Source organism: Chrysemys picta, chromosome 1, assembly GCF_011386835.1.
Source record: "Chrysemys picta bellii isolate R12L10 chromosome 1, ASM1138683v2, whole genome shotgun sequence".
In the NCBI taxonomy this organism is placed as follows: Eukaryota; Metazoa; Chordata; order Testudines; family Emydidae; genus Chrysemys; species Chrysemys picta.
In genome coordinates this window covers 133,644,559-133,716,647 of record NC_088791.1, presented here as the reverse complement: position 1 = coordinate 133,716,647, position 72,089 = coordinate 133,644,559, and the positions used below count along the sequence as shown (strand labels likewise).

General features: G+C 43.6%; 1 long non-coding RNA gene across 1 annotated transcript; it reads left to right on the top strand.

Moving 5' to 3' along the window:
* The first annotated feature begins 49,005 nt into the window (after positions 1–49,005).
* Positions 49,006–71,864, top strand: LOC135976192 (uncharacterized). Its single transcript, XR_010593394.1, has 3 exons — positions 49,006–49,162; positions 63,422–63,525; positions 69,562–71,864. It is a non-coding gene; the product is annotated as an uncharacterized LOC135976192 (long non-coding RNA).
* The last annotated feature ends 225 nt before the right edge of the window (positions 71,865–72,089 follow it).

Here is a 72,089-nt window from a genome sequence, read left to right as displayed (position 1 = left end):
CTCCCCCCGCCTCCCACCAGCCACTGGAGGGATGTATAGTTTAGACCATGCTGGGACAGCCCAGTGATGCCATCCTTTCTTATTCATATTTGCTATTTGATGTTCTTTAGATGAATACTCCCTGCTGCTGTTTGGATTTGAAGCAAATAGCAGAAAAGTGGGTTAGAACAGTGTGAATCTATCAAGCTTCCATTCTGTGAATTAGCAGCTGATCTGAGGGTCTCAGATTGAAGCAGATCTTGCCATATTATCCAAATATCCAGAGACAGAGTAAGGCTCAATTCTGTTCTTTTGTGTGCTGTGGTAAACCGGGGAGTACCTCCATTGCAGTCCATAGTTACACTGGTGTAAGGGAGGGCACAGCCAGGCCCAGGAGCCCAGAATTTGGTCCTGCACCTGAGCTAGAAGTTTCTAAGCTGGCAGTATCAGAAAAAGGAACCTTAGGTTTCCTGACTCAGAGAAACCTTTTGACCTGACATCGGCTCTCTAGGGGTCTTGGAAGGAGATTTTTGCTAGTTTCAGAAGAATGTTTGCTGGAGCAAGGATATGAGAAAGTACAGAAGGGATCAAATTGGTTTTGAGTGGCACAAAGTGCAGGGGGAAAAAAACAACAAAGAACAATGCTCCTTATTGGGCCAAGGGAAGATAGAGATGGGAAACTTCAGCTCAGAGGAAAAAGATACATTGAAAAACATTTCTGCCTGCAATGGCCAGGGTCTTGTACTTAAATAAATACAAACAGCCAAAACAGAAGAAAGATTCTCTGCTCTCACCTGTTTATCAGTCTTCAACCATGTAGAAATCTCAGCGTGGTGATGACCAAGAAGCTATCTGAACAAATGCAGCATGATAAATAGGGCGGGTTAGAAAATGTGTTTTTTTTTTTAACATCCTTAAACTTTAAACAAAAACTAAAGATTTTTTGTTTTCATTGAAATTTTTAGTGGAAAATGTCCATGTTTTGTCAAAAAAAAAAATACCCACCCTGAAACCCCAAATACAGATTTTTTTTTTTTGTCAAATTTCAGCCACGAAAACTGAAAAATTTTTGGCCAGAAACTGCAATATACCAGGGACCTGATTCTTAGGTATAGCAGTTTTGCACTGGATTAACAGGAGTTATGGTGGGGGGTGTGAGAAGATACCTCAGGCCCTGGAATCCTCCCACATGATGCATTTGCCACTCATCAAGACAAATTGGTGTTTTAGGGCCAAATCTTAAAACCCAACGCAAAAGCTTGACCATGTGCAGGGGCTCTTTGGGGGCCGGAGGGGTGGGGTGGGGGCAGAGGTGGACAGAATCCTCTCCTCCAGAGCAAATAGCACCCACATAGTTGTATTAGAGTCTGTGACCCCTGTGTCCTCTTTGTATGGCAGCTTTTATCAGTGAACCTGCCTTGTCACAAACTCACTGGCCTACCCCTCCCATACTGCCATGGAAAGAGACTGCAAAGCATTGCTTACAGCACCTAGTAGGGAGGAGTCCATTGCTTCTACACGTGCAGCAGCACTGTAGCTGTTCCACTATACCTAGGTCCTTCCCTGTTCACATAAACGGGGAGGGCATGGCTATGTCCCTTAGAGACAAGAACTTACTCAGTGGAGAATCGGAATCACTATCCCTACATATTTGATCAAGACAGCTTAGGCAGCAGTTCAGTGCAGGTGCACCACAGTAAGCTGGCATAGGTGAGAGGAGATGCTGTGTATGTATTATATGACGTGATAATAGACAATTACTCATTTTTATTGAATCTCAGCAATATTCTTAAAGGAACTTAGAGTCTGTAAACTCACGTGATTAAGAATATTTGACATTAAGGTGAAAATTCATCTTTATCTGGCTGCCCCTATGTTCTGCCAGTCTTTCCAAAGAGTCCAAACCAGGGCTAGATGCTTCTCAGTGACTATGGGAGCTACTCACAAATAAGACCCAGTTCTAAAATCCTGTCTCAGCCTTTCCTCATGTAAACAATATAGGGCCTTATCCTGATTTCATTTCTGTGTTATCATTGACTTCCATGGAGTTTGTCATTGGTGTAAGATCAGAATTAGGCCTGTGTACTGTTCAGGAGAACCTTGACAGTGAATTATTGTCTCAATGATACAGAACGGTGGGGCGGGCTGTTGTTGTTAAGCATGGAGCCTTAATGCAGAATAAGTGGCTTTTATGGATTTAAGTTATTATTATTATTATTATTTATTTAAATATTTATTAACATTTGTATTGCAGTAGCATCTAAAGAGCAACCAGGTCAAGGCCTCATTTTGCTGGGTGCTGTTTACACATCTAGAAAATGACAGACCCTGCCCCAAAGAGCTTACAATTGGAGCTGGTTGGAAAAAGTCCTCCTCTCTCTTCCCAGGCCCCCACCTGAAGTTTTCAACTGTGTGTCGAAAAACCAAAAACTTTATTAATTAGTTTTTGCAACTGGAAAAGTTTGGCTGAAAAACTGAAAATATTCCAGGAAAGCAGACACATTCTTTGAAAAATTCCATTTATTCGACAGTCCAGTATTCCACCGAAAAAGGTTTTGATGGGTCATTTTCAATCATCTATACTTAATTGCTTTTATTTTGATGTTTTCAAAGATTTTCATGACACTTAGCCACACAACTTCCAGTAAAGTAAATCACAGCATCAGAGAAATTAGAGATGGAAAATATCTATTCAGTTATATCAGCCATCTTCCAGGATCCATTATAGGTTCATTTCCTATAGTATTTTGTCCAATCCAGAAGTTTATACCAGTGTGAGTGCCAAATCAGGCTCTGTGGCTCTCCCCCCAATGTGTGGATCCTCTGGTTCCCCCATGTACTGTTTTTATATGAGAAGAAGAACTGGTAATAGAGGATTTCCACTTCCTTTGAGAAGATTTTGCCCTTAGAATGTTTTCCTTTCTAAATTTGCCTTCTCTCATTATCATCTTATTTCTCTTGTTTTTACCTCCTTGTACCATTCTAAACAATTCTTCTCCCGCATTGCTGTTTACATGATCTTTCAAATGCTTCATCTTTCTATTACTACTTCTCCTTAGGTGTGTTCTCAGCCTGGTTCTTTCTACTTAGTACCTTTAATATGAGAAAGATGTTGACAAATTGCCGAGAATTCGGAGAAAGGCAACAAAAGTGATTGAAGGTCTCTAGAGATTGATTTATGAAGACATGTTTCCTCATAAATCAATCCCTTGAGTTCTTCAAGCATTTTTTATTGCCCTTCTCTGAATTCATTCCAGTTTGTTGACATCTTTTTTGGTACTGAAGTGCCCAGGATCCAGCACAGTATTTAAGGCAGAGTCCCAGCAGAGCCATTTAGAGGGACACTGTCAATTTAAGCCATATTGCATTGCAAAGCTCAGATCCAGCCTGGTAAATGTTACCCAAAGGGACCTTGGATTGGTATTAGTGCTTTTAAAAGGCTCAATCCTGCTCCCATCCAAGTCATTAGACCTAATTCACTGATGCCCTACATCTTATGTAGTCAGCTAATACCTGTGCAATTATGTGGGTGTTTAAAACTACCATTCTCGTAATATTTTACACTTACAAGTGTAAATGACAACCTAGGTGCAAGGCAGTAGAGAATCAGGCACAAAGTGAGTTTTGCCAGTGATTTCCCTTCTATTATATATCTGTGTTCAAATTAATAGTTCCCTTGGGGCTTTATTCTTTCACCTTTCATATAATAGTACTATATTATGCCAAATATTCTTGAAAATGGAAGTGCTTTAGTAAAAATGTAGCACTTATGGTAGAATCAGACCCTTGATTAGTTTGCAATTTTCCCAGGTTGACTCTCATAGTGTTATTTCCTGCATCTCTCTCTCCCAGTTTATAGTGTATCTGTGCCTTCACAGGTGTTTGCAATATCTTCTGCTCTTATTTATGCCACTGCAGTCCCCTGAAATCAAGGGAGTTGCTCTGGTATAACTGAGAGCCACATACAGCCCTTAGCGTTTTCAGCAAATTTAATTAACTTGCTGATAGCATTTGCCACTTCTCCCAGATCATTAATAAAGATGTTAAGTAAAACCAGGGCTAATTCTGATCCCTGCAACTCCCTACTGGAGACTTCCCACCGACCTGATACAATGCAGTGTATTATTACCCTTTGTTTATGCTCCTTCACCCAGTTTTCAGACCATGAAAAAGTGATTATACCCAAGTAAGTTTGAATTATTTTTTCCAGTAAGTCTTTTTTTTTTATTAAATGGTTTCCTAAAGTCCATCCAGCTATCTTACATCTGTTAAGTATCAGAGGGGTAGTCGTGTTAGTCTGAATCTGTAAAAAGCAACAGAGGGTCCTGTGGCACCTTTAAGACTAACGGAAGTATTGGAGCATAAGCTTTCGTGGGTGAATGCCCACTTCATCAGACTTGTGTCTGATGAAGTGGGCATTCACCCACGAAAGCTTATGCTCCAATACTTCCGTTATATCTGTTGTGATCCTTTTTCCTATTCATTTTGAAATTCTCTCAGAAGAAATGATCAGGTTTCTCTAGCATGTGTTCTGGGTTTTAATAAAACCATGCTGCATATGGCTATGTTATCTGCTGAGAACTAAGTCCTGCTCTTGGTTACAAATGTAGAACTGCCACTGAGTTCAGTGGCAATTGCACAGGATAACCGAAGGCAAAATTGTGCCCTAGGAGTATACAGGTTTTCCTCTTAATACTTATTACATTATTTACTGAGAATGGAAACAGGACTTACCTGACAATAATTACCAGGATCACTTCTTTTGTAATTTCTTGTAGATCGGTTTCATGATTGCTTCCCTACCCCCTCACCTCACCCCAAAATTCTCTTGCTCTTCCTGTATTTCTCTATGACTCTTCAAAAATAATTGCTATTGGTTCAGGAATTTCCCTAGTTATTTCCATTAACAGTCTGTGATGAAGGCATGCCAGACCCACTGATCTGTGTTGTCTTGACAGCCAGGAAGTCCTTGCATAACTTTCAAGGTTCCAAAAACAGGTTAAATCAGAAACTTTCTATTCATCAAGGTTTTGTTATTGTGGTTTTTTTAAAAGTTTCATGTGACTGCTAACGATTTGTTAAATGAGCAACTTTGCAGAGCCACATGCTCCCAGGTTCCCTGCCCCCAGACTTTTTGTGAATGTCCCTCCAGAAGTGTTAACCTTAGAGCCAGAATTCATTACATTGAATGGGAGTTACACAGCTAAATGTAATATATCTTTGAAAATGCCTGGGTCTGTTGTTTTACAGATATGGGGCCTAGGGAAGGGGGGCTGGGAGCTGGCTGAGGGGGTGAAATGATTTTGGGGTGGAGGATAATGGCCAGTAATATGAATGGAATTTATGGCAATAAACCTGAGTGAAGGAATATGGAAGACAGACTGGCCTGTGGCTGTGAACATAGTGAAATTGCAGGACATGGAGTGGTCTCCTTGCATATCCATTGCATGCTATGAAGCATAGTTCTGCAGAAGCCTCTGCAATTGACCCACAAAGGAGGATTTGGTTGTGAGACAGGCTAGAGTTGGGTGGGGGATGGGATGGGATCAGTAGAACTGCAACAATGTGGACCCTCTGGTTTATCTTTGTGCAGTGAAACTGAAGATCGGCTTGTGTAAACTGCTTCAGCCCAGAGGCTATAGTAGCTGTCAAGGAGTAGATGGACAGTTGCTCTGTGCCATATTCACAAACTGGGAAAGGGGCTTCCGATCTCTTCTATGTGCTGCTTACTTCCCCTATGCACAGCTAATGTTCCTGAGCTACATAAAGTGATCATGATTTGGCCCTATGCATTTCACTGTAACAGTTGGGGGCGAAGGCAGAGAGATGAATTGGATTCTTTGACGTTATGTTTTTTACTGAAAAAAGAGAAACAAACAGGGAAAAATCAAAATGATTGCAGAAATACACCATTAAGAGCTATATGGGGTCAAACCCTGGTCCCCAAAGCCCAGCATGAGTACACAAGCTGTATGCAGGAGGACTGCATCAGAATTTGAGGGGCAAAAGCCCTCCCTCCCTGGAGACAGCATCTGTGCAGCTTCTCCATGGCTGCTACTGCAGAACTGCCCACAGCCTGCCGTAGAGGCTCCAATTCAGGAAGAAAGCCTTAGTCAGGACAGCACTTAAGCATGTGGATAAGTCCTTTTGAAGTCAATGGGTTTTAAGCTTGTGATGAAGTGCTCTCTTGAATGGGGATGGACTTAAGCACAAGCTCATGTACTTTCCTGAGTCAGGGCCACAATGTATAAGTATGGAACCAGAATGAGTCTGTGTGGTCCCACCGGCCATGCCTTTGCTTCTCGCTCAGTCCTCCCCTTCCTCTAAATGGCTGTGTAGATCGAATGGTGCTTTCTAGGGGCAAAGGTTATTGAGCGCCACCCCTATATATTCCTGCTCTGACCCGCTGGCCCTTCCAGAGCAGTGACACCAAGCCTTCTCTCTTCAGGGCCTTCTGAAAAAAAGGAAGACAGAACCATGCATTACAGATGCTAGTCATGTCACTTAATGTGCTACTGGAATGTGCCCAGATTCCATGGTGATAGGCATGGTATAATAACCAAGGTAGAATAGAATTTTGCATCCATTACTTGAGCCAGAGGATTTAGCCCTCAGATAAATACTGCCATACATGTTTTGAAATTAACAGCTAATGATTGTTTGGATCATTAGCATGTGAACACAAACTCATTTATCTCATTTATATAATTATTCCCCACAGGGCCCTGTTAGAATCACTATGTACTATTGGATAGTGTCCTGATTGGACAGTGAAAAATGTACAACCCATTGATTATTAGTGCATTACATATAATGTCTCAAAAGGCCTAATTCACTGTCAAGGTTCTCCTGAACAGTACACAGGCCTAATTCTGATTTTACACCAGTGAGAAACTCCATGGAAGTCAATGATAACACAGAAGTGAAATCGGCATGAGGCCCTATATTGTTAAGTACTTAGTGATGGTTTTCTCTGTGGATTAGTGACATGGAGAGCTGGATGGGAACTGGAAATTTGGCAATTTCAAAAAAGAATTCCATTCCAAAACTGAACAAAAGAAAATTCCAAAATTCCCACAAAATTAAATTATGTCTATCAAAAAGGTTGTTTTGGGTCAATCATGGTGTTTTGTTTAGATAAAAGAAAAATATTTTGTTCTAATTTTGACTTTTTAAATACTGTTATAACATTTGAAAAAATAGAAATTAAAAGTCATATTAAAATGTAAAATATAAACATTCCATTCTGAACATTTTGACCTTATCAGAAATGGGACTTTTTGACCTTATTAGAACTCTTCGTTGCATTTTTTCCTAAGCAAAATTTTGTTGAAATTGACACATTTCCTCAGAATGATTCACTTTTTATGAATTGGCATTTTCCTATGGAAAAATATTCCATCACAAAATGTACAACTAGCTCTTGTGACATGAGACACAGGAAAAACTCCATGTATCGTTCCATGGGACTGTCGCATATTAATATTCAGTTTACTTACCTGTTAAAAAGCCTTGCAAAGGTTTTACTGAAAATTGTTATGACACATCCTGTACATATTGTATGCTTTCCGAGGGAATGTTTTGGGGTCGAATCCTCCTATGGAGTTATGCTGATAGGCAATTTGTCCCAGGTTGTATTGAATATTTTCTCAACACTAGGCTAGAAGGAATTTTCCTCCAGGGTAGATTGGCAGAGGCCCTGGAGGTTTTTCGCCTCCCTCCGCAGCATGGGGCAGGGGTCGCTTGTTGGAGGATTCTCAGCGATTTGAAGTCTTTAAATCATGATTTGGGGACTTCAACAGCTGAGTCAAGGGAGAGAATTCTTCCAGGAGAGGGTGGGTCAGCTTTTGTGGCCCGCATCATGCGGGAGGTCAGACTAGATAATCATAATGGTCCCTTCTGACCTTAGAGTCTATGAGTAGGGGTTCAACATTCAGTTTAAAGCACAGAGCAGGTTCCATTACAGATGTGCAGATGCTGCTCAAGAGCAACTTGCCTGGGTTTTGTAAATTTGTCCTTATAATTTTAAACAGGGTAAAAGGACTATTTTTAAAAAAAGTTTACAAACTAAGGCCAACGTTTTCCGAAGTGTACACTGATTCCGGGTGTGCAAAAGGATGGGATTTTCAAAAGTGCTCAGTGTTAGCCTAACTCTGCTCCCCTTGATGTCAGTGGTAAAAGCCTCACCGACTCCCAGGGGAACAGAGTTAAGCACACACTGAATGCTTTGAAAATCCCCCTCTATATGTATCAAGTTGACCACCCAAAAACGGAGGCACCCAGAAGCAGAGGGTGATTTTGATTAGCTATGTGGTCCCACCATTCTGATCTGAGAGTCTGTAGCATTTCAGTGAAAGTTTGCAGAACGGGAAGAGCTGAAATAACCACAGCGAAAGTGCAGGATACTAGCACCACATTGAATTTTCTCCTGCAACTAGTCCTCTCAGCCCTGAACATAGCTGGTGTGTAAAGCACTGAGCTTTACTTTAATTCTGTTGCTTTCCCACTTATTATTCATTGCCTACCTATATTTTTCATGCATTCCTGGTTTTTACAGTGTTGCCATCTCTTGTGATTTTTATTGTGAGTCTTGTGATATTTGATGTTTTGCTTAAAGTCCCAGCTCTTGGGGGGCATTGGATTAAATGAGCCTCTCAGCTTTCATTTAAAAAAAAAGTTTCTAGCCCTCCTGATTGGGGAGAAAAGTCTGATGCATCCTACAGGCTCAGAAACCAGAAGACAGATAAAAGGAACTCCACATTTACTATTCTTAAACAAATCTCATGATGTTTTTGGCTGGCAATTTTCAGCATTTGGGGTTGGCAATTCTGTATTTGGGATATACATCCTGGTTTACAGTAAAACAATCTTCTATGCTGGGTATAATGTGCTAATGAAAGCACATAGGAACCCAAAGAAATGGAGCATAAACGTCTGAGTTTGTTCTGTGATGAATTAAGCTTTTTCGCTCTTGTCACACCTCAGAGGGTAAAATGAGGGTAATGTGAGTGATGAAAACCTGTTTCTTTACATGACTGCAAAACAGTTTCCTTTTTAGTCAATATGGGTTTGTTTCACAGTATATGAAACAGCAAGATCTGGGGTTTTTCTGCAGATACCCACAACATCTGGCTATTTATCTGTCACTTTGCCACCTGGCAGCAGATTTCTGATCTAAAACCCATTGTCTTCACTGGACTTTGAATTGACTCCTGAGATGAAGGGATTGGTAACCTTTGCCTGCGGAAAAACAGGAATGCAAGACCTGAAAGAGATTCTTATCATTCCACTTCATATAGTGCAACTGATCTTACAAATTCAGCAGGCTCATCCTTTCCATAGGAGACCGCCAGAGAAATCCCACGATGGAAAAGGTTGTGTGGCGTTGGTGACTTAGCAGTTTGCTCAGATTCAGTACGGCATCAGTGCCTCAGCATGGTGCTAGGGGGCAGTGCGGTGTTGGAGATGCTATCGTTTTGGTAAGACGTAAAATGAAGGTTCTGATTACTTGGGACTATTAAGTTTTCAAAGAACACGAGTAGGTGGCATGCCGGCCAAATTCCAAAGTGGTTATGTACGTCCCTCCTAACTAAATCTGCCCTACAATTTCAATTCTACATGGTATTCTTCACTACCTGTCTCCAGCTGTTGTGTAACCTCATTGTGCATAAACAGCTGTTACATTTCACCAGACAAATGTCTGGATTTCAGTGTGGAGTGAAATAACTCCAGCGTTAAAGCTTGTAAAGCATTTTGGGAATCTTCAAGAGAAGGAAAACCGCTACATAAATGTCAGATACTTTATAGCACTTCATGTTCTTCAATGTGCAATCAATCTCTTACCCATTTCAGTGTACTAAGGCATTGTTTTGCCTGATTAACCACCTCTCGGAAATCCTTACCCTCTGAACTATCAAAGCAGGACAATGGAAAAGTTTACTTTTGGGTATCATCAATCTCTGTGGATTGGTACAGTGGAAAAACAGCCAGCCTTGCCCAGCTGCACAATATAAGAAGCTTTTGTTTCTGTTCCTACAGGAACACAGGATCTGGCAATCCTTCCCCTGGTGAGTGTGTATTATTTACAACATGCTCTCTGACTGTGATCTTGAACATTTTGCTGTCACTGGTTGTATATCCATGCTGTATGTTGTCAGTAAACGTACCGATTAAGAGGAAATCTGTTGTTGGTTAGAGCAGAGCGCTTCATTGTTCTGATTGTTTATTGCAGCTGAGTTGAAAATGACTCTTTTAATTTCCTAATAGCTCTCTCTGAAGATATCAGGCACTCTTTAAATTTGGAATGCAGCACTCTGGGGTAGCGCAAATGTGAGCAAACTTCAATATGAAAGATGCTTTTGTTGTACTCTGCTTGATTTAGGCACAGCTTATTTAGGAACTGCTAAATTTGGAGTGGTGGAGTATATGGGGGCATCGATAAATTATATTCAGCCTGATCTGTCAATCATGGAGACATCTGTCGCTGGGGTAGCAGATGGCAAAATGTTCTAACAGGGTTCAGAGGAAACAGAACCAAAGAGTGTGACTATTTGGGCCAGGACTTACTTAGAAATGAAATGTGCTAGTGAAACATATGGATATTTTGCTGTACGTGGTAGAAGGAGTAGGATGCTGGATTGCAATTTCTGTAACCTTTTTAATCAAGTTTTATTAGATAAATGATTTGAGATTATTATTTAATATTGATATGATGGTAGTGTCCAAAGGTCCAGTGAGAAACTGTACAAAGACCCATGAAGACATGGATTCTGCTTAAAGACTTACAAATTGATGTATATGATTAAAGTGGGGAAAAGGAAGTGTTGACTCAGAACAGTGCATTGATTCACAGGTCTTCCTCGTTGTTTTAGCACACGTTTGGTGGCTGCCAAAGGAATTTATTTCCTGCCTCATGTGAAAATGTGTTAAGTGATCATTTGTGGTGGGTTGATACTTGTAATATGCATGTGCATAATACACTTACTCTTTATATTGCATATTGAAATGCATAGGCTGAAAAATTAACCTTTCTTTTTTCTTGCATCTGTTGACAATGTTGATGTAATTCCTGACTTGCTTTTCTTTCCCAAGCCAATGCTTCCATTCTTTTCTTAATAAATTGGTGCCAACAGAGCTAACACAGAGAAACGGCCCTACAAAAACAAACCATTGGGAGATATGGAGAGATCCTACAGTAACCAGCAAGCGCGGCAACCTTGAAATAAAGAATCGTCGTGCACACGTGAGCAACTATGCAGTAACAAACCACTGTGCAGAAATAATGGAGGAAAAATGTTCATAAAGAAACCTGTCCCATATGCATGCTTCTGTGTGCTAAGTATGCAGTGATTAAGGTCAACAGAGAGGGGGGAAATGTTAAAATCATGAAGATCATCATGATCTTTTTTTAACCTTTAAACTTACAGCTGAACTGAAATAATTGAAAAAAATATTGTTACCAAATAACCAAAGTGCCTAAATAATTCAAAAGGCTCCACATAAATGCTGTTCATTCTGTCTGTTTTATTATCTGGGTGATCTCCAGTAATTAATCACTGTTTGCTTGGGGAAGTGGCTGATGTGAATGTGTTACACTCAAGAGACCTATGTTCTACTCATGGATCTGACACATTTTTTCCTGTGTGACCCATGAGAACTATACAGATCTTGGGGGCTCCATTAGTTAAGAGAATGGGATGTCTCTCTCCTTTCTGCTGAAGAGTGGAGGCATGTCTTTCCCAATGCAGGGGTGAATAGGAAACGCTATGAAATGAAAACTGTGGAGATTCCTTTCCTCTATATACAAGCCATTCCCAAGACTGGAAGTATTAGGCCATCCAATTTTACTAAATTCTTATTCAGGCAAACACCTTTTATTTCAATGGGAGTTTGCCTGATTAAGGACTAAGTCAAAATTGACTAAAGACCTGGTGGTGATGACGTAAGAATAACAGTCAAAATTAAACTATTTGAGCCAGATTCTGCTGTGAGTTACGCTGAGGGCAGATTTAGAATAATCCCATTGAAGTCAGTTGATTTATTCCAGATTTAGGGTCTGATCAGTCAATGGGTGAGTCTTTCCATTGACTTAAATGGGCATTGGTCTAAGCCCTTTCACTGCTGATGAGATCAGAATCTGGCCCTTTGCATTTTATATTCATTTTTAAGTAAGACCGACTCATTCTGCTTTTTGATTGCAGTAACATCATTCTCTGCTAGTTAGTTAAAAGTGCATTTGGCATGTTTGTGTGTGCAAAGGTAACAAAAACAACAAATACAGCACTTCACTCTTATTATCTCTATAAGTGAGGCTGTTATCTATATGGGTGATCAATAATGCTGCATCAATAACGGCAATTGTTTATGGCTGGACCTCGGAAATAATACTTTTGTTTTTTTCCCCCGGGGCATTTGGTTTCTGTGTACATTTACAAGGAATGCATTTATTTAAATTGATATATGTCTCAAATGTAGTTCGCTGATTCAGATTCCTGATAAAAATATTGAAAGCATATAATATTGTAAACGCATTGAAATGTGCTGTCACTTACTATAAGTCTGATGTATTAGTGAGATGTATTACAAACATCAACTGTACAAACAATCAACTGTTCTTCTCTGTTTGCATTGGACTTTTCATCTAGAAAAAGAGGTTTGAACAAAAAAAGTCTCAGAACCATTGTTCTTTCCACATTCTCATCTTACTGTACCAGCAAATAATCCAGCCATAAAAAAATGCAAAAACATTCATTTTCCCTAGGCTATATATTTTTTAAAAAAATTAACATGCCCCCAAATTATTATGGGATTCATTTCAGCAGCAGGCAAGACTGTAGGAGGCATAAGGACAAAGTAACGTGCTTTATTCTGGTAGCTGAATGTATTATTGAAGTTCAATTATATCGAGGAGGAGTGAGATTCTGGGGAAAGAACAGGGAAAATAAAAACTTTATTGTTTTTCACTCTGTTTTTACACTCCAGAAGAGATGAATTTATAATGGACAGATCACTAAGCAGCAAATAAGATCTTTAATTTAGTATTTTAAGTGATTTAATACTTTGCTTTATCCAGCTATTTTTTTTCACGTGAACAAATTTAATACCCATGTACAATTTTCTCCCTTTCTTATGCTATTGGGGTTATCGAGCTAGCTATCGAGTATGTTATTGGGTTGCTTTTAACTGAAATCTCTGGTTTGTCTAAGTGTCATTAGGTGATCTGGGGTTATGTAGGTAAACCATGTTCTGCAAGGATGAAATTTACCCCAAATCGAATCCTTCCAAACCTATCTATAAAGGGCTCGGTGAGCCACAGCCAGGATGGAGCTGGGAGCAGAGCAGCCATGTGCCACCAGAGACATTCTGACTGAGGAGCACCCAGGCGGGCAGAACACCTTTGGTGGCACTGGGGAGCACCCTGAGGAACAGTGTTTCACTTGCATTCGGGAGGGGCAGTATACATTTCCTCCTTAAGCTTTAGTCCACATGTTGGTGAGAAGGGGCCTGGCATCAGCCAACCATCTGCTTGTCCCCCCTCCTCTCTCTGAGCTTTGAGGGTATTGTGACAGGCTGCCCCCCTTTAAGGTGCCACCTGATGTACTGAGATACCACTGAGCCTGCCTGTTCTGTCAGCCTGGGTCCCCTTTAACCTGTCTTGCTGAACCAGGGTCTTAAGCCTCCTCTAGCATACATGAAGACAGGGCCACATCCAGCTGCAGACAGACACTGAGATCAGCTGGGAAGACTCAGCTTAAGGGACTTGCCCTGGCACTCAGATGCCCACCTCCCTTGGAGTGCAGACCCAAAGGTATAATGTCTTGTGCTGTGTATAAAAATCTGCACAGCGCAAACTCATAAATGTGAAGAGAGATATGCATAACTTCACACACACACCCAGTTAGAAATTGCACAAACTGGGTTTAATAATAAAAAAAATTGATTAACTGTAAAAGGCAGATGTTAAGTGATTATAAGAGATAACAAACAGAACAAAGCAGATTACTGAGCAAATAAAACAAAACACGCAAACTAAGCTTGATTCACTAAATAAACAGGTTACAAAATGTAATGTATTACCCTAAATGTTGAATTAGGCAGGATGCAGAGTTTCTGTAGCTCAGAGTTCCAGTTATTTCTTACAGACTGGACCCCTGTCTCAGTCTGGACTCACCCCTGCCTTTCACTTCAGGTTAGTTTCTTTGTCCCTTCGGGTTCTTTCAGCAGCCCTTCTTCTTGGGTAGGCAATGGAGGAGAGTCCAGATCAACCCCCTCCCCAGCCCTTAAAAAGGATTTACTTAAGGCAGGAATCCTTTGTTTTATTCCCATCCCCCTACAGTGGAAAAATGCCAGCAGTGTCCAAGGTGGTATTTTGTATCAGGTGATAGGTCCACCTGACCTGGTAGTGTCAGAGCTACTTCCCAGGATGCCTCTCAGGAAGGAGAGAGATTAGTATCTTCACAGTCTTATTGTTTCTTCTTAATGGGCCATCAAGGCTGTGATAGCCGGTTGTCTGGTTGATATCTCCTAAATACCCACACAGCTGTATTTGTTACATAGTCAATATTCCTGACTGTAGATACAGAAATGATACATGCATACAAATTGGATAATCACATTCAGTAAATCATAACCTTTCCAATGATATCTTACATGAGCCATCTTGTATAAAGTATATTAGTTATGCCATATTCATATCATAACCATATTTCTATGAAGACTGTGGGGTGTAACATCACAGGTATGTCTACACTGCAGCTGGGATCGAGCTTCCTAGACCAGGTAGAGGAGCTAGCATGCTAAAAATAGCATCCCAGCCAAACCCCTGGGCCTGAGCGCCTCCGTTGCAGCCCATGCCACAATGTCCACACTACTGCTAGCTTGAGTCTATCTACCCAGGCTATGAGGCTTGTTCCTAGCTGAGTGTAGACATACCCAAGTTGCCTAGCATTGTGGGCCGGTGCTGTGGTTCCCCAGGTCCTACTGTGAAGAAGTACAAGAACCAAGTTAGTGGTTGCTCCTTGCACAAAAGTGCATCCTCTTCTTTCCCTTGTGTTCACACTATCTGACCTACTTCAATCAGATGCACCAAGGAGTTTTCTATTAAATGCAAGTGATACTAAGAACTGGGCTGTTCACAGTCTTACTTCCCCACTGCTACTTCCTAACAACCACTGAAATACAGTGCTTGAAAGAAAGCCATGTCAAAACCATAATATTATATCAGAACTGGAAAAGACCTATTTCATAGAATCATATGACTGGAAGGGACCATGAGAGGTCATCTTGTCCAGTCCCCAGCACTCATGGCAGGACAATCTAGAGCATTTCTGTCAAGTGTTTGTCTAACCTGCTCTTAAAAATCTTCAGTGATGGAGATTCCACAACCCCCCTCGGCAATTTATTTCAGTCCTTAGCTACCCTGACAGAAAGTATTTTGTAATGTCCAACCTGAATCTCCCTTGCTGTAAATTAAGCCCATTGCTTCTTGTCCTATTCTCAGAGGTTAAGGAGAACATTTTTTATCCCTCCTCCTTGTAACAACCTTTTATGTCCTTAAACTATTATCATGTCCCCTCTCAGTCTTCTCTTCTCCAGACTAAACAAAGCCAAATTTTTCAATCTTCCTCATAGGTAATGTTTTGGTGCTCTTCGCTGGACTTTCTCCAATTTGTCCACATCTTTCCTGAAATGTGGTGCCCAGAACTGGACACAATACTCCAGCTGAGGCCTAATTAGTGTGGAGCAGAAGAATTACTTCTTGTGTCTTAGTTACAACAATCCTGCTAATGCAGCTCACAATGATGTTTGCTTTTTTTGCAACAGCGTTATACTGCTGACTTATATTTAGCTTATGATCCACTATGACCCCCAGATCACTTTCTACAGTACTCCTTTCTAGGCAGTCATTTCCCATTTTGTATGTGTGCAACTGATTGTTCCTTCCTAAGTGGAGTACGTTGCATTTGTCCTTATTGAATTTCATCCTATTTACTTCTGACCATTTCTCCAGTTTGTCCAGATAATTTTCAATTTTAATCCTTTCTCCAAAGCACTTGCAACCCTTTGGATCATCCACAGACTTTATAAGTGTACTCTCTATGCCATTATCTAAATAATTGACAAAGATATTGAACAGAACTGGACCCAGAACTGATCCCTGCAGGACCCCACTTGATATGCCCTTCCAGATTGACTGTGAACCACTGATAACTACTCTCTGGGAATGGTTTCCAGCCCACTATGCACCAACCTTATAGTAGCTCCGTTTAGGTTGTATTTCCCTAGTTTGTTTATGAGAAGGTCATGTGAGATAGTATCAAAAGCCTTACTAAAGTCAAAGTATACCACATCTCCCACTTCCTCCCTATTCACAAGGCTTGTTACCCTGTCAAAGAAAGCTATTAAGTTGGTTTGACGTGATTTGTTCTGGACAAATCCATGCTGACTGTTACTTATCACCTTAGCATCATCTAGGTGTTTGCCAATTGATTGCTTGATTATTGGTTCCATTATCTTCAAGTCCATCTCCCGACCAATGTGGGATTGCTCTTTACAATATATTCTCCACTTAACTGATTCCTAAGTGATGATGCTTCTGGCATTTCCCTTGGGAGAGATTATTCCACAGATCTCAACAACAGGCAATTCATTCTTGATATTTGGCCTAAAAGTTCCTATTCGTAATTACATTCCATCACTCTTATACTTCCTTGTTTCACCCTAAATGATTTTTCTACATTCCCAAATAGTTGGAGACAGTCATCATATTTTTCCTTAATCCTTGTTTAGCCAAGCTATACATATTTGCTTGTTTTAATCTTCCATCATAACATTGATCTATTCATTCCTTTAAACATTGATGTGACTCTTCTCTGAATACCCTCTAATTTGCTGATATCTTTCCAATTTTAAGGGGACCCAAACTGAGCAAAGTATTGTAATTTCCCTAAACTGTTCAGAGAGGGTCTATCACATCCCTCATCTGTCATCATCACATCATCTATCACATCCCTCATCTGTCTAACCCTGATCTGAGACATGATGCCTCTGTTTTGGCAGCCATGCCATCACATTGGAAGCTCATACCTAATTTGTTTTCTGCTATCAATTCTAATCTATTTCCACATTTACTGCTTTCCAGGTTTATCCCTCCCACTGCAGTTCTGTATTTTCAAGTTTCCAACAGATATATCATCTTGCACATTCCAGTTTTGTAGTATATCTGAGTTGGGTAGTATCTCTTTAAATAGTTTGTGAGTCCTCCAGTGATGCTCAATGCTTTTTGGGCTAGCATACTACAAATAGCAGCATAGCTGGGGTAGTACGGGTGGTGGCTTTGGCTACCACCTGAATATGTTACCCGGAGTTCCCCTGAATCCAAAGCTCTTGATAACATTACTCGCCGCGAGGTGATATCAGAACAGACCAAGGGAGACGCAGCCCTTCTGTCTGCTATATGGCTGAAACAAACAAATCAAAACCACATGCTTTCTCTTAAAGCCAGTACTTTATTAGTCTCCAGCACTCCCACTAGAATGCCTTTACTCGAAGTCACTGCTTTGTTTGGGCTCAAGCACACACTAACACAATAGCTTATAGAGCATCCCAAACTGATCATAACTCCTGAGGGGTAATCCTGAAGGGTATAGAGCAGTATTCGGGTGACTCAGCTGCAGATTTCCAGTGGCCAGTCTTCCATCTGTGGCTGGAGATCTTCTTGATGGGTCCACAAACGATACGCTTGCCCCAGACCCACAATTCCCCTCTTATACCCCAAAAGTTACAAAGGCATGTCAATCAAAAGTGTTACATAGCTGACCAAACAAAATCAACCATTAAGCAAAAACAGGAGTTACAAAAAAAAAGCCACTTACCGTTTTTTTTTTTTTTAAGCAAGCAGTTTTGACCCATTAGTCTGGCAATCATATTTTCCCATAACAACAATTCTAAAATATATCCAGACTTCCGGTTTTTCACAGACGTTTACCCCAGCATGTCAGAGAGGGTGTAGAGTCAAGCTCATATCCTGTCATAGCTGCCCACCCCTCCCAGCTTGCCTTAGTTATGCTAAGTTCCTGCAAAGGCTTACTAAATGCAGCAAACAGAGTAACCCCTCTATAAGTACATAGCCAGAGAGTGCGGGTGGGTTTTACTCCAATGGCTACCCTGAACTACCGTCCCTGCTACTTCAGCCACACTGCTATTTTTAGGTATTAGTTTGACCAGAGCTAGGGCAGGTACATCTACACAAGCTGGGAATCACACCTACCAGCTCAGATATAGATGTAGTCTTAGAAGCTTCCAGAAACCAGTTAGAGCTGCAGTATGTATGTAACTAGACATTGCATACTGTGTATAGTTAGTAAACACAGTTATTTGGGTCCTAGGCATGCCTAGGTGGTCTCTTCACATTGATCTTGTTGTATAAAGAGTAAAAGACCCGATAAGTTTGAATCTCATTTTATTTCCTGTCTATAATTTTAACCTTTGTATGTCCCTTTGTATTAGTTCTCTGTCATCATTGGTTCTCTGCCCTTCCAATTTAGTATCATCTGTGAATATAATAAACATTCCTTTCCCCTTTTTGTGATCATTACTGTTAAGTAAGAAAGGACCAAGTTCCTGTGTCACTCCATTAAACATTTCCCTATTACTTGATATACTGCTATTTATCGTTACTTGAATGGGTGCCTAATTAGGTGCAGCATTTGAGTGTGGTAGTCTGTTTGAAATTGACACTGTATGTGTGATTCTATGCCTACATGATCTCACTTCATGCTTACCTATGTAGGTCCTAAATGTACTCCCACTGATTTCAGTGGCAATAGGGTTAGTTAGCATTGTGTATTAGTGTTGCAGTGCTAATACGTCTGGTGATCATATTCAGCATTAGTGATAATCCTATCTAAACTATTCCCACAAGCAACAAGGAATTTCAGATAAAGCGGGTTCTGAAGCTCGTTGATCTATCAGTCAGGCAGCAGCACCACCCAATTTAGAAGTTTAGAGACTAAGGCTTGGTCTACACTACCCCCCTAATTCGAACAAAGGTACGCAACTTCAGCTACGTGAATAACGTAGCTGAAGTTCGAAGTACCTTAGTTCGAATTAGTTCGAACTTACCTTGGTCCACACTCGGCAGGCAGGCTCCCCCGTCGACTCCGCGGTACTCCTCTCGGCGAGCTGGAGTACCGCAGTCGACGGCGAGCACTTCCGGGTTCGACTTATCACGTCCAGACTAGACGCGATAAGTCGAACCCAGAAGTTCGATTTCCAGCCGTCGAACTACCGGGTAAGTGTAGCCAAGGCCTTAGGAGCTCTTTAAAATCACCACTTTATGTAATCTCCATCTCTATCTCCCAAGTTTTTTGAGCCCAGGATGGAGTTCTATAGCAAACAGGATGCACAATTTAGCACTGAAATATGGGTAAAAGGAAATGTAGGCTAAATACATGGGGTCTGATCTTCATCTGCTTTGTCTCTTATGCAGTCATTTATACCAGTGCAAACTGGATCTGCTTCTCATTTATACTAAAGCTACTTTACACAGGTCCAGCAGTGTTAAGGGATCTAAAAGTGGGTATAAATATAATTTACTCCCACTTTAAGGCCTCTTTACATGGCCAGAATGGTGTAAAGTGGCTTTGGTGGGAATCAAGCCCAGTGTCCAAAAGGTGTAAAATGCTACCAAATCAGAACGGTAGGACCTGATTCTCATTTACACTAAGGCCACTTTACATCCCTCTAGTAGTGCCAAGAGCCTTAGGGAGGTCGAAATATAATTTACTCCCACTTTAAGGCCTCTCTGTTGTGTAAAATGGCCTTATTGTAAATGAGAATCAGGCCCGTAGTGTTTTACACCCATCAGGCATTCACTGTGCACTGGCTTAAGTGACTATCCAAGGTGCAGAGCAACAGAGAATCTGATACTTGCTCTGTAGCGTAGTCATCTGAAGGAAGTGGTAGAAACTCTATTGCTTGAACCATTTAAATCGAGACTGGACAAAGCACTAGTACATATACAATAGGGAAATAAACAATCTTGAATTGGCAGGGAGATGGAGTAGATGACCTAATAGGTCTTTTCCATCTCTGTGTTCTCTGCATCTGTGTCACTGAGTGCATTAATATTTGGTCTAAGCTGATAATTCACTGTTATTCAGGGGAAGGCTATAGAGGCAAATATTGGATCCCTGTGGAATGGAAGTGTAGGCAAAGAAAGCAAAAAAGAAAATGTGGAAGAAAGAGAGTACACTCTGCTCAAGCTGGGGAGGAGTGCTGGAAGGGGAGACTGAGGACAGGTCAACTGAACTTTCAGAGAATTCCTTGAAAAGAGTACACCAAAGAACAACTGCAACAGACCAGCAGGGCCGATAAAAGGAATGAGCCACACTTCATCAATAGGACCCACAGTTCTCATATAAAAGAGTGAACTTTTTTTAACTATCAAAAACACTGTCAGTTTTCTCAGGCCTGCACTGGTGCTATCAAATCCAATAGTAATGAGCATCCGCAATAGCAGATTGTGTCTGGGTATTTGTGTGTATATATGTGGAGGAGTCTGTGAATCCATTGGGTGAGTTTATATGGATGAAAGGAGGGTTTGTGTATATGAATGTTGTGTGTATGTGACGGGAGAGAATATATATGAACATACATGTGTTGCAGAGTTCTCTGAAGTACACTTTGAGACCTGATTCTATCACCCTTAAGCAAAGTGAGTAGCGCCTTACTCTTAACGTAGCTCCACTGATTTCATGCGTAGTACGGTACTACACCATATGAGTGAGGGTATCAGAATCAGGTCCATAGGGACTACACATGAAGTAAGGAACCACTCAGCATGAATAAGGTGGCAAAATTGGGCCTGGTCATACATGACCTGTTCATGAGTGGGCGTGGAATGCAGTCCAAGGGCAATATCATAGCCAATGAGGTTAATTTAAGGAACAATTTTGCTAATGGAAAACTATTCTCAGTGCTGTTACTGGTTCAGTGAATGTCATTGCTCCGTAATATTTAACAACCTGACGGAGATGCTCCAGCCTCTGACTAGCACTGCGTTTGAGTGAGAATTTTGTTATGCAAAATGAGTATCCAACCAATATATTTGTTATGTGTAATCCTCCAATAAACTGCATGGCATGCCCTGATCCCTTCCCTATTGGTGTAGGAAACTCATACTACTTTGTCAAGTATGGCCCATGAGGCCCAATCCTGCACTCCCCCGTGCACTGTTTTCTATGGCAGTTTTCTTCATGGAGGGTTTTGCAGCATTGGGGCCCAGCATTTTCTCTTTCGATGGCCCCTGTGATTACAAATTTAGGGTATATCTTCACTGCCGGCCGGATTGGCAGGCAGTGATTGATCCAGCGGGGATTGATTTATCGCATCTAGTCTAGACGTGCTACATTGATTCCCGAGTGCTCTCCTGTCGACTCCTGTACTCCAGCTCGGCGAGAGGCGCAGGCAGATTCGACGGGGGCGCAGCGGCAGTTGACTCACCATAGTGAAGGCACCATGGTAAGTAGATCTAAGTACGTCGACTTCAGCTACGTTATTCATGTAGCTGAAGTTGCGTAACTTAGATCAATTCCCTCTCCTCCCCCCCGGTGTAGACCAGGGCTTACATTGAACCCCTAACCTTGCATTGTTTCAGAGTAGCAGCCGTGTTAGTCTGTATCCGCAAAAGGAACAGGAGTACTTGTGGCACCTTAGAGACTAACAAATTTATTAGAGCATAAGCTTTCGTGGACTATAACCTTGCGTTATTCCTGTGCTTGAGATTTTGCTGCATGTGATGTGAAGCTGGTTGGGTGGCTTATTTCTGCTCTAGGGATGATGTGGAGTCCCATTATAGTGCAGCAGCGTACTGAGTGATGAATGAAGTTGTTCATTTAGTTTGAAATGCTGTTGGCACCCTCTGATGCCCAGAAAGATGCAAAAGAGTGGAACTCTGACAGGGAGGAATTCATACCTGGCTGGAGGGCATACTGCTCCATCTGAGGAGCTATGCAAGGGCTGGTCTACACTTCGTTCCCCTCGCTGGGGGCCTGTTCCAAAGGTCAGTGAAGTCAAGGAGTCTGTCCATTGACTTTTAGGGGCTTTGTCACTCATTATGGATGCATAAGGTCAAAATTGGGCAGAAGTAGAGGAAGGGGCGTGGCAGGAGCATAGGTGTTACCAAAGAAGATGAGACTCTGCTGCAACTATGGATCATTAAGATGATGATGATGATGATCTGTAGAGCTGGTGGAAAATGTTCTGATGGAACAGTTTTCTGTCTGAAAACGCCAATTCAATGAAAACAAAACATTCCACAGGAAGGGGTTGATTTCAGATTACATTTTGTTTCAGGAAAAAGAAAATCAAAACAATTCATTGAAGAGTTTTGATTTGACTTTTTTATTTTGAAATTACCTTGTCATTTTGCTTTTTTGTAGCATATAACGTAATATAAAAGTCAAAACCAAAAAGGAAATCTTCTGATTTTAACAAAACAAAATATTTCAGCTGTCCTGAAATGAAGTTTTCCAGGACATGGTGTTTGGTTGTGTGAGAAATTCAACAATTTCAACTTTTCATTCTGCTTTGGAACAAAAGCCGATTTCTAAATCTTGGCATTTCCCATGGGACAGATATTCCAGGTTTCACTCCGCTCTAGCTCACAGCACTCGTACCTCGGTATAAAACACGGACTAAGACCCTCTGCTGTTCTTCTGTTTTCCAGAAGGGAAGGGAGGAAAATGGGAAGGATAAGAGGGAAGACACATGGCAGTTTCTTTATACAGGGGACATCTTTCCACAGGGCATACTCTCCCGCATTTGATTGGTCAGGTTGTTACCTCTCCTCCTTCAGACTTCACTCAGGACCCCCTTCTGCTGCAATACCTGTATGAATCAGCCACCATATGTTGATGGGCAAATGGGGGACTTGCCACTTACATCATACAGTAACAATTATCAGGGAGAAGAGTTCAAATATAGTATAAATGTGCATACAAATTGTATATATGATTTTGTCCATCTCACACACATACTTCATATGTGTCTTGGCTTCTTAGACCCAGATTCTGCTAAAGCCTTAAACATGTGTTTTACTTTACACACCGTGATTAGTTCTTGTGGCAGGCCGGGGTAAAACCCCTTTAAAGCCCTGCCAAAATATTGGCTACAGCCTGCTCTCTGGCCAGGAGGCCAGGTGTAGAGATGCAGGTACTCAGCAGGGAGCCCAGCTGCAAGCCCTAAGGCGGCCTGGCTCAGACGAACATGCTGGGCTAAGTAGTGACAGCTGGGCTGGGGCAGGAGAGGGCTATAAAAGCCCTGGGCAAACCTCAGTGAGGAGGCTAGCCTGGGAGGAGACAGGAGGGCAGTATCTCCGTCTCCTTGCCAACAAGGAAGCCTCAAGGGCCAGGAGACCATGGGGAGGGTCTGTGGGGGCACTAACTGTTGGGGGATCTGGGAACTGCACAAGCACTGTAAATAAAGACACTGGGGTGATCCAACAAAAGGAGGAGTGAACACTATTATACCAGCCTAAATACAGTGCAGGCACAAAAGAGGGAGAGCCTGTGCTAACCCTGTGACAGTTCTATTGACTTCAGTGGGATCACTCAGAGTACATAAGATAAGTACTTGTATGATTGGAGCCATAGATTATAAACTCTTTCAGGCAGGGACTGTTTTCCTTTATGCTTGTAAAATGGTTAGCACAGTAGGGTGTCGCTTGTGATTCGTGCTGCTCTGAATGCTCCTGTACTACAAATAGTTAACTCTCAACTATTATTATTCTTTGTTATTTTATCATCCAGAAATGCGACTCCGCTTTATTTGTGGATGACGAGCATTATTTGGTGAGTGCTGATGTTGTGCATGACGTTGTATAAAATGAAGAATGGAATGTGAGCCTTGCCCACACAGCTTCCAATGTAAGGGGACAAAGCTAGACAATAGACAGCAAGCTTCTTGCAAAAGTTTCATATACGGCACCATGCAGCCCAGTGGTGGAGATTCATAGTAGTGCAGAATGGGCTGGCTTTTTTTAATGTGTTCAGTGTTTCGTGGGATGAAGGCCCAACTGACTTACTGTTGTACCTCTTTGGAGCCAGTTAACTGTTTTCCATCCAGACCATTCCTCCCAGACTTTTCTCAGCTGCTCCACAAGTGAAAAGGAGCATGTGCAGAACATTCCATGTCTCCTATGCTGCAAAGATACAGCCATCTTCAGAGAACAGTGAAGGGCTCCTGAGTAATAACAAAGGACTTCTGCAACTGTATTGAGCAAGACAGCAACAGACTAGACAAAACAGCACCCTCCTCTTCAACCCCAGAATTTGTGCCTTGCCATAAGGTTCTGCTTTTCTGGCCCCCCAGCCATGTTCCTCCCTAAGGCCAGAGGAGGTTTTTGTGCTTAGCAGGCAGTCCATCCTACACCACAGTGAAGGGGGTAAAATAATGCATCAATGGTGATATTCTGCTTTTTGGTGAGGAGGGAATATAGACTTTTTAACCTTCTGTTAGGTCATTAAAAGCTATCAACATGGCTTTCTGGAACTTTTACCTATGAACCTTTGCCATTGGCTGTTGACTTTCAGAAACTATCTCCTATGACTTCCAGGCTCGTAGTCTCTAATTAGTATTTCTGACCCCAGCAGCACAACACTTTTCATTTTGGAGCTACCAAGATCATCCCAAAAGTGAACTACTTAAATGGCAGTATCTAGAAAACTGCTGGTTGGCAAGTTGTTTTGATTAGGGGAAAGTGGGTTTATCCCCCCTAACCATCCCTTTGGTCCCATCATCTATGTCCAGTGTTATGACCAGTTCTAGCTGTTTCTGCTAAGACCTCTTCAGGTGTTACTTATATATTATTTAACTGCATGTATTTTGAAAGTCAAATGTGCATATTTCTATTTCAGATGGGGTTCTATTGATAAGCTTAAAAATGTAAACTATTAACTGTTATACACATTGTATTTATGTTTAAGGTATAACATGTATATTTCCTTGTTATTCTTTCTATCTATCCCATCATTGTGATCTGTCAGAACCATGTACACAATCTTAAAAGCAACTATCCCTTGACAGAGGTCAGACACTCCAATTCTCCATTGATTCTACCACTCTCTAAGCATGATTATACTATAATTCAATCTTTTCTGGCCTGTAACTTTGAATGTGATCATTCAGAAGCAGAGATTCAGCCTCTTTTGTAGCACTGGTTTTGTTTCTTCAAATGTATGTATGCAAAATTTGATCAAGAGATACTGAGGGGACTTATTTCTCATCTAATTACTCCTTTTCATCTCTGATTACATCCTTGTTTCTGTGATCCGGATTTAAGCATAGCTCCCCCTTGAACTCAAAGCAAGGCCCTATGGACCTAGGACCTGATTCTAAAAGCATGGACCTTTCCTCACACAGGGAGTTCTGTTGACTTGAATGGAATATTTCAAAAGTGCTCAGCATTTTTGAAAATCAGGCCACTTATTTAGGTGCCTAACTATGGATTTAGGTAGACACCCAGATCTGCCCTAAATTAGGTAGATCATATAGACAGCTCTGATTGCCTCTTGTTCTCCCTTCCAATTTAAAGAGCTTGTGTGATGTCATCTACTGTATGAAAATGGCACAGACGATTTCAAAGGTGCTTCTAAAAATGAATGTCAACTGCATTTTAACTCATATTTATAAACAAATACAATGAACAAATAATAAAAACATGCATCTCTTAAATCCATTACAGGAGGATTATTTCTGCATGATTGTACGTCTCTTTGTACTTGGCATTAAACTTTTGATTTTGACTTCTGGCTTTATATAAGTTGCCACTCACTTGACAGCTTGTGTATACCTCCACCCCAGTGGAGAATGGGTGAAAAAGCAACCAAAGAACTCATGTAAACTGGAGATGGAAATGTATTGGTTTACTGTTAATATGAGTACGTTTATGTTTTGATTGGTACTACTGAAATGCACTAAATGCCCGCCTTAATTAGCATTATAGTCCTACTCTGTTTTGCAATTTTATCCTATAATTGAATGATACAAGAATAAATAGAAAGTTTTTAAATGATATGCCGTGTATAGCCACTGATTGATTGTACAAATGCTTTAGAGAATGGAGTGTACCATAATATAACAGCGGATTAGACCAGAGTTTGTAATGTATTATGATAACAAACCAATCTAATATAGCCTGAGCTATTGATGAGCACCAAAGCATTTAGCCAAGCAGAAAGCAGGCAGCATGCAAAGGCTGCTTTTGCAAGGGGTCAGCCCCTAACTGGAGTGGCCTGCTCACAACAAGAGACCAGACTGGTTTCTCTCAGAAAGAAGGAATTAAAAGGCACCTGTGTTTAGTTTGGACACTTGCAGGGGAATTTGTTAATGGAATTTTCCTGGATGAAGCCTTTTCTCTGTCATCAGGGATGGAGGCCCAGCCACTTGGGCGTGTTATATTTGTAGAAATTCGAAATAATTATGTCAATACAGACATGGTTGTTAGTTTTGGAGCAGGCTCCTCCTGGCTGTAATATGGCTGTCTCTTTTCCCTCTGATTCTGTCTCCCATTTTCACCTTTTAAAGAGTTGGTTATTACACCCACCTTTGAAAATGGTGACCTAAATGCACAACAACTATTATCTGCACCAGCTAATTCCATCAGCTTTTACTGTGAAACACCTTTCGGGGAACTGTCAGCTGCCACTTTAGGGAAGCCTGTTTTTAGCAAGGGGACATGAATGCTAGCACAGTAGCTGCCTGACCACTGAATTTAGAACATTTTCAAATGGCAACTTGGAGCCAGATCCTTGGATGGTGTAAATTAACATAGTTCCATCCACCAAAATCAATGTCTCCATTGACATTATTGACTACAGTGGAGCTATACCAATTTACATGGGCCAGAGATCCAGGCTGTAATGTTGTGACACTCATTCCAGACTGGTAATGGCTCACAGGGACAAAAACTGAACATCCAGACAGCTAGAAATGTCACCATATCGTCCTTACTCTCAGCAGTCAGCCATGTGCTTTGTCTAGCACCACAACAGGTACAAAGTGGTAGGTTGTAATCCCTTTAGTGAATAACTGGGTGATCTGGGAGAGGCAGACATTGCCATTTTTCCTAGGCCTACACAAGCCATACAGGTGATGCTGGGAAGGGACCAGCATAATCATCAGGACATCACAGAGTGGGGAAAAGAGTGTCCCACTGCCTCTCCCCCAACAGCCTTCTTCTGAAGCATCTAGTGCTGGCCCCTGCTGGAGACAAAATACTGAAATCCATGGGCCTCAGCGTGGCAATTTCTATGTTGGGTAGTATTGGTGGGGATGTGATTGTCCCCTTTGTAATGATGATTTTTAGATGTATTGTCTCATGGATCCAACTTGCTGGAAGCATGAACTGAGGCAACCCCATGCTGGCAAAAATGCCGAAAAAAATGGAGGGTGAATGCTAGAAAAATACTTGGAGATAATTAAATACAATGTTGCCAGAGATAATGGCTTAATGCAGAGGATTGCACAAGTCACTTAATCTCTGTGTGCCTCAATTCCCCATCTGTACAATGGGGATAACAGCACTGCCCTACCTCACAGGGGTGTTGTGAGGATAAATACATTAAAGATTGTGAGGTGCTCAGATATTACAGTGATGAGTGCCATCGGACATTGAGAAAGTACTGTAGGAATGTAGGAGGAATGCTGAGGTGACATTGGAATGGTGCTGGAGGAGAAATTTGGCCAAAAGAAGAAATCTGATGAAGGACTCCACAGAATATGCCTACTCTTATGGAAAATGCTATATGCAGCAGCTGAATTTTAAGGACCCATAGGAAGGAAACACGCAGAGTCAACTGGATGGAACTCAGCTTATTTACTCTAGAAAGATGAAGAGCTGAGTCAACCCTGCTGGACTTTCATGGAACTAAGGTATTTCAAACCTGACCTGTATGCTGGGGGCATAGGGCTGGGGGATGGGCACCTAGAAGAAATGCACAACCAATGCTTGCATTATCTAGCTAGGTATTTCTAAGGCACCTATTACTATCCCATATAATTTAGGTGCCAATGCTAGGAGAATGCTAAAGAACTGCATGGATAATGCTAGAGGAATGCTTGGAGCATGCTGGAGGAATACTAAGAGAATGCTTGGGTGGGAGGGGGAAAATGATGAATGGAAGATTTTTATAAGAAAACATAAAGCTACTATTATTAATTTATTTGAGTTCCACTGTCCCTAGGAGCTTTAGGCATGGACCAGCAGTCCAGGACCCTATTGGGGGAGGTACTGTATAAATAGAACAAAAAGACAGTCCCTGCCCTAAAGAGCTTACAATCTAAATATAAGACAAGAGATGACAGATGGATACAGACAGACGGGGCAGTACCAGGACACCATGAGACAGTATTGGTCAGCATGATAGACAGTGGGTGGTCTCAGCACACCAACAGCCTGAAGGAGCACTGATGAATTCTGGAACAATGCTTGGGACATGCTAGAGGAATGAAGAGGAGAAATACTGGAAGAATGCTATGGAAATGCTTTAGGAGCGTAAGGATGTTACCTGGAAATGCTAGCATGATACTGTGGATTTCAGTGTGTGGATTTCAGTTTATCTGTCTCAGAGAGATAAGAGGCAGAGGTAAATCTCTAGAGATCTGAACTTGCTCTTCAAAATGATTTGGCTCTTTCATATCTGATTTGTATGTTGGGGGAATGCTTGGATAACACAAGAAATTCTGGGGATATGCTCAGACAATGCTAGAGGAATGCCTAGAGCATGCTGGTGGAATGCTAAGGGAATGATGGAGAAATTGTTACTCAGTTAAGGAAAATGTCTGGGGAATGTTGGAAGAATGCTCAGTGAATCCTGGAAGAATGTTGGAAAAAGGCTAGAGAAATACTGGAGCAGGAAGGGGAATGCTGGGAGGAGTATTGAGGGGATGCTGGAGTAATGTCTGGGAAATCTTAAGGAATGATGGAGGTATGTATGTGTGTGTGTGGGGGGGGAATGTTGGAGGAAAACCGCAGGAGTGTAGAAAAATTCTAGGGAAATGCAGGGAGAATTCTAGGGAATTTCAGGGAAATACATGAGGAATTCTTGTAAAATTCAAGAGCACTGAAAGGAAATTCTAGGAACAGGAGGGAGAGAACAGAGGAATTCTGAAGACAGTGCTTGAGGACCATTTTTGGGGGGTGATATTGGAGGATTGCTGTAGAGACTGCTAGAGGAATGACAGAAGAATACTGGAGACTGTGCATCAATGATGAGGGGGGGGGGAATGCCAGAAGGTGGGATGCTGGAAAAAACACATTATTTATATATTTGGAGTGGTGTTGTAGCCACATTGTCCTAGGATATTAGAGAGACAAGGTGAGTGAGGTAATATCTTTTATTGGACCAGCTTCTGTTGGTGAGGGAGACAAGCTTTCGAGCTACATAGAACTCTTCTCCTGAAGAGGTTGGTCCAATAAAAAAATTTCCTCACCCACCTTGTGTCTCTCATTATATATAGAACAACTTTCAACCTGAATGATCCCCAAAGTACTTCAGAAGTTCTTTACATACAGGAATGTCCTTGACCCTGAAGTGAGTGCAAATGGAGCAGCTAAGCAGATGACTGGTGCATGTGGCATGCTGAGCAACAGTGCAAAGGAGAGAAAATTGGCCATGGACACTGGGACAGACACATTCCCATGTGAAGAGTGCAATGGAATCTTTAAGGCTTACTCAGAGCAAACAGAACCTCAGATTTTAAGGTCTCACCAAAAAGAACTCCAAATAAAAAGGCTCCTGGAGTTCATTTTACACACCCTGGAAAGAGGAAGGGCTGTGTTGACCCTGCTGGGATTGCAATCTGCAGTTTCAGGATGTTTAGGTGTTTCAGACCCTATGTTTATGCTGTGGGAATGTTGGAAGAGTACTGGGTGTCACAGTTTGCTTTACTCACTGCTTGATACTGCCTTTTCCTGGCTGTTCTGGGGATTAGCTCTGCCTGGCCAATGCCCCTTTCTAGCAGCTACACCCATCACTCTCTGACTCCCTCTTAGTCAGTGACCCCTCTCTCACTCCAGGAGCTGCTACTTCCTCTTCATGACTCAGCTCTCCAGCCAAATCACTATGGGGTTTCCTCCTGTGGGGGTACAGGAGTCTCGCCGGACCTGATGTCCAGACAATGCTATTCTGTCAGTGGCTGGTTGCGGAACCGAGGCCCACCCACTACTCCAGGTTCCAGCCCAAGGACCTTCAACACGTAGCAAGGTCTGTTCAGTCCCCAACTTTGCTGCTCACTCCCGAGGCTGCTTCCTATCCACCCCCCACAGGCTTTCTTCTCCACCCTTCTCTCTTCAGGGTATGCTTTTCCCTCAGGGCCAGGCTCCTACTCTTTTCCTGGGTTCCCTCTCTAATGCACAGAGGGTGACTGCAGATTTCTTCACTGCAGCCTTTTCTGTTGCTGGCTTCCTAGCTTTATACTAGCCCAGCCCACACCTGCTCAGCTGAGCTTCATCCTCCAATCAGGAGCTACTCCTCCAGTCTAATCCCTTCATGTGGGGCATATCACACTAACTGGCTCTCTCTGAGCTTCCTTGTCCCTTTCAGGATTGGGGAAATATGAAAGCACAGGGGAGGAATGAGTGGAATAGGATGGGGGGTAGAGTCAGGCAATTGTGAACAGAATACTGGAGAAATGTGGAAGTAATGTGTGTGGAATTTTGAGTGGTAAAGTGATAGGAAGTGCTTACTTAGCACTAAATGCTTTCAAAGGAAGATAAGGATGACTGTTTCAGCAATTTTAGAGGGACTTGGCTTAAAATTAACGTGGTGATTCTGAGTCCAATTTCCCATTGTGATGACCATCGTGTTTTCACTTATCTGCAAAGCGAGTGCAAAAGGGCATGAAATGCTACCAAATCAGAATTCCCTTTCACCAGTGGCAGTGTATTATATCTATTTCATATGACTACAGGTTATATGACTACACAATGTGCACCTCACTGGGGAATCAGGCTCATATAAATTTATATCTGGTTGTCTGGACCTAGATCCTGGAGCTGCAGATCCTGTGGACTTCATATAAGTGACTCAACTTCAGTGGGACATGGTGGCGCTTCACATCTCTCAGAATCTGGCCTTTGTTTGGGGATAAATTATGCAGATTTATCATGCATTACCTGGGAGCCAATCCCTCAGAGTTTAATAATACAAGTGCTTGTTACTCACATGAGTGGTCTCGTTGACTTCAGGGTGAAAATGCAGGTGATTATGAACTTCTTATGGGAGTTAGCATTTGTAGGACTGGGCCCTGACTGAATGTATAGTCAGGAGGAAAGAGAACAGAGTCTTTGAAGGTGTAGATGTATGTTGGAGGATGCAGGACTGGCACAGCAGAGGATGAAAAGATTCAGGACACATTCTGATCTCAGGCACATCTAGCTAAACTTAGAGCAGTTCAAGTGAAGTCACTGGGCCAGATCCTCAGTGTAACTGGATTGACTCATTGCAGCTATGCTAATTTACACCCGCAGAAGATCTGGCTCAGTAATGTATCTCAGTATCTCCTCTGGATTTACAAAGTAGTTTAATGACCTCTCTTCTCCCAGCATGGAAACAGCAGAGATAAAATCAGCATAGTCAGAGGACCATTCACTTCTCACATCACTTTTACACCCATGCAATTCCACTGACTTAATGACATAACCTCAGATTTATGCCATTGTAAGTGAGAGGAGAAGCCGGTACCTAATTTCTGGAATACACATTGATTTTCAGGTAGCACTTTCTCAGAACAATCTGATTTATATTAGAAAATGGGTCTGAGATGCTAAATACAAGTCCAGATTTCAGTCACTCAAAGCTTTAGGGTTGTTTTGGTTCTGGGCAATTATAGAGAGGCATCTGGATTCCAAATGGTGCTATATTTCTAGGGGGTTAGAATGTGGGATTGTAGTTTGGACTCACCTCTGGTTTGTAGCATATTTGGGCGTTGTAGCTCAAAATATCTTTTTATTCCACATTTCCTGGGTCTCTTGCTTTGGAAGTAGGGCACTTACAATTTCTTAGCTAAGCAGTTACAAACCGCTTTCTGTAGATTTAAACACTGCTGTCACATTAAAATAAAACTAAGTCCTCATTTGCCTGCACTGTATATGTGTTGACAGGTGTTTGTTGCTGTAGCATATTAGAATTGGTTTTGAGCTGCATAATGATTGTTGACTGGCATTGATATTATTATTTGATTACTGGGGAGTTTGTCTGTTATCTCCCCAGGACCCTGGGGCAAATCAAGATCCTGATTTAAAGTGCAGCCAATCCAGGGAGAGAGAGGTTTAGATAAATCAGAGTCAACAAAAGCAAAATAAAATTGTGACAGGTTAGAGTTACACTGAGTTCAGTGATGAAATTGGGAATGGGACCACGTGTTCTGCATATTGAGTTAAGTGCAGTAAACCATCCAACGTGATAACCAAAACCCTTGCACAACTTTCTAAGTCCCGATGCCTATACAGTGGGATGGGCATCTGTGTTTTCTTACTGATAGCAATGGTGGCGCTATGAGCTAGATTGGTACAAACTCTGCTGATGCGTACAAGGAAGGGAGAGACCTGAAAAGGCCTCTCCCAATTGCACCCCTGTGCAAGTTCTAGTTCCAATAACAGTCCTAACACTTCCTCTGCTGTTCAAAAGGCGGCTTTAACTCACCCTTCTGATTCCCCACACCACAGATGCTGTCTGGAGTCTGTTCAAGCCTATGGCAACTTCAAGATGCCTCAGAGCTGCTCTAAGTGAGCCCAGTTGCAATGGCCCACAAGGGCCCTTTCTGGCAGCTAGGGATCTGCCACAGTGCAGTGGCACTCTGATCATTCACCTTTTCCTTGCCCATGCTCATGACATGTTCCCTATGCCAGTGATCACAAAGGTGTTGGCAGCCTGCTAGGCCACCTCTATGCCATTCAGGGATTTGCCTGTCCCAATGGGCCTAACTCACTTTTAAAAATGGGACCTAATCCTTCGGTGCTTTTGAAAAATTTCACCCTATGTGACTAATTCCTGACATCCAAAATATGCTGAGACTTACAGTGAACTATACAGTGTGGGAAATTCTGTTCACAGTGAAGTCGCTAAAGAAATGAGATCATGTCTCTGCTCTGTAACTGAAGCACAGACCCTACCATACTGCAGAGTATGCCTAGGAAGTGCATGCGAGGTCTTTGATTTTTGCATAGGCAGATAGTAGAGTCCTTCCTCCTTGTAGAGACCCTATGAAGTTTCTTCAGAGGAAGAGCCACGCAGGGGAGGGGAGAAGCTGTACCAGTGCCTGAAGACAGTAGGCCTTTGTAAGACATACTCCCTCAAAGGTTCTGGTAGGAGCTAGGGGAGAAGAGGTTCTTGGTAAGAACCTGATTTTGTGGATTCTTTACTCTGCTGAGAAGTACCTTGCGCCACAGGGTGTTCCAATGAAATCAGTGTGAAGTAAGATATGACTCAATGAGAGTGAGGGTAACAGAATCCAGGAGAATGTCTGGTTCCATTGAAATCAATGGCAGAACTCCCACTGACTTCACTACAGCCAGGATTTCATCTTTAGGCCTTAAACTCCATGAAAAATGTGTAGCCTTCGTCCCTACCTGTGCTATCCCGATGGAGCATGAGGGGCTGCAGGGTCAAGTCACTCTCCCCACCCCGCAACCCTAGAGGGATACTAGGCTCTTCCCAGCTGCTCTCCCCAGCACCTGCAACCAAATTATTTCTTCCCCCTGTGTGGAGGTGCTTGGAAGAAATTCTGTGCCCTCCCTCCTTGCATTGCTCCAGGGCTGACATAATTTGGCCTATAACAAAGGACTTCAGGGAACAATGCAGGATCAATTAATGTCTTTGCTTTGTGTTTTTAGAGATGTTTTCTAACAACCTCCTTGTGTATTGTGCTATGGTTCACTGACAGAAAAAGTACTGATACAAAAAGCCAATCACTTATCACCTGGAGTTAATAAGAGACAGCCTCCATTTTCTCCATTGCAATTGTCCATTATGTGGTGTTTTGTTTTTTTTTTCTTCTGAGGAATCTAGACCTGGCCACTGTTGGAGACAGGACCCAGGCCACGAGGGACCATGGATCTGATCCAATATGACATTTTCTGAGTTCCTATGTCAAGCTAGCTATTTTGCACAAAAGATTATGCTCTATGGAAACTTTTGGGGGGGAATGAGGATGGGGGGACAGGGGAAAAAGCTTTCAGCAGGTAGTTACCAGAAAAGGTCCTGATCCTGAGCTCAGAATGGCTTTACACCAGTGGCAAACCTCAGTGGTGTGATTGTGAGTTCATAATCAGACCCCAAATCTTTACAATTTTACTTTTCATCTAATTAACATTACCCTGGTATTCACAGTATTACTTACTCAGTAATGTTCATTACCTGCAAGCAGCAGTTACAAAGGTTTCAGTGGCAATCATTGCATGCAACAATGTTTTGGAAGTATCCTCATTGACTTCAGCAGGAGCAGGAGTAAGTCCCAAATTTTGAGAATACTGTTAAAAAAATGATGAACCCTCCCCCCAGTTTCATACCACTGCTTGTCTATTTATTTCACTTATATGGAAAAAGTAAAAGGTAGCTCTTATACTACCTATATTTATTATTGTTTTCAAAATATAGCTTGCAGCATTGCAGAATGTGGCTTGAATTCATATAGGGTTTGATTTCTCTCCAATTCGCACCAGTGTAAATCCGAATAAAATCCACTGAAACGAGTGGAGTTACACGGCTGTCAAACTGGTGCAAGCAGAGGATTAGACCTTATGTATTCACTCACAGCTGAGATTTTTGGAAAGTAAAATTTTTAAGGGCCATATCCTTCCCTCACCTACACTGGTGTAAAACATTAATAATTCCACTGGAATCACTGGGGTTACTTTGGATTTGTCCCAGTGGAACAGAGCTCAAAATCTGGCCCTGAGTGTCACACTCTGAGATCAGGACAAGCAGGGCAGAATGCAGGGCAATTTCCCCTGCTGAAAGCAAAGCAGAATGCCTAGTCAGAATTGTGCTGCCGAGCTGTAACATAAGAAGGGCTCTAATGAGTCTGAAACACGTTTGGAGAGTATTAGCTTACGTGACTGGAGAGAATCTGTAACTGATATGGAACAAAACTGTTTTTGTGTCCTCTCGCTGCTCAATCTCCAGCATCAAGTCTCTGGACTTGCATGGCAATGGTTGGGCTGAATAGACCCGCAAGGACCTTTTATCGCCTCTCCTAACATGTGACCCTAATGCTGCCGCTATTGTCAGCAGAGGGTACATTTTCCATCACCTCCCTGTGGAGAGATCTGTCTGCTCATCTTTCTTCTGCTCACCATTCATGGTCTGATTTTTGTAAATGACAGAATAACAGTTCCCAGCTGGACTGGAAAAAAAGAATGGGAAAACATGTAAATATTGTAGGCCAGATCATCCTGGATGTGCAGTAAACCCACACAGGAGATAGGAAATCCCATGAGCTTTGGCTTCTGAAGTTTCCTCTGAATCATTTAATCGACAGGGACAGGATTTACACACTCCACCTCCCCCTGACACTCCAACCTACACAGTAAGGGCAGGGGTTCCGCCCTCTACACCCACAGATCTCTGGAGATCCACAGTGATCTCAGGGGATCCAGGCAGGTTAGTCCCTTTGTACCACTGCTCCCTTGGTCCTGCAACAGAACAGTTCTTGGAAGAGTCTTGCTGCCATTGGCTGATTCCTCATGCACAATACGTCCAGTGAGGGGTGATGGGGGACACAGACATTAATGCTGCTTGAGGCAGCATTAACTCGTGACTGAATATCCATGGAGTCCCGAGGTGTACCCATGATCAGCCTCCTCCAGCTCCCACCCTGTCCTCCCTAAATCCAGAAGAATCCCAAGCTCCTGTAGTCTCTCTGCAGTGGTCTCTGTAGAGGTAAGGAATGTGGTAGAATGTTTTGGATCCAGAACTTCCCTCCTACAGCTCCCTGAAGAACAGGTCTAGATCTATGCATAGGCACCGACACCAGGGCTGGAGCACCCATGGGGGAAAAAAAATAGTGGGTGCTTAGCACCCACCGGTGACCCCGTGGATCAGCTCCCCTTCCCTCCCAGAGCCTCCCACCTACCATGATCAGCAGTTCAGCAGTGTACAGGAGGTGCTGGGGCGGAGGGGGAGGAGTGGGGGCAGGAAGAGGCGGGGCAAGGGGTGGAATGAGGTGGGGGTGGAAGCAGGAAGAGGCAGGGCAGGGGTGGTGGCTTAGGGGAAAGGGTGGAGTGGGGGTGGGGGCAGGAGCAGAGCGGGGGTCGAGCACCCTCCAGGAAGTCGGGAAATCGGCACCTCTGGATCGGCACCCGCTTGACCAAGCCAAGGGGATGAGCTACACTTGGACAAAATATACAACTTTGAAGTGGTAGGAATTGTTCCCCTCTAGATGTAGATTATTATAAACTCCCACTCTCAACAAAACAAGCAAACGCATCTCTCAAATTACACAAATACTGTTTCAATCCTACTTATCGTCGATGCCATCTAGTGAAAACCATAAAAGAAAATGCACTGAGTGTTTGTTCTGTACAACTGCCAAGCAAAGAATGTGTAGAATAGAAGTTCAAATTACACTGGCCTTGTGACAGACATGGCAATTTCCTACCATGTCTCTGGGCGGTGTTATTGAATTGAGTTTAGGTATCTTTGCAGTCCACTGTATTACAGGAATGGTTTGTATATTATTGTGGGCCTGGATGATCAGAGGACTATATGGAATGTGGCAGACAAGGATGAACTTTAAGCACTATACATGTGAAGTAGGTTTCCTGGGAAATATCTAGGGAGAGGTGAATGCAAGTTCCCTTCCCCTCCTCCGGTTATGCAAAAACCCAGCTCTTTGAAGCTGAGGTGAGGGCAATGGTCTGCTGACTACCTGCTCCCAGGATCCCAAGATCAAAGATACAGACTATAGAAAGGAGGGGACACACAGATTCATGGACATTCTTGTTCTGATAAAAAGCTGTTATCAGCTGGTGACCACAGGAAAAAACCCTTGGTGGGGCTTGAAGGACTGTTCACTGACCATAGCCCCTATTGGAGTTTGGGGCGATCTCAGGTAAGCTTATTAACATGTGGATAGGTTCTTTTATTGTTTTAATACGTTTTCTCTGTAAAGCTGGCTTTGAAAGAGCTGTGTGGTCACTTGTAACTGGGCAATTAAGCTGTTTAGAGCCTCTGAAGAGAAAGCAACGCAGGCCTACTGAAGCAGGCCGACTTGCTGGGGAACAGTGTATGCAGGGAACTTTGCAGCCTAGAAAACTCCTGGTCAGCAGGGAGAGAGCTGGGTGATATCTGAGGAGCTGGGATTCTTCAGTGGGTACCCATGCTGAACGACGGAGGGAGAAGACAGATACAGTGGTCCTGAACTGTGACAGGCCTTGCCGAACCTTTGGCATTGGCACCATTCACGTCAGGTTACTCAGTTCACGTCCTGTCAGCAGCTCCCCTATTGCCTTTTGTCAGGTGAAAGTCCACCATTTTCCTCCAAGCATTAATGCCTCTCCTGCTTTTAAGTGCTCTTAAGTGCTACGGTTTACTTCTTGAGCATCTTTCTCCCGATATTCCTTTCATAAAAATACTCTGCCAGTTCATTCCCCTGAAGCATTTACAGTATGAACCAATTTCCCATAAGTAACTTAAGAGTGAGCCATTCGGTTAAGTCAGGTTGTGATGTCATGTTTTATTTGCAGCTAACATACTTACAAAAAGCAAGGTGAAAATGGCAGGTTCTCTTTAGTTGCATTGTCTAATTCAAATTGTCATCACAAGGGCCATTATCTTGTGAGCTATAAACAAGCTTAAGTGGTGTGTGAGGGTGAGTGTGGCTCTGACTCTGCAGAATACATGTGTGCATCCACCATTCCTTACCACTATACAGAATGCTGGCATCACTACTTACCACCAAGGCTGCAAGATGTAAGTACCAGTAATATCAAACAGCTGCTGGGAGTCTGCAATTTTTGAATGATCATTAACTCCATAGTGTTGGGACTACACACTGTTTTATTTCATAGTGAGGCTTTGTATTGAGAAAGTTTGGACCAATTGCTGATTTCTTGCATATTCTAGTGCTGCATGTTTTCTGATACAAGATTACAGGCACAGTTTGCCAATGTATCTGCACTCTGCTTGGTGTGGAGGGGCAGGGGCCTTCAGAGAGCCAGTTGTAATTCTGATCCTATGCTAGCCTGGCCCTGGCTTCTGTTAGAGCAGCCCTAGGGCAATTGTAATGTATGCTGCTGACATAGTAACTGGTTTAATTAGCTTTCACCCAATGTTAGGTGTTAGCTAATTAAACTAGGGCTGCACTTACTTGTATTAGGGACCAGCCCAGAGCCTCCTTGGCCCCAGGATGTAGGGAGTTTGGTCATATGCTAACCACAGCTTGACCACACCAGAGAATCTAGCCTGGAGTTTAAACTTTTGTAAATTTCTCAGATCATGTTTTTGAAGTTCATTGCCTTTTTTGGAGGCTCAAAACTAGTTTGATTAGTGAGTTGCCTATTCTTATAACAAACCTACTGAAACCCAATTCACTATTATTGTATCTATTTTTTGCACCTCCACTGAAGCATTGTGGCCACTTATGCCAGTAGTGAATTTGGGCCTCCAAGTTTTATCAAGGCTGAATCAAACATATGAGACTTCAGGGACTTTCAAGGGGATGCCTAACTGATTTGTGGAACTCTCATTGATCTTCAATGGGATTGGGAGTAAGGTACCAAACTTGTGTGTTTAGATTCTGAACCCTGACAAACATCTGGAGTGCTTGGATGTGGGATTTTCACTTATGCCACAGCCAGAGGTGCGTCTGTTTGGATGGTGTTTGCTCAAAATATCTTTTTATTCCAGGGAAGAGAAAAAAATATGTTTGCCCTTATTTGTTTTTAAAATTTTCCCCACATTTCCTGTATCTCTTGGTTTGGAAGTAGGGCACCTACTGTCTCTGAGTTACAAAGCACTCTTGTAGATTTAAACACTACTATCACATTAAAATCATCTAGGGGACCAACTGTGTCCATATTGGCCTGCACAATACATTTATTGATAAAGAGAAGTGGTTTACCCTTGAAAGAAACTTTGGGCTGAATTTACCACTGATGTAAGTAGTCATGTATGCATTGGCTTCAATAGATTTGCCCCCAGTTACACCAGCGGTGAATTGGGCAGTCATGAGCTTAAATTCTAGGGAAATGTGGTTTGAACCAATTGTTAAGCAGTGTATAATTTTGTGTACACATTAAATTGGTACTCTATGGTCAGCACTGGCTGCCTGTTGGTTTCTGGGCTGACTTTAAAATGTTGGTTTCAACCTGTAAAGCACTAAGGCCTCAATCCACAAAGGTTCTTTGGTGCCTAAAACCCAGACCCAGGCACCTAAAATTTAGGATTAGGATCCACTGTGATGCACAAAACTCCTGCTCTCAGGAGAGTGTTTTAACCACTGAGCAATGGGATATGCTGGCATTCTTTTTCTCCCTCTCTGGCCCAATGAGTGTTCCACTGTGGATAAACAGTCAGGCGGAGGGGCAGGGAGAGATTGAATGGCTTTGTAGCCCAGAGGTTAGGACACTGAGGTGGGAGATCCAGGGCCTGGTTCTGCTGAGTTATTCATTATTTCCACAGTGGAAACGTTTCAACAGGAGAGATGGAGGGAGCCCCCTCATCAAAATATCCCATAACTCTGTAGTTAGAGCACTCTCCTAAGAGCTGGGAGATCACTGATCAGATTCCCCCCCCCCCCCCCATCCCAGATGAGTACTTGAACAGCTGTACAGTGGGCTACAAGTTATAAAGTGGGCAGCAGCAGCCCCTTCCTCTGGCTGTGTTTGTGTGGCACAAGGCAGGTGCCTAACTCGTTCTCACAAGAGGGAGCTGCTGGACTGCAGGAGAGGGGTTCCTGTTCATGGATCACTAGCAGAGACTGGCACCTCCCTGCAGCCCAGACTATCTCCAAGAGAGGGATGGGGCTTCTTAGCAAACCCCATCTTGCTGGCATCTCCTATTAGCTAGTTTAGGTCACTCCCCACCTACCTAGTGTGTGCTGGTTTTTTTTAGATTGCATTTTAGGGTGCCTATCCCTGCCCGTTTGTTGTATAGGGAGCTGAGGGATCTAACACAAGCTTTGTGGATTGCAGTGGTGTTCCTGTGATATTTCTAGGTGCCTAAAAGTTAGGCGCTGTGATGCCGAGTGTTGCAATGCTTTGTAGATCAGGGGGTTTGCTCATAATTAGATATCAGAAGGTGCTTTCCCAACAAAAGAATAGCTATTTCGACCTAAACTTTTGGTGTGGACCAGGCCTAAGAGATGAGGGACTAAGGCAAATTCATCAGGAGAAAGGCAACATTAAGCTGGAAAAGCAACTATAAGAATTTAGCTGATGGGTTTGAAATCTGTTTGGTTTGATGACATATGCAGAAATAAAGCCTAAGGGCCTGATTCTCCACTGCCTTGCCCCTGGTGTAGTCTCTTACACCTGTGCAGAGGGAATGCAAAATGTTGCCATTCCGATTTAGTAGTGGTTTCCACTCATTTTTTCGCCAATGTAAATGACTGCATAAGCTGCAGGGCAATGGATAATCCCTCCCTAATGACCTAACTATGTTCTTTGGTAGATTGTTGTAATCTGGAGAAATTCCATTGAAATCAGTGGTGTTACTCTCGATTGGCACTGGTGCAATGGAGACCATATTTTGGCCCTGAATTGTAAGATGTTATCAACCCCTCACTCTATTACAGTACACTCCTGTGTATCCAAGTGGCCTGGGGGAACAGACAAAACTTTTGGATAACTGGGCATTCAAATAAATGGAAATGCTATTTTGAGCTGCAGTTTCACTGATCTAGAAATACGGTGAACAAAGGGAGCAATGCTGATATTTGCTTAATACTTTTTCTTTTTGACATTGTCCTGTCAAGCTGCTGTTGCTGCTGAAACAGGATCAGATCTCACTAATGGTAAGTACCAACTCAGAACCACTATAGGAATACAAAGCCGTTGGTAGGTAACAGATGCTAAGAGGCTAATTGAGAAGTTATTAGCAGATGATTAACTGACATAGGGCTACACAGGGGATTTGGATAACTAGGATTTAATGTTTGGAAAAAGGGCATTCAGATAAACAGGAGTGTACCGTATTTGAAAATAAGGGGCATGACATTCCTCTCCCTTACACCAATTTTACACTGGCATAACTCCATTGAAGTGAATGAGTAAAATCCTGCCCTATGATACTTCTCCCTTTGAGCCATCTAACAATGCAAAGGGGTCATAGTACTGGCTTCGACAGCACTCTGGGGCTTCTCTTGGGGTTGGAGATACCCTGAATGACACAGAGCCACTGCAGCTGGCCCTTCACCGGCCATAGTTCTTGCTGGAAGGAGGCCTGCTGAACTTGTATAAGGGGAAGGAGTAGGCATGAGGAGAGGGTTGTGTTTGGAGTGCAGCGCTTTGGGCCTGCTCTGTATTGTGCTGGGGACTGAAGAAGGTGGGGGCAGAGGCAGAATGGTGGTGAAAGCCCCCAGCTGTGCCAAACCATGCTCCAGCATTTCAGAGGACTCGGCCCAATGGGTTCATATTGGCACAAAACTGGTGTCATGGGGAAAAGAATCAGGCCCAAGGTTTTGCCACAAGCGGAAAGGAAAATAGCAGAAGCAAACTGTTTGCAGAGTTTATTGCAGATTAGTGTTCCAGGGGTCTATTGCTGGCAAAGGTTTGACAGACTTATGTTGAGAGACACAACTTGGAAGTGTTACTTCTTCTAGCCTAGCCTTAAGGAGCCTCTTCACTAGAGAGTAATAACCGACTGTATACTTCATAATTCATTCTTAAAAAGTGGCATTAATGTGTAGTTATGTTAGATAGCAAGGCAAGCAGATGGAACAAGGAACACAGTGAATCGCGGGGAATCTGTTCAAGAATTGTTTGTACAGAGTCTGTTTCAGATATCAGATTATGACCAACCCAAGTTACTGTATAAATGCCTGTTGCAATGTCCCCTGTTTGACATTTAGGGATACAGTTTAAGGCACTGCTCAATTATTTATGTGTTTGGTAGGATTTTCAAAGGAGCATAAGGGAATTAAGCACCCAACAATCACTGAATTTTAATGGGATTTGCATTCCTGACTCTCTTACGTTCCAGAACTCAGATCTTTCCAGTAACTATCTGGAACTCTAGGTGCTTTGCAAATATTAAAACGAATAACACTCTAAGATCACAAACATGCATCCTGAGCTGTTCATTCATCCACAGTGAAACAAAATCACCATATCATAAAACCAATCAGCAAACCCACCATAACTCCAGTCCACCAATCCTCCTCCTTTCCAAATGCCTGAAATAAGAGATGGGCTTTGCAGGGTGTTCATAAGTATAACAAAAGTGGCTTGACCAAGGTGGATAATGAAGTGTAAAGTTGGGGGACCCTCATGGAAAAAGCCAACTTCCAATCTCCTACTAATGTCCCAGGTGGGAACTGCAAACTAGGTCTAGTGTTAGCAAGGTCTGCTTTGAAGTCTTGCAGCTCCCTTGGACTAGGCCCTGGCTGCCCAACATGGGAGTCATGGACAGGTTCAGGGGTATGTGACCTCCCTTACATTCTTGAGACAAGTTGTGATGGAGTTGTCCACCCCTTACAAGCCCTGAGTGGGTTAATGTGGGCCAGAAGAGACCAATTAATATTGTATGCTAAACCTGGAGGGCAGCCAAGGAGCAATAAGTCCTAACTGCAGGGGAAGCCCACCTGGGGCAGCATCTGGCATAGGATTATAGATCCAGAAAGTGAGGTAGGAGGAATTTGCAGGGAAGGGGCCTGCAGTCATTCTGGAGAGGGAATGTGAGGTGGTCTAGGAAAAGGAGGAAGTCTGGGGGGAGAATAAGCCCTAGGATCCTGCCTTGTACTAGGAAGTTTGGCAAGAGGCTGAGAGGGGTGAAGTAGCCGGGGGGAGCAGATGAAGCTTTGATGGCAAGCCTTGGGATAGATCAGGCGATAGAGAGGTGGGATAGGAAGGAGCCCATGGAAACAGTAACAGAGACTGAGGAGGCCTGGATTGCTAGTCATAGGGTGCCTGGGCTGTAGTCCAGAGTTGCAGGTGGTCCTGCAAGCCATTAGGAAGTGGCACAGGACCTAGAGGTGGAAGGGAAGACTGTCTGAGGCAGCATCCGCACCACTTGTCTGGTGGGACTTTAATACCCAGGAAGGATGGGGGCTATATAATAACCTAAACAGAGGGCTGATCCATGAAGAGGGAGCAATTTGAGTCACAAAGAGAGGGAGGAATCACAGTGTGAACAATTAATTGCAGGGGTTAAAGCTAATTCCCCCATCTAGCCACAATGAGATGCAGCTTCAGTGAGTGGAGACCTTTACACAGGGGCTTCTGAACTTCTTTCTGTTGTTAGATGGGGGTCACACTATGGACAAGATTGAGAACCATTGGGCTGGGAAGAGACTAACCTCATATGCCTTTCTGAAACAGTCTGTGTGTCTTTGTTATGTAGATATTTGTTCTTCCTAGAGTACTTCCATCAGTACTAGAATCATGGACTCCTTGAAATGATTTATTATTTATATGGCGCTGCAAGTGTGTGGTGTGTTTGTATAACAATTGAAATATGCCAAACAAATAAAGTCAAGAGTGAAAATTCCTATTAAGTCCTTCCCATCCCTTTGCCAGTGCAGGGTTGATCCCTATGGTATACTCCAGTGCTTTGTACAGTTCAACGAGCCAAGCATGGGGCTTCCACTACTTCCTTTGGTAGGACAGTCCACAGACTCATCCATCAATGTGCTAGGAAATGTTTCCTGATAGCTTAAATATACCTTTGCTCAGCTTCATTCCATTTGCGCTAGAATACCCCTTTTGACTACCTTATGTAATTCCTCACCCTAGTCATAAATACCTCGGAGACTGTTGACATTAGTGTTTACACCTTTCTGATATTTGCAAGTGGTTATTCTAATTCTCCCTTTCTCCCTCCCTTAGTCATTATTACACCTGCTATGTACATTTAAGAGGCAGTGCAGCTACAACCATTTATTGAGGGATCTGGCCCATTAATCAGGTTTCTTCTGAGCTGAGGATCTGCTGTGGTAGAAACATCAGGCAAGATTCTCCTATCACTTGCACGGGTTTTATACTGGTGTAATTCCCTTGACTTTGGAGTTCCTCCTGATTTATACCCATCTGTGTAAATGAAAGGAGAATCAGGCTTAGTGTCTGGTATGTGTTCTTCTACAGGTGGGTGTGATGAGGCATGCAGCTTTGTATCCTGTATCACTGTAGTAACTGAAAGCCATTGTTTCCTGGCAACTGTCAGGGTTGCTAAGAGAATTTCTGTAGGCATTTGTAAATCTTGGGTTCCCTTCCCTTATCTGCTCAAAATTCATTGGTGTGTATTTGACAGGCCCATAAAGAACTGATGGCCCGGCTGATTTTTACTTTGAACGTGGTTACATGTTTATTTACATAAATGACAATAACAGTGACTTTGACTGCTCAATGGAATGGTAATAGGAACTGGATGCTACTGTTAGGAAGTCAGGAGACTTACTTACTGGGTGACCTCAATTTCTCCATCTGTGAAATGGGGAGAATGATACTTACCATCCTCTGTAAAGTGATTTGAGTTCTATGGATGAAAAGCTTATATAGGTGCTAAGTATTAGGGTTGATTTATATATTGGTTCTGCAAGCCACTTCATGAGAGAGAGAGAGAGAGAGACTCTCATAGACCCATTTCCTTTCCCAACATCCTGATCCTCCTGCTGCTTGGTTCTCAACGTATTTCATTCTGTGAGCAAAAGCCTCTCGAATCACCAGCTGTCCACAGACCATTGTATGAGAACAACAGTTCTGCGTTAGGGGCCTGATTCATCAGAGCATTACTTCAGTTTTATGCAAACATCATTCCCTAGAAATCAAGGGAGTTACAGCAGCACAAAATTGGAGTGACACGGTGATGAATCAGTGAATCCTAATAGTATAAATCCCACCCAAGATGGGTAGGAACCAAAGTCATTATTACCTAATGTCTCTTTCCTAGCATTTATAGGATGAGTTGGTGTTCTCAGCACAATGCATGCAATTTAATAAAATTTCTGCAATGCTGCAAACTGTAATGTTTGTGGGCAACATTGTATTATTAAGTAAGGGAATTGGTTGGCCCTGACTGGCCCATTGTTGGGAATCACCACAAAGAGATCAAGGGCTGAACAAGCATCAAGACAAAACTACCCTCTCGCCAGTAGAGGTGAACTCTGCAGGTCAGGGGGTGAGGCACATTTGGCAGGACAGTCCGGGGGTAAACTAGCTCTGTTGCTGCACATGCTGTAGCTCTTCTGAGGATAAATAATGGGCCTTGCTCTCCAAAACTGTGAACCTGGTGCTGTTCACCATGACTAAATTTGCTTAAAATACAACGGCACCCATTTTGCTCAGGTGAAAGCTCATAGAACTGTTTATTCCATGCCTACTTCAGGGTTTCCTACACCTTCTGAAGCATTTGGCATTGGCCACTGTCAGAGACAAGATACTGCACTAGGTGCACTTTGGGTCTGATCCTGTGTGGCAATTCCTAGGTGTCTGGAATAAGAAACAATTCTCATAATGAATAAACTAGACTGTTGACCAGATTATCCCTTGCATTAGAAGGCACGTAGGGGAAGAAAATAGCAGACATTCCATCCTGGTGCCCCTAAAATTATTGGCAGGACTGGAGTTGAGCCAATGCAGCATTGTTCTTCCTGTCTTCTCCAAGCCTGCAGAAACCCTTCTGTGTGAACACTGCCTGGTGAGAGTTGTTCAGGTTTGGGTGGGATGTAGCCAGAGTAGGATGGAACAGAGGGCATCTTTGCTCTGCATGACATCATCTATCAGTTAACCAATAGAATGTCCATAGGTGTAGATCTGGATTGCGTGACAGGAGAATAAGACCCTGTATGGATTTAATAGAAGCCACAGAAGACCCTGGGAGATGTTCAAAACTATTTATTTCTCACCAATCTGATGCAGCCATTGGTAGATTTGTCCTGCCCAGGGTGTCAGTGCCTGCACTGTAAATGAAAAGGACATGCATCAGTATAAGGAGAATTAAATTTGCAGTGAATGGCTTGTATTTCATTTTCTATTACTGTCATTTTTATCAGTCTCTGTTAATCCTCCGTGTCCCCAGAAAACTTGCCTAAGTAACTCACATTTCCCACAGCAATATTGATTCCTGCCTGTCACTGCAAAAGTACCTCCCACTGGCATGTCTGTCAAATGCTATCAGGTAACTCACAAGCCCCTTCATGCATTACTCAGCGGCATGGAATCTACGACACCCTGACTCAATGTTTTGCAACTCTCATATCAAAATAAAAGTGTTCTGACTTTTGGTCAGGGTTTGAGAGAGCAGCGTCTAATAAATGAAAGTATTATTACCAGTTGGTGGCAGGTCTGTACATTTGGGAGGGGAGGGAAAAATATGTCTTAGATCACAGCTGTCATTTCAGAGCTTTCCATCCCTACTCTCCCCTTGCACAAACATGACGTCGTTTATTTTTGTTGACACCCAGAATTGTGGCTTCGCAATATTTCCATGAGAGGTGAGAGCAGGGGGAGCTTGTTTGCACACTTTTGAATGGGGCTTTGTTTTTGTCTGTCCAACTTGGTCATAGGAGAAAAGAAAAAAATATAACCCTCTTTTCTGTTTAAAATTAATAGATTTCTGACATCATTAGCAGGGCAATAATTTTCTACCCCTCCCCCCGCCCCTTGATTTGAAAGATCTCTATTGAGTTTTTCTGTATTTTGCAATCTTTGAGTGGATTTTTTGGTGGTTAAAACCCCTGGCTTGACAGCCTTGGAGAATGAGGTCATCTCCCAAGAGGAAGCGACGGTCACCAATGGCAGTGTGGTTTAGTTGTTTGGGAGGAGTGAAGAGAGACTGACCCCAGGTCTGGCTGAGCTGTCCTTGGCACAGGACCTGAGGGAGGTGACTTCATGCCACCTTTGCAGCCCCTGGATGCTAGGGTTGGCTCAGTCCACCTCCTGGTGTAAATTACAGCAGACCTAATGCTGGGGCTGTTCTGGAAGCTGAGAAGAACCAGAGTACAGAGGTGCTCCAGCCATGGCCCCTTTCTCCCCTCCCCCCCTCCTCCCCCCCCCCCCCCCGCCCACCACGGGCGGCAAGGGAAGGCTTGTGAAGAACTGCTCCAGTGGCTCTATGCTGCCTGGGGATCACTTTACAGCAGAGGAATTCAGGGGCAGCTAATTTTCCACTTACTTTGGACATACAGAACCTGCCACTTGCTCAAAGTTGCACTTGGCTGTCTATGGCCTGAAGGTGTCATTCATGAGGCTGAGGATTGGTGGGGTGCAAGGAGACCTCTGCCATGGCACTTTTCTCCTGAGAACTTGACCTAAGCTTGAGGGGGGCCAGGGAAGCAAAGCCACTGCACCAGCTCTTTACCACACAGGTATTCCCCCTCCCTACACAAAAGGATTATAAGGGGGGGCAGATGCTGTAGAGAATCAAGCAGAGAACCCATAGAGTGTTTACACTCACTTTGCCCAGGTGTAAATGACTGCATGAAGTGCAGGGCAATGGGGATTCTGGCCCAATGGCATTAAACTAGTGTAAAACATTCATGAAGTCCTCATCTGGCTGCCCCAATTCCTTATGAGCCACTCTCCTTTGCTGTCCTGGAAGCGCTAACACACAGCGGCTGCAGAACTGGGGAGCTGCACTGATTTCATCAAAGCAGACTGCGGCCAAATCTAGATGACTTGGCAAATGCTGCTGATGCACAAAAAATGACCCGAGAGCAGATCTCGGGACAGGATTTGACTTTTTACCAGCTTTTTACCAGGAGACTGGCTTGTAAAGTGTTACACTTATGAACAGATTTTAAATACAAAGGCTTGTCATGTGTACACTTTCACGGCTGGATGAAGCGATTGTAGGGTTTTTAAAAGAAAGTGGCCATTTTCCTTTAAACAAATCTAGTCTGTCAAATAAAGGAGACTTGGCAACTCAGAAGGCAAGAGGAAAATGTTACTGAGTGCTCAGGGGTGAGGAGATATTTTAAAGCACTGGGAATTTCTATAACTCCAAAATGGATCTAAGAACCTTTAGCATAGCAAAATCATTTCCTTGGCAGGATCCATCCAGAGTTTCCACCCCACGTTACTATACAGATCCCGTTCTGTTCTACCAAATGTCAGGGCTTCATCTGTTTTCTCCTGAGTACAGGAGCCAGCCAGTACCCTGTTCATATGAAATTACCTTAGTGTTCAAATATGTGCTTCTTGCACCTTCCTCCCATACATTTCCAACCACATCTTAAGATATTGACACTGAATAAAGCTATTGCAGGTGTTGAAACATCAGCTTGCAGTGCCATAGACCTGTCTCCTTCCTTGCAGTTGCCCCTTTGGGCTTGTTAACAGTGGTAGGCCCATACAGTCTGTGTGTTCAAGTGAGTGCAAAAGCTGTGATAATGCCTCACCCATGCATGGGAAGAGAGAGGGGGTACTCCTTTGCCCCAGTGCAGTGGTCCGGCACCCCTTGTCCCTCAACTCTCACTCAGGCATGACTTCCACTGAAATCCCTTGGAGCTGTGCCTGAGTAAGGGTGGAGAAAATGCTGAGGGATTTGGCCTCAGAAAGCAAAGCTGGGGTGTTGGACATTTGCGTGTTGGGTGGAAGGAGGAGAAGATAATGGTGTGAAGTGAGGGGAAGGTAGGTAAATCAAGCAGCAGGGCTCTGTTCACATCTATATTCTTAGGTGTGCTCTAGATGATGGGGTGTATACCCCACACAGTCCCTGAGTTGGTTAATGTGGGCCTGAGAGGCCAATCATGTTTTCCAGCTTCACCTGGAGGGAGAGCCAGGCTTAACTAGGGATAAATCCCAGCTGAGGAGGGACTGGGTGATGATTATAAAGCCAAGAAGTTTGTAGCAGAAAGGGGCTGCAGGGAGAGAGTCTGCAGCCTCTCTCTGGGGGATGGAAGAGGAAGGAGGTGGTCCAAGGAGGCAGCAAGGAGTCTGAGGGAGTAGAACTTGGCTTGAACCCAGAGCAGAGGCAGGGCCTGGGTTCCCCACTGGATATGAGAAGGGTGGAGTGAAACCTCTGAGGTAAGGGGTGTAAGGATCACAGAGCCCAGAGATGGGTGGAAGGCTGTAATGTTATTGGACTATAGCTGTGTTGGACTCTCTGTTATCCTGGAAGGGGTGGACTAGAGCGTGACCTGGCTGGAAGGCCAAGTTGCAGGAAGAAAGACCACTGGATTGACCCTCAGCAGGGGGTGCCATATGAGGAGACAGCCCCTACATCACACCTGGCCACAAGGATGTACTCCTGTGGTGAGTGAACTCCATCACAGGGCCCATAATGTAGGGAAAAGGAGACTGGTTGGGAGAGGGCAAAGAGGAGGAGGGAATAGAACGATTCTAGTTTTCTATATTCCAGAGCACCTCCATAACACTGGCTGCACAAAGATGTCAATCCTGCAAGGCGCTGAGTTCCCACAGCTCTTCACAGAGAGTGAGGTTTTCAGGATGGTGTGATTGGCTGGCAGTCCTAAATAGGCACTTTGCTGACACAGTGCTTGCATGGGAAAGAGTCTGAGAAAAATAGCAGCTTCTGCTGCCAAAGCTGTGCCGCAGCTGGTTTCTCAGATGTCAGACAGATCTTAGACATGAAAGGGCCCTCTCTGGGACTAAGTGACCTTTCATCACACACACATTCTTCTGCTAATACCCAGGCAGATGAAGTTTGCCTTGTTATTGCTGCTGTGTTCTTGACTGATGACAAAAGCCCCCTGCTTTGAACATGCTCTGGGATGGCATAAAGGTCGCATTCACAGTGACTTCTGTTGCTGCCGCTGCAGGTGTCTCTCGGCCTGCAGCACTTGGCCTTTTCTTAATTTTCCTGTCACACACTATGTTGGCGCTGGAGAAACCCACCAAAGGACTCCAACATGAATCTCCCTGCTCCCTCCATCTCCCCAGGCATTGCTGAAAATGGTTATGTCACTGGTGTGGGTGGGTGTGAGTTCAGCAGTTCTCATAAGAAATCATGACTGGGGCATGTAAGTAGGGCAACTATTTTTCACACATGGGGCGTACTCACAAAATCTATTAAAGTCTTTCTAGTGACTTCAATGGGCCCTATTTAAGTGAATCGGGGAGAGAGATGTGATTGAAACTCATTGCCAGTGATTGTAGAGATTACCAGTTTGGACACAGCTTCTGTAAGACTTTGCCTGAAACTTTCACAGACTCTAGTTCCTGCACATGAAACGAGATGTAAAGAAGAAATAGGGAAAGGAGGAGCCAGTGAAAAAATAATGAGGAGAGAAAGAGGAACGGGGATTAGAATGCCCTTCAGGTGACCCATGGCTGTCTTTTGGCAGCAGTACATGGCTTTGAACTATGGAGCAAAGGATGTCCTGCTCTCCCTCCTCTAGAGCCAGGTCCATTTAGATCTGTTACACTCTGGAATAACCATTTCTGTGGTAGAATCATAGATGCTTGAGGCATTTAATACTATAGCTGAAACATTATGGGGCCTGATTCTCCACTGCCTTGCACCTCCTGTAGTCTTCTACACCCTTGCAAATAGCATGTAAATGCTATTCTGATACTGTAGCATTTTACAGCCACAGTTAGACTCTGTGCTGTCTTATAAAGAAAGGTAACAGTTGTCACCTGCGTGGTCTGCCTGGGAATTGTTAGGAACAGCCCAGAAGTCCCATTGCTGGGGAAGCAGTTGATGACATGACAGTATCTCTTGCTTGTGCAGGCTGTCACCGATGCCAGTGTCCTGTCTGGTGGCTTGCTAAGTGGCATTTAGTTTGCATTTTCTCTTCTGCTTTATCAGGTTGCTGCTTCCCATATGGCCTGTCACTTCCGTTTGCTATGGAGTCACGCTGCTCGAGAGGGCTAGGGTGCCAGCAGGAATGCAGTTCACACAATGTGTGGAGGAGCATCGGAACTGACAGAGAGGGAGTGATTTCTGCTGAGCCTAGCTGCATTTTAAATAGCTGAGGACAATCCTCCTTGGTCTCCTATGTCTACATTCTAAGCATACCTTGGCCAATCAGACTCTTTTAGCTGACTTGAAAGAGATCATAAGTCCTACCCGAAACTGCCCATTGAGTAACAGTGGGACAAACCCTGAGGTCCTTACTTAGTTTTCTTTTTTTAAACTTCCACTGTCTATGGTGGGAGTTTGCCTGAACAAACACTAAGGACTCCAGGATTTGGCCCCTGAATAATGACGGTGGTGTCCTTCCTCTAGGAGGATCCCAATGAACTTTATAGGTGTACCAAATCAGGAGGCTTTAGCTGCTACTGGAATAAAATAATAATATATTATCACCTTATCCGCTACTGAAATGGAATCACCTCTTGGGTGGAACATGGCAGCTGCATAACAGTACATGGAAATACCACACCAGAGTTTAGGAAGTGAAGAATACCATGCCCAGTTAAAACTGCAGGAGAAATGTAGATTGGTGGAATAGAATTACTTACATTAGTATTATTTGTATAGTAGTAGCGTAGGCGCTCTAGTCATGCACCTGGCCCCTGTTGTGTTACATGCTCTACAGACACATTGAAATTAGGCCAGGTCACTGTCTCATTGACTCATAGAAATGTAGGACTGTAAGTGCCTTTGATAGGTCATCTAGTCCATCCCCTGCATTGAGGTAGAACTAAATATTATCTGGACCATTCCTGACAGGTGTTTGTCTAACTTGTTCTTAAAAACCTCCAGTGACAGAGATTCCACAATCTCCCTAGACAATTTATTTCAGTGCTTAACTACCCTGACAGTTAGGAAGTGTTTCCTAATGTCCAAGCTGAATCTCCCTTGTTGCAATTTAGGCCCATTACTTCTTGGCCTGTCCTCAGTGGATAAGGAGAACAATTGACAACTCTCTTTTTTTATAATAACCCTTTATGTACTTGAAGATTATGTTGTCCCTCAGTCTTCTCTTTTTCAGATTAAACAAACCCGATTTTTCAATCTTTCCTCATAGGTCACATTTTCTAGACCTTTAATCATTTTTATTGCTCTCCTCTGGACTTCCAATTTGTCCACATCTTTCCCAAAGTGTGGTGTCCAGAACTGGACACAATACTCCAGTTGAGGTCTTATCAGCACTGAGTAGAGCAGAAAAATTACTTCTTCTGTCTTTCTTACAACACTCATGCTAATACATCCCACTATGATGCTCACTTTTTTTTTGCAACAGTGTTACACTGTTGTCTCATATTTAGTTTTATATATAACCCCTCAATCCTTTTCTGCAGTATTCCTTCCAAGGCAGTCATTTCCTATTTTGTGTTTGAGCAATTGATTGTTCCTACCTAAGTGTAGTAGTTTGCATTTGTCTCCATTGAACATCATCCTATTTATTTCAGACCACTTCTCTAAAATCATTTTGAATTTTAATCCTGTCCTCCAAAGCACTTGCAATCCCTCCTAGCTTGGTATTGTCCACAAACATTTTAAACATACTCTCTATGCCATTATGCAAATCATGTGTGAAGATATGGAATAGAACTTGACCCACAATAGATCACTGCAGGACCCCACTCGATACGTCCTTCCAGCTTGACTTTAAACCATTGTTGTGCACCCACCTTATAGTAGGTTCATCTTTACTGTATTTCTCTAGTTTGCTTATAAGAAGGTCATGTGAGATGGTATCAAAAGCCTTTCTAACATCGATATATATCACATCTACTGCTTGCTCCCTATCCATGTAGGTTTACATAGCCGTCGGACTTCCCTACTTTGCAAAATATTACCATCTTTGAACACAGCTGTGAGCAATCTAGTTAGATAACACAATGCTAATCATGACTTCTCAGTCAGGACCAAACCTATTCAGAACTGTCAGCTAACCCTCATTAATACCCCATTAACCCTCATACTGGTACACTCTGACTAGTAAGCCATGGCTAGCATCTAACTCAATGGTTTGCTATCATATTGCAATGTAGACATGCCCATAGAGGGAAAGAATGGAAGCTCTACTTCTGATTTAATTCTTTGCGTTACCCAAACTCCACTGAGATAGCAACACATGTGCGTGTAATGTACATGACTAAAGCTGCCTGGAAGGAATGAGGCTGTGCTGAGTAACTAATGTACCTTGAGGTGACTCAACTTCACAGGGCATAATTTTCTAAATATAAAACCCACTGAACCTTCTGATATTTATTTTAGTTTAAAATAAGGCTTAGAGGAGGTCTGTGCCCCTCCTCTCTCTGAGGGAGGGAACATAAAACACTACAGTACAGTGATGTGCCAGCCTTGAAGACTTTAGGTTCACGTAACCTAGGCTTTACCTTGTTGCACAAAGAACTGGGAATAATGAACAAGACCCCAGATCCAGAGCTTTAGCTAATCTGCACAGAGGGAAAGTTACAGTTGCAAGGATGGCATGTAGCTCACCTTAACAGTCCCCTGATCTTGTCCCTCTCCATTGACATGGATCAGACAAGGGGCCAAAATGCAACCAAGCAGTGGCATGGTATAGGTATATCCTGGCCACGCCTCCTTCCCTGATAGTCCTGCAGGAGTGAGGGGCAGTGGGATGAGTTTTTATTGGTGTAGCTACACTTGGAGCTGGGGGGTGATTCCAAGCTCATGTAGACACACTCGCATTAGCTCTTGTCAAGCCAGCGTGCTAACAATGGTAATGTATCTGGGATAGTATGCCTGTGATACCCTAGCTCTGCTACTCTGTTTAGTGTGCTAGCTCAAGGAGAGCCAGTGTGTGTTGGGAATCACACCCTCAGCTCCAAGTGTAGACATACCCTTTGTTGTGTCTACAGTACTCTTCCAGTGGGGTGGCCATTCTGAGGACAGTTAAGCTGGTTTTAGGGCCAGTATATGGTAGTGACAAAATAATCTCAATTCTTCAGATAAAGATGCACACCCAGTCCTTACATGTCCTTCTGTCCTGCAGAGAATTTCCAGAGCTGTACCATGAATGCCATTGAATAACACTGAGTTCTTGTAAACAAATATTCTCTGGTGTGAGAGAAGGCATTTTAAAGTCCTGCCTGGGGGATGGTCAGAGTCATTTTGGCGTGAGGCACTTGTAATCCTGCTTCACAGGACAATCCAAAGCCAGACACTACTGACAAAACAAAGTGGATTGCGATGACCAGTTCGGGAATGTGGCCAGAGCTGATTTAGCATGTCCCTCTGGCAGCCTCAGCCTGTGTGGCTCTTCTCCAGCAGACCTCAGCCCCGGGGGTGAGGTCATGAAAACCCTGCTTATCCTCCTCTAGGATGAATCCTTTCTGAGGAACAGCTCCCTCTTCTGGTTTACATGGGTGGGGTATGTGTATAAAGATCACAACCTTTAACTATCTTTAGGGGTGCATCTATACTGCACACTTTTTTAGAGACATGTAGAGTATGTACCCATGGAGATCTCCTAGCACAGGTATAAATAGCAGTGTAGATGGTGAGGCAGGGCTTAGGTTAGTAAAGTAGAGGTATGGCTGAAGGCTGTGGGTAAGTTCTTGAGTACATACCTTACACAGCTCTCTACCCGCCCAAGTAGTGCTGCCCTGTCTACAGTGCTATTTTTAGCAGTGTAGTGTCCTGCTGCCTCCCCGCTGATGGTGTCTTTCTCAGGCAGAGCCTCCAGCATCAGGGAAAGGCTTTGTCGGCAGAGAGGCAGCGGGGAAAGGCTCAGCTCCCCTGCCAGAGGCTTTCCTCACTGCAGTGAAAGGCTCTGGTCGCAAGGAGCTGCTGAAGCCTTTCCGAGGCATGTAGCTATATGTACACTACATGCCACTAAAAGTGGTGTGTAATGGAGACATAATCTTCGACCTCCCTGATCCTGGGGTCCTATTGGTGCTGGGCTGGTCCCCAAATAAATGAGGGCAGTCTGAAGGCTGTCCTAGTCTACACTCACTGCCGAGGTGCCCCAAGGGGCCATTTTGTCACCTGGGGATCAGTTTGGCACAAGGAAGGCTCTTCCATGCTCTCCTTTCCCTGGCCACATCCTGGCAAGGAGTGTTAGCAGAAGAGCCACACAAGTTGTCCCCTACACAGACAGAATCTTCCAGTGTGATGTGAAGCTGCCCTGTGTGGCAGCAGGATCAGGGGTATTATCTGCATAGTTGTAAGGAAGGATGTTCCAGTGATTAGGTCACTAGCCTGGAATTTGCAAGGCCTGTGTTCAGTTCCTTGCTCTGCCATAAACTTCCTGGTGCGACTTAGGGCGTGCCACATAAACCTAGCTCCTCAAAGATACTTAGGCTCCTACCTTCTGTCAGGGCTGGCTTTAGGATTTTTGCTGCCCCAAGCAAAAAAATGTTTGGCTGCCCCCCACCCCAGCCCTGGGCTACCCCCTGCACCTCCCTGCTGCCCCAGCCCTGGGCTCCCCCCCCCACCTGCACCCCCTGCCGCCCCTGCTCTGGGCCTCCCCCCTGCCGCCCCAGCCCTGGGCTCTCCACCCACACCCCCTGCTGCCCCAGCTCTGGGCTCCCCCTTGCCCCCCACCAATGCCCCCACCCACCCACCCACACCCTGCCGCCCCAGCCCTGGGCTCTCCCCCCTCCACCTGCACCCTCCTGACACCCCAACTCTGGGCTCTCCCCCGCCAACTGCACCCTCTTTCTGCCCCAGCCCTGGTTCACTGGTAACTCACTCCCAGGGCGGGTCATTCAGCAGGAATTTTAGATGTGCACAGAACACAAGACAGGATTGGTTCCCATATGGTTGCAGAACTGCAGTAAAGTGGAACAATTTTCAGCTTGTGTGATTGGAGGATATCTGGATGCATATTATAAGAGTGTCATCCATAAATGAGGAAAAGCTGAGATGCCTTTGTTATTCTTTTGTTCCACTCTTTGTTTCTATGGGGAATTTGCCAATGCAATATCACTGTCTTCCTTTTAAACAAATAAACCAAAAAAAAAAAAAGCAATGGCTGTTGAAAATAGCAATTCCAGTCCTAATAACCACTGGGAAGCATTTCTTGCTCAATTTTATCCTACTTTTTTTTACAGCAAGTTACAGTGGATCAGTATATTTGATTTGGGAGAAATGAAGTAACAGCTGCGCAAATTGAGCTTGAGCACTCCTGAATTTTGAGGGTGTTCAAATCTGGAAGGCGGGTGCTAGATTCCCTTTCTGAATATTAGCTAAATCTGGAAAGGAAAAGTCAATTTCTGCTTCCATGGCTCAGAAGTGGAAATCCTCCTACGTGTTTGGTACTGTATCTAAAGCTGCCCAGTCTAGTAGAGCCTCCCCTCCCTTACTTTTCATTTTAAATTCTAGTGGGATCCACGTACCTCCCTTGCTAGGCTTCAGACAAAGAGGTGCACTGTCCATTTAGTCCACCCAATTCTTTCTTTGGGGGCTGCAAGGTGAGGTCACACCAGTATCCCTAATCCAGGCTGGGGATGTCTTCTGAAGGGGATTTCTGGGGCAAAGCCTTCTACTCCTTGGGTTCACAGTGCCACTCCCTTCTAGCAGTGAGCTTTCCATTCACAGCAAGCTGCAGCATGAGGTTTCAGCTACCATACTCCCTCCCCCTCCCTTTCCTGTTGTAGTTCTTTCCCTGCTCCAGGGCTGGCTCTATAGGCAGGGAGCTAACCAAGGAACTACAGCTCCCAGGGCCCCCTGTTGGTTCTCAGCTCCCAGGCTGGATCCCTTCCGGCTGCCGCCCCTGCAAATGGGCTGCCCCAAGCATCTGCTTGCTTTGCTGGTGCCTAGAGCCGCCCCTGACTTCTGTTGACTTCAATGGAAGTTAAGAGCCTAAATATCTTTGAACATCCGAGTCTGAGACTGTCTGTGCCTCAGTTCCCACCTGTAAAATGGGGCTAACAGCACTGTCCTGCCTCACAGAGGTGTTGTGAGGATACCTGTGTTAAAGATTGTGAGGTGCTCAGATACTGTGAGCATATGAGATACAGTTGACATACAATTGTGGCTTGTGATTTCCCTGCACTTTTAATTTTCAGGTGGCATTTCTCTTATAGTGGGAAACAGTGAGAGCCAGAACTGAATGAGCCAGAGATATATTGTCACAGGAACCTGATTCTGTACGGTCGTGACTACACAAAATCTGCTGGGTGTCAACCCTATACATTACAGCATCAGAGAAAGCGCAAGGGAATTCTGTTACAACGTGAGAGGATCGGTGTGCGTTAGAGAAACTGAACTGTGTACACTGTGAAGGGGACCTGTTTCATTACAAAGTCAGCCAAAGTCTCTCAGAATTATATACCCGTGTGAAGGGAACAGGTTGGGTTACAAGGTCAATAGAAGTCAACTGGATGAACATAGCTACAGGAAGAGGACAGATAACATTACCATGTCAGTAGGAGTTCATAAGAATGGTAGTACATTGTGATGGGGATTAAGAATCCCTCCTGCAAAGTTTAACAGGAGAAGCTCTGATAGACCCTTGTATTAGTGGAACAGGAAGAAGATTTGGTGGTGCAATGTACAGCAGAGTGATATGTTACAAGCATCTAGGGGCTAATCCTCAGCCCAGCACATAGCCCAGGGGTGGGCAAACTTTTTGGCCTGAGGGCCGCATCAGGTTTCATAAATTGTATGGAAGGCCAGTTGGGGAGGGGGTTGTGGCCCAGTCCCCACTTCCTATCTGCCCCCTGCCCCCAGGACTCCTGCCCTATCCAACCCCTTGTGTTCCCTGACGGCCTCCCCCCGCCCCCGGGACCCCTGCCCCATCCACACACCCCTGCTCGCTGTCCCCTGACCGCCCCCGGACCTCGGCCATCCCATCCAACCCCTCCTCTCATTCCTGATGGCCCCCCCCCCCGGGACCCCTGCCCCATCCAACCACCCCTTCTCCCTGTCCCCTGACTGCCCCCGGAACCCCTGCCCCTGACTGCCCCCTGCCGCCTCATACAACCCCCCCCCTCCTTCCTGACTGCCGCCCCCCGGGACCCCTGCCCCCATTCAATCCCCTGTCCCTCCCCGACCGCCCCGTCCCCTATCCACACTCCCACCCCCTGACAACCACCCCGAACTCCCCTGCCCTCTATTCAACCTCCCCTGCTCCATGCCCGCTTACCATGCTGCCTGGAGCACTGGTGGCTGGTGGTGCTACAGCCGCGCCACCTGGCTGAAGCTGGGCCATGCCGCCACTGCCACCGCCACCATGCAGCACAGAGCACTGGGTCAGGCCGGGCTCTGCAGCTGCGCTGCCCTAGGAGCTCACAGCCCAGCTGCCCAGAGCGTTGCGCCAGTGGCGGAGCGAGCAAGCTGAGGCTGCAGGGGAGGGGGACAGCAGGGGAGGGGCTGGGGGCTAGCCTCCTGGGCCAGGAGCTCGGGGGCCAGGCAGGGCGGTCCCGTTGTTTGCCCACCTCTGACATAGCCTGTGGAGTTGGGTTGGGCCCTGGGGAGATATGGGAACAAGCAATCCTTCCCCTGGGCTATAGATCAGCTACAGAACTGATCTGTGGCTGCTACTGCAGCACTAAAACTGCACTAGTCCCCATGGTCCTAATGTGCCCCATCTCCAAGGGAAGACTAGAGGATATGTATAGTGACTGATTCAGCATCCCTGCCATTCCTCCCCCTCACCCTCTGTGGAGGTGAGCTTGAAAGCTTTAGTGATGGGAGCTACATAAAATCATACACTCTGCTGGTATAAACTGGCATAGCTCCATTGGAGTTGGTGGAACTACACCAGTTTTACACCTGCTGAGTATCTGATGAATAAAATATAATAGAATAACTCTACTTCCCATCGGGGATGCACAAACCTTACCCCAAATACTGCCCCTTCTTGAGCACCTGAACAGCACCATTTCTTTGGCCAGAGGCATTCTGCACAAGCAGAGACTTGTCCCTTAATCCACTGAGGCTGTTTCGAGAAGAGCAGCATAGAAGAGAATTGCATTAAGATGAAAGTTTTTAGGACTAGAGCCTCAGCTGGTGTAAATCAGCATAGCTTCATTGAATTCCAATTGGGATTCTGACCCTCAAACTATTAAAAACCAATTAGTCTCTTGCGCTTTGTGCAGCAGTGATGCATAGTGGATTAAAAAATAAGTCGTCCTAATTTTTTTCTGGATAAAATTAAAAAAGATGCTCTAAAGGTGGTAGACCTATTGGCATGCTCTTGGTAAAGGATCTTGAACTTCATGCCAATAACATTTAACGTTCCTGACTCTCAGCGGTCTGCACTGTATAGTGGAGAGTTTGGTTATTTTCACTTATTGTCATGTTAAAAGGGCTATTTCACATTAGAAGAAAAATCCATCAGACTTTGATTAACATGGCAGTGGTAAAGGGCTCCATGTTGCCACAGAAATCGTAGAGCATTTAGCACCATGGCGACACACAAAGACTCTTTTCTTTCACAAAGGAAATCCCACAGGTTTCTACACAAATATTATCACAACATATGGCTCCCTATTGCATTATAAAGGAAATATCTACTATAGGTTATGCAGATAACATTACACAGAAGGATTCCTTCTGACCAGAACAGAAGCACTAAGTGTCTTCTGCAAGTGTCTGTGAAGTGCTTCAGGGGGTTAGCACATGAGTCTGTTATTTCTGAAGACCGAAGATTAGATTCCATCTAGGTCACAAGTGCAGTGGGTCTCATCCCCATCCCAGTTCATTAAAAATCCACCAAAATTGGTCATGATTGGCAGTCCGTGACCATGAGAGGCCCAGGACTGGAATAGCTGAGGTCAGGTCAGGACTGAGGTAATAGCAATAACAACAACAATCTTTTGTTCCTAGGCGCCCATGGCTGTGGACCATTGGGCGCCTTAGCAAATTAAGCTAAAAGTATCACTTACAATAACTGGGCAACATGCCTGAGTAAATCTCAGAGCCGGAACCAGGTCTGAGGGGAAATAAAATCACCCTCCCCTCACCAAAAGAAACACTCATACTACAATGAGAAATGAAAAATGACTGGACCTGATTCTGCCTTCACTTAGACTAGTTTTACCCAATTGACTTCAGTGGCATGACTCCCAGTTTACATGGGTATCAGGACTTAGTTCGATGAACAGTTAGTGCAGAGCAAGCTGGGGTTTAAATCTACAGTGCAGTAGCGTGCCGCACACTAACTGCCCGGGTGGATGCTGCTACCGCCACTTGACCTACTCCACTTTGAAATGGAAGTAGGTCAATGCCCACTGAGTAGGTTAACGTGGGCTAGGGCACTTTTAGTGTGTGGTAATAGGGTAACACAGCCAGTTAGTGAGTGGCATGCGGCTGAGCTGTAGATGTACAGCCCAACCTGCCATATACTAGATGTTTGTCTAGACCATTTTCAACCTGTGGGCAAAGGACCCTGGGGGTCTGCAGACTGCCCCAGATTGCCACAGGGGCCTACACCTCCATTTGAAAATTTTTATTGGTCCACAAATGAAAAAAGGTTGAAAACCACTGATCTAGACAAGCCCTAAGAGAGCTCAGAATAGAGACCATGGATTCTTGCCCCAAAGGTTGACACCAAGGTACTTTTGCATCTCTTAGGGTTGAAAATTCCACAGCCATGGTCTCTCCATGGAGAAGGCCCTGCCTTGTGAACTTGGTACCATGGGATCAAGAAACCGTTCAAACCCCAGTAATCTCAATTGCTGCATGAGGGCACAAGGCAATAACTGCTGCTTACTCAGGTATTCAGGGGCTAGACTGCTTATGGTCTTCAGTACTAATGATTAGGTCTTGAATTTCGCTATAGGAATTTCACTATATAGGAAGTCAATGCAAATTGCAGCTCATCAATAGTGTGGTGTAGGGGACCAGGAATGAAATCACATGGGGGCCTGGCAGTCAGTACGAGATCCATTAGCAGAGCTGTGTGGGGAACACTGGACTGGAGTGGGAGGCTGAGCTGCAGGTCCAGACTGAGATGCATTGGTGGCGCTGTGTGTGTGACAAGACATGGAAATACTGCAGGTCAGGACTGAAACGTGCTGGCAGAGCTGCATGGATGCTTACACAGCACCTGCCCATCCTGAACCTGGCTCAGACCAATGATACCAGTCCATGACTTTTTGTGAGGTCTAAATTTATCATCAATTTAAACAGTCTGTAGTAATTCAGTGTCAAATTTCTCCTGCCTCTCAGAACACATCAGTGTCCTATTCCATTTTTATGCTTCCAACCTCTCACCCCAATGACTTTGCTGAGTGGCTTTGGAGTGCTAAGTCTAGACCCAAGGGAGCAGATTGCTGCATCTTTGTTAAATACTTTATTTTTTGAAGTGAACAAGATGGGATGTCAGCTCAGCAGAAATTTCTTATTGCTGTTCCCAGCTTCCACAGCACCTGGCAGGTGGAAAGATGTGCGGGTGACTGACCAACCTGGTTTGCTCCATAGCTGTGGCCCTTCTATGCCTGCAGGCCAAATGCAAACCTGGTGTAAGTGGGTGCACTCCATTAACTTCACGGGAATAGCACCTGCTTCCGTGAGACTGCACTATCCTTGTAACTTGCATGACTGAAACATGAGGAGGTCGTTGGAGTAAAATCTGCAATTATATGCCGTAGCCCTGGAAAAAATATCTGTTCTCCCACTCTTTACTATAATGTAGATAATTATAATGATGTGTGATGTGAAGCTGCCCTGTGTCGCAGCAGGATCAGGGTTATTATATGCAAGAAATTCCCACTACTTTACAAGGCTGGCATGCATGTGTTTTGCGATGGTGGTGTTTTTTAAATTTGCAATGCAGTGTCTGCCTGTACACTTAATTCAATATCTGTGCAGTCTCTCTTTGCCAGGATGTTTCATGTGCAAGACTGTAAGGCTGAGCCTTCAAAGAAAAAGATCTCATCATAGGAAACATTTAGTGGCGTATTGACTACCGGTAGATAAACAATGGCTGAGTTTACGATCTAGGCCAGGTATCACTCTGGTGCACTCCTTAATCTGCAACATATCACTCTGCCTGTTGACAAGCTTCTTTACCCAGAGTTATGTTTAGTTTATACCGGCCCTTCCCCATGAGCTAAGCTCCTAACAAATGGATAACTTGCTACCTTTTCCCTCAGCTTGTTCAATGTCACTTATGTCTCATGCTATAAACATCTGAGCAATGTTTCTTTTCTAAGACATTTACAGACAGGAGCCTTCCCCACCCGCTGCTGGACGTATGAAGCAGGGTGGGGTAGGGGACAAGCACTGGGTTGAGAACCAGGAGGTCTTGGACAGAAATGTTTGGTATTGTGGTTAAATCAGAGACCAGAAGCAGAGAGATCTAAGATCTATTTCTAGCTCTGCCAGAGACTTCCTGTGTGACCTTGGACAAGTCATCTAACTCCATGCCTGAGTTCCCATCTGTACAATGGAGACAGAGATATGTGCCTACCTCACAGCATTACTGAGGATTAATGTACATAATGATGTAAAAATGATCTTTTCTTACTGGAGAGATCTGCTCCCAGTGTGTGGTCAGAGCAGTACTTAATTTGTGCCAGGGCTTGTCAGGGCTGAGCCCTGGCACCTCTCGGCTTGGCAGTTCATAGCCCCAGCACCTCTGGGCTTGCCATGTCAGCTATGAAAATAAAAAAATCGCTTGAGCCCCAGCACCTAATTGCTTGAGCCCCAGCACCTCTTTCATTACAAATTAAGCATTGCTTGAGCCCCAGCACCTCTTTCATTACAAATTAAGCACTGGTTCAGAGTCAGATCTGCTTGCCTGCTGACCAAAATAAGTTTTCACTATGCCTAGTCTCTACACAGCTCAGCAAGATGGAGCTGGATTGTGTTCCTTGCTGTGCATCCTCAGTAGAATTGTTACCTAAGTTCCATTCGCAGGACCGATTAGTTCCACCTGTGCAAACTAATGCAGGGGGCAGGGGCAATGGTATTGTACAGGTGTTACCAAGGGCAGAATCTAAACTATAAAATCTTTGACTAGTGATGATGTGCAAGAAGAAAGCCCAGTTTGACTCCCAGGCTGAGTTTGCAGGGTTGGCAGTTATTTTTTTATTTGTAAACTTCACACATTGGGTTTTGGAGTCACACAGAGACCATAAACATGGAGTCTCATGATGCCACTCTTAGTCACTTTTCTGAGTAGAACTGCTTTTTAGTTCCTAAGTATTTGTGAAGCGTCTTGTGATCCTCGGATGAAAGGTCATATAGAATTATTATCAAGTATAGTAACTCCAGCTCTGCCACAAAGTTGCTGTATAAACTTGAGGAAAAACACTCCACCATCTGTGCCTTAGTTTCCCCATCCATAATATTGGAAATTGTAATGATCTGAAAGGGGTGTTTGAGGATGAATGGTTAAAGAGCTCTGTAAGTGTGAAATATTATAGCGATAAAGACGACAAACATGGAAATCATATGTTTCCCAAAGCATGAGTGCAATAACCTTGGGCATGTTTGTCTTGCAGTGCTGATATAAACCCACTTTAAACAAATAAGAATCAGATTTGGCCAGAAGATATTGTTGTCATGTGAGATTTTGGGATAAAATGTTCAAAACTACCTAAATGAGGTAAGATCTTAAGAAGCATTTTCAAAAATTGCATAAGCACTTGGGAGTTGAGCTGGGCAAGAGATGGGTTTTCCAATCCCACAAGCATTTTTGAGATGTCAAAATATTTGCCCATCCTGAATCTGGATGAAAAGTTGAAATCTCAAATTTTTGTGAACCAAAACTCAGAAAAAAACCAATTGATTCACATAAATCAAAATGGTTCCTTTTGATTAGGCCCATTTTAATTTTTCAAAACTATAATTAGCTTTAAAATGTGAAATGAAAAGTGGTTTCAAACCAGATTTTTTCATGTTGAAAAGATTGACACATTTTGTTTTGACAATTTTTAACCTTTTTCAAAACTTTGTGTCAAAACATTCATTGAAACCAATCTTTTTCCGTGTAAAGTTTGTTTTGATGAAAAGCATTTTCCAATGAAAACATTTTGTCAAAAAAATTCTGACCAGTTCTATTTAGGAATCTAAGTTTAACTGAATGTCAATAGGACTTAGGGTCATAGGAGCCACATTATAAAGGTATTTAGGTGCTTAAAAATGCAGATGGGCACTTTTGAGAATCTCAATAGGCACCAAGGGCTCAAAATCCATGGGAGTTAGGCACCTAGGTGCCTAGTGAGATTCTCAAAAGTTCCTATTTGCATCTTTAAGCACCTAAATACCTTTAAAAATCTGGTCTAAGTGCCTCAATTAGTTCTAAAAGTGGGATTCATGTTCCTAAATCACGTAGGCACTCTGGAACATTTTACCCATTGTCATCTCAATGTGCAGCGGCAGTCAAAAAAGCAAACAGAATGTTGGGAATCATTAAGAAAGGGATAGATAATAAGACCGAAAATATCATATTGCCTCTATATAAATCCATGGTACACCCACATCTTGAATACTGCGTGCAGATGTGGTTGCCCAATCTCAAAAAAGATATATTGGAATTGGAAAAGGTTCAGAAAAGGGCAACAGAAATGATTAGGGGTATGGAACAGGGGTACAGAATCTCTCTTCCGTCTGAGGAGAGATTAATATGATTGGGACTTTTCAGCTTGGAAAAGAGACGACTAAGGGAGGATACGATTGAGGTCTATAATATCATGACTGATGTGGAGAAAGTAAATAAGGAAGTGTTATTTACTCCTTCTCATAACACAAGAACTAGGGGTCACCAAATGAAATTAATAGGCAGCGGGTTTAAAACAAACAAAAGGAAGTATTTCTTCACACAACGCATAGTCAACCCATGGAGCTCCTTGCCAGAGGATGTTGTGAAGGCCAAGACTATAATAGGGTTCAAAAAAGAACTAGATAAATTCATGGAGGATAGGTCCATCAATGGCTATTAGCCACAATGGGCAGGGAGGGCGTCCCTAGTCTCTGTTTGCCAGAAGCAAGGAATGGGCGACAGGGGATGGATCACTGGATGATTATCTGTTCTGTTCATTTCCTCTGGGGCACCTGGCATTGGCCACTGTCAGAAGACAGGATACTGGGCTAGATGGACCTTTGATCTGACCCAGTATGGCCGTTCTTATCTGATTTGTTGGTTATGGGCCAAATTCTCCACTGCCTTGTATCTTGTGCAGTGGTTTACACCAGTGCAAAGGGGAGGAGGAATGGAGCACTACCCTTTTGAATTGATAGTAGTTTACACTCATTGTGCATAGATGTAAATGACTACACAAGGTTCAAGGGAATGGAGAACTGGGCTACACGTTTCTACCTTGGAGAAATCATGTCAGATTAACTGATAGGATACGATATTGCAGACTACTAGATTACAGGACCGTCAGGCTCTTGTTGGAATGATGGAATCCCTAGTGCTTTGTACACTTAAAATTCGACTTTGCAAATCTATGGAGACTTTACCATACTCAGAATCCTGCCCAGGCAGGTGGTTGGACTAGCTGACCTAACAGGCCTGTTTCACCTTTAGATAAATGCATGTAAATCATGTTAATAATAATTGCTAGTACTTGTTCAGCATCTTTCAGGCCAGGATCCCAACTTGCTTTATAAAGGTAGGGCGATATTATTAACTTCCTTCAATGAGAAATTAGGGGATTGCTCAAGACCACACACCAAGTTAGTGGCCAAGCTGGTGATAGAGCCCAGACCTCTTGGCTCCCAGTAGAGCTGGGTGAAATTTTTTTTCAATTTTTTGCTAAAAACACAGATTTGGCAACACCAAAACATTTAGCAGATTTGTGTTGATTTTTGTCAAATTGTTTCAGTAAAAAAACCCTTTGATATTCTGAAAAATTGAAACATTTTCTAAATAAAACATTTTGATTTTTCAGTTTGAAATGATTTCTTTCAAAATTTCCTTTAGTTTTATTTTTTAAAAATTAGAAATGCTGAATCAAAACGAAACATTTCATTATGGGTTGGACTAAATGTTTTATTCGACAGAAGACAAACTTATTTTCAGCTTGTCGGTTAATTCTGAAATGATTTTTCCCATTTTTGTTTCAATTGCCAGCAAACTGAATAATCCATTACCCTCCTAACTATAGCATCCCTTGCTTTAACCATTAGACAGCACTGCCCTTTTCATCTGTGGTTCTTGTTTTATAGTACGAAGCAGTGAGAGGAGCAATTCATGACTGAGCAGTTTCATGTAGATGGTTTTGTTTTAATCATCAGGATGCTGCTGCTGATGATGATGATTGTTATATATTTATATTACCATAGTACCTAGGAGCCCTACTCATGGATCAGGAGTGCAATATGCTAAGTGCTGTACAAACAAAGAACAAAAAGACAACCCCTGCCTCGAATTACACGTTTTATAAATCACAAGGAAAGAGCTGACCTGCTTATTTAAACCATGGTAATTTTGATTCATTGGATTACACAATATATGCACCAGAAGAAACAATGGGACAGGAGTGGGTGGCTGAGGGTTTATGGCCTTCAGTGCTCAAGAGGTCAGACTAGATCAGGGGTTCTCAACCTGGGGGTCAGGACCCCTCAGGGGGTCGTGAGGTTATTACATGGGGGGTCACGAGCTGTCAACCTCCACCCTGAACCCTGCTTTGCCTCCAGCATTTATAATGGTGTTAAATATATTTAAAAGTTTTTGTAATTTATAAGGGGGGGGTCGCACTCAGAGGCTTGCTATGTGAAAGGGGTCAACAGTACAAAAGTTTGAGAACCACTGGACTAGATGATCATGATGGTCCCTTCTGGCCTTAAAGTCTATGAGTTTGCGAGATTTTCAGCTGGTGTCAACTGACTTCAGTGGAGCTATACCTGTGTACCTCAGCTGAGGATCTGGCCTCCTGTGTGCAAACCTAAGCTGTTTACATAAAGGTGTCCTCTACCAGGCCAAAGAATTTGTTATTTTTGGCCTAGAGAACGGACATTTCTGTACTTGCCACATATTTATTGCTGTGTTTACAGTAGGCTACTGATGAAGTCTTAAAAAAAACCTCCCCAGTGGTTCCGCTGGTGTCTGCAGTCTTTAACCAGACCAGAGTGAATACAGAGAATGCTGACATTGCATTGCGAGAGTCTCATTCTCCTCCTGGAATTAGAAGCTGATTTGCTTGCCAGGGTCATTTTGTCCTCTGACTCTTCTACACAGGGAGAATATGTAGGTACAAATTGGTGCCAAGGATGTTTAGACTTAGAGGCTCTCTAGTGAAGATGTACTTTTGTACCCCTCAGTTATCACACCAGATCTTCAGCAGTGTAAGGCCCCATATCTCCACTTACTTCAGTGGAGCTATGTTGTTTTACACCAGCTGAGGATCTGGTTCCATGGGTTTGTTTATCAGGTATAAATGATTCAAAATGAAAATGCAACACGCTAACATACAACCAGAATGGTGCTTCATTTCAAAAGACACGTCTACTGTGGGTGGGGAGCTAGGGCTTTATTAAACACCGAAGCACCACACACGACTGTTATAAAACACATGCATGCTGGTGGCAATCAGAAATAACTCAGCTGAAGGTCAGTGAAGCTGCACTAGTTCACAACCAGTGTGAATGAGATCAAAATCTTTAGCATGGCCCTGGTGATTAAATTAGGCGTCTCAAATGAATACTTTGGGCCAGACTCAGCTGGAGCTATGCCAATTTAAACCTGCTGAGGACCTGACACTTAACACATTCAGTCAGGTTAACTGCTGTATGCTATTGTGAGACAAATGTTTAAGAAAGTTTTGTTCTGTGTTTGTACAGCACCTAGCACAAAGGAGTCCTAGTCCCTAACTGGAGCTCCTAAGTGCCACCACAATACAGATTATTATTGATTAATTAAAAGTGAGCTTTCATATCCTAGTGACAAAATTCTGCTCTCAGGTCTCTACTGTGGTTTTTTACTCCCTCCCTGTATATAAAGGTGTATGGGACTTCTACACATGTAGAAAGAGCAGAATAGGGAAGCTGATCTCTGTTGCATAGATCTCAGAGCAGCATTTTTTCCACTACATGCCATATCACTTGTGACCATTACCCAGTGGTTAGAGCACTGGACTGGGTTTGTGGACTCATGTGGTCTCGCTTTCCACTGCCTTGCATAGTCATTTGCACCTGACGCTAACTGGATAGAAACTAATGTTTCAATCCTACAAACACATACACATCTGAGTAACTTTAAATGATCAGATCCATTGATTTAAATGGAACTATTCAGGTGCCTAAAGTTACTCATGTGCGAAAGGTTTCGGTGGAAAAAAATGCTACCTTATGAACTTGTTAAGCCCCAGTATTTGGTTATTTTAGACTTGGTATTTCTGTCTTTCTAAGTTTAAATTAAATGCTCATAGAATCATATGACTGGAAGGGACCACGAGAGGTCATCTAGTCCAGTCCCCTGTACTCAAGGCAGGACTAAGTATTATCTAGACCATTCCTGATGTCTAGCCTGCTCTAAAAAATCTTCAATGATGGAGATTCCACAACCTCTCTGAGCAATTTATTCCAGTGCTTAACCACCCGGACAGTCAGGAAGTTTTTCCTCATGTCCAACCTAAACTGTCTTTGCTGCATTTTAAGTCCATTGCTTCTTGTCCTATTCTCAGAGCTTAAGCAGAATAATTCTTCTTCCTTCTCCTTGTAACAACCTTTTATATACTTGAAAACTGTTATCATGTCCCCTCTCAGGCTTCTCTTCTCCAAACTAAACAATCCCAGTTTTTTTTTTTCCAATCTTCCCTCATAGGTCGCGTTTTCTAGACCTTTAATAATTTTTGTTGCTCTCCTCTGGACTTTCTCCAATTTGTCCACATATTTTCTGATGTGTCCAGTTCTGGACACAATACTCCAGTTGAGGCCTAATCAGCGTGGAGTAGAGTGGAAGAATTACTTCTTGTGTCCTGCTTACAACACTCCTGCTAATACGTGCCTGAATGATGTTTGCTTTTTTTTGCAGCAGTGTTACTCTGCTGACTCATATTTAGCTTGTGATCCAAAGAGACTTCTTTGGAAATGCCACTTACAGTAGCACCTCAGTACAAATGTATCACTGACAGGATGAGTTGGGTTTTGCTAAATACACAGAACATCACAGCCCTCTAGTGGTAGAAAATAAAAGTGTATAAACAGGCTATACTGTAACTGTTCCTGGTGGTTATTATTCCACTCTTAGATATTATACATCACACCGTTGGTGGTTGGGACTGATAATTTAATTACTTGGGTAAATAGAAACTGAAACTCAATAGAAAACTAGACGTTTGGCAAAGTTTTTGGATAAACTGGAAACTTTATTCTTCATTTAAAAATAATGTAATTTTAAATAATATTGTGGGTTAATTTGATTCTCCTGAATTTTAGTGGCTATTATCACTATCCAGAGAAACAAGGGAAATTCAGTGAGAACTGTATAAGAAATACAGTCTACATATCACCAGATAGGCCTGCAGAATCTTAACACCCTGCTTAACATGCAGTATCCTCTGGAATTCCAGTTTTGGACCATTCTCAGCACTACCAATGTCCAAATTCTGGTCCACAGATCCATAGTCATTCTGTGACTCCACGAGACTTTGCCACTACATCTTAGTGCTAAACTGCAACTATGTTTGTTTTGCAGGGGAAGAAATGACTGTACAAGGTACAAGATAGGGAAGAATCAGCCCCTCGATGATTTTGTGAGGTGGACAAAATCTCCTAAAGGTTAAGGAGGAACCAAACAGATCTTCACTTCTAACCTAAATCAGATGTGAATTTAGGGCTCCCTGGATGAACTTCTGTATTATCTCTGCTGCCTAATCCCTCCCCTAATCTGTGTATAACAGAAGAGTAGAAATACAACTGAAGTACCCAAATGGAGGGAGTGAAAATAGCACCAATACAGTTCAATAAGTTTCAGACTGCATTAAATGTGAATGTGCTAATCAAATCCCCCTCTAAAGAAAACAGGGAGGGACCATGTATATTTTGGAAGACAGGACTAAAATATATGCAATATATGCAGCAGCAACATGACCACTTAATGCACATCTAGTGCCTTTAATTCAAGGATCTCAAAGTGCTGTATAAACATTAGTCAATTAAAGCCTCACAACACCCCACATTTTACAGATAAAAAAAAAAGAGGTCCCATAAAGGCAAATGCAAAGTGGCTCACATACTCAGTAATTATCATGTGTGAGGTGTAATACGAGGGTATAACTGGGCATATAAGGGCTTGTTATAAAGATGGAAGGGATCAATTATTCTCATTAGTCAGTGATACCAGAACAAAGAGCTGCTGTAACGGTGCTGGCCAGGAGGTCCTGAGCCAGCCCTCTGTTAGCCCAGCTCCAATTAAGAAGCATTAATTGGGGCTGGCTGAGTATGCCATGCCTAATTGCTAGAAGTGAAGCACCGGTGGGCCTCATTAGCCAGGGGACTATATAAGGCTGGCAGGATGGCCCGAAGTAAGGGGGGTAGGAGAGAAAGGGAAGGGGTCGGGGGAGGGTGGTTACCAGGCTGGAGCTCCCCAGCTCTCTTTGCCCTTTTCTGCAGCACTGCTCTGCTTCAGGTACCTTGCTCTCAAGCAGCTAGCCCTTCCCACTCCAGGGCTAGAGTGAGGCCTGGTCCCCACTTAGTCCGGACTTCGGACTAAGGTACGCAAATTCAGCTACATTAATAACGTAGCTGAATTCGAAGTACCTTAGTCCGGACTTACCGCGGTCCAGACGCGGCAGGAAGTCTCCCCCCGTCGACGCCGCGTACTCCTCTCGGCGAGCTGGAGTACCGGCGCCGACTGTGAGCACTTCCGGGATCGATCCGGGATCGATTTATCGCGTCTTAACCAGACGCGATAAATCGATCACAGAACATCGATGGCGTGCCGCCGGACCAGCCGGTAAGTGAAGACTAGGCCTGAGACTCCTTCAGCTCCTGGCCCCTCAGGGCCAGCTGGGCTCTGATTGAGCTGGCCACACCTGTGGTCAGCTAGTCCCTCAGCTGTTCTCACTCCTTTTATCCCAGCCACAGCCCTCTCCCAGGCTGCTTTTAACCCCTGTTCTTCTGGAGTGGGGCTCCACTACAGATGGGTATAAAGTGTAGCACGAAAAATTTGGCTGAATATGGTAAGAAGCTATGTTTGCTAAATTCACCATCAGCGTAAGTAGGTGCTACTGCCTTGACTTTGGCTATATGACCTCCTTTGGCTTCACTTCTGCCACTTATATTGACCACATATATCAATGGTAAATTTGACTTTAGAACTCAAGGAACTGTCCAGGCAATGGAACAAGCTGCTAAGGGAGATGGTAAAGCCCCATGGGAAGAGAGATTTAAGACCGATTGTCAAATTCAGAAGAGATATATAGGTTGGTCTAAGTTAGACTCTCTGATATTCAGATTCCCTTTGACATACTTGCATCCACTGAGTAAGGGAGTCTCTCTAAGCTGGGGTCATTTACATGTCAAGTAGATATAAAGGGGTAACCTACTTAGATATTATTATGACACCCTCCTATTGTTTGTTTTTTCTTGTTACTCTCCTCTCTTCTGGCCGTTTTTAGACTCTCTCTACACTTAGCCTCACCTCTGAGTTCAGACTTCACCTGTAGTGGGATGGATGAGGGCTAATTAAATGAATCTTACTGCAATACAAATGGATGGAATACCTGGCTTACTGGAGGTCCCTTCCAGCAAGTGAGAGTGTGGGAAATCTGCTTTACCATTAAAAACATCCTGATGTGTTAAGATGTTTGCTCAGCATAGTGCCATCCCTTGTGCTGCAGCCACCATGCTATCTTTGTTATGCCAACTCGCAACAACTTTTTAAACACATGGCTGTATATCTGTAGAATCTTCACTCACTCATATATGAGTGGGTGAAAAAAGGCAAAGCTGTAGGAAACATGCTTAAATACTCACGTCTGCCATGTAAACAAATACTCTACGAATAAAGTTGCCATCGTGTTCCAGCCCTCTATCTTGTCCTGCTTTTGTGACTGACTTCTGACTGGCACATAGGGAATGGATTTAGCATAAGATCTGTGTGGCAAACCTTAGCTCCATATTCTGCTTGCCCAGCATGTAGGGAACTCCTTGGAAGTAGTTCTTTGGTACTGAATCGGGAGGAGGGGAGACAGTAATTCAATTAAGAAAAAATCAAAGGGA